The sequence below is a fragment of the Ranitomeya imitator genome, chromosome 1, assembly GCF_032444005.1.
Source record: "Ranitomeya imitator isolate aRanImi1 chromosome 1, aRanImi1.pri, whole genome shotgun sequence".
Lineage (NCBI taxonomy): Eukaryota > Metazoa > Chordata > Amphibia > Anura > Dendrobatidae > Ranitomeya > Ranitomeya imitator.
In genome coordinates this window covers 266,845,209-266,917,297 of record NC_091282.1, presented here as the reverse complement: position 1 = coordinate 266,917,297, position 72,089 = coordinate 266,845,209, and positions in this window count along the sequence as shown.

Here is a 72,089-nt window from a genome sequence, read left to right as displayed (position 1 = left end):
AACAAAAAACCTGCTATTCTTACCTTCAGTCGTCCGACGATGCGCTCGCGCCGGCTGACATCTTCCATTACCAGAGATGCATTGCAAAATTACCCAGAAGACTTAGCGGTCTCGTGAGACCACTAAGTCATCTGGGTAATTTCGCAATGCATCCTGGGAACGGAAGATGGCGGCAGCCGGGCGCGCATCACCAGAGTTTCGCTGGACCCTAGGGGGTGAGTATATAACTATTTTTTATTTTAATTATTTTCTTTAACAGGAATATGGTGCCCACACTGCTAAGTACTGTGTGGGCAGTGTTATTTACCGCGTGGCTGCTATATACTATATGGGCAGTGTTATATACTCCATGGGCTGTGTGATATACTCCGTGGGCTGTGCTATATACTACATGCCCTGTGTTATATGTTACATGGGCTGTGTTATATACTGCGTCGCCTGTGTTATATACTGTGTGGCTGCTATATACTGCGTGGGCTGTTATATAGAACGTGGGCTGTGTTATATACTCTGTGGGCTGTGTGCTATACTGCGTGGGCTGTGCTATATACTACGTGTCCTGTGTTATATGTTATGTGGCCTGTGTTATATACTACGTCACCTGTGTTATATACTGCATGGCTGCTATATACTGCGTGGGTTGTGTTATATAGTATGTGGGCTGTGTTATATACTGTTTGGTCTGTGTTACATACACTGCGTAGCCTGTATTAACGCATCGGGTATTCTACAATATGTATGTATATATATAGCAGCCACATAGTATATAGCACAGGCCACGTAGTGTTTGCTATATACTACGTGGCCTCTGCTATATACTATGCGGCCACTATATACATACATACATATTCTAGAATACCCGATGCGTTAGAATCGGGCCACCATCTAGTTAGATATATCATGGAACAGATCTTGGGGAAAATACATCAAATCTTCATGGTAGTTTTCTGGTGAATCAATGTCGCAAAATTTTATACAACACAAAAAAATTGTGCGTTTTGGTGCCAGCACCACCACTGTAGTAAACGTGAGTTGTGGAGAAGTGAGGATTTGGCCAACTGTAATGGAGAAGTGAGGATTTGGCCAACTGTAATGGAGAAGTGAGGATTTGGCCAACTGTAATGGAGAAGTGGGGACTTGGCCAACTCTCTGACAAATTCACTCTAATTTATGTAAAAAAAAATCAGATTCTGATTCACAGGCAGCCAAAGAAGAACCAAATCCACTAAGTGGTATCTCTGTCAAAAGCCTATAGGATTGCCAACTTGATTTTTTAGTTTTTTTGGACAGCTTATGCAAAAATGACAGACAGACAACACTTTTTATGGACACATTAGAAAATTAGAATAAATCAAAGAGATGCAAAGTGATTTGCCTACAGCCCGTAATTTTGATATGACGGTGATATCTGAATTCACTATGAACTGGAAAATGATGATAATTAGTAACAATCTGAACATCTGAAAAGAAAAAAAAATGAAATCACGAATGCATCATTTTTACACATAGGGGAATGACATGTCTTATTTTTATAGACTGTCCTGGAATTTTCAGACATGTGTCAACTCTGCCATTCTATCGTCTTAGCAGGTCTCATTTTAAGTGGTCACTTTGATCAACTTGCTTCTAATGTTTGAGGAAGATTTAGTTTTAAGATGTTCAGCTTTGATTGTTTCAGGTCATAATTAGAAGTAGACGAGGTCTAAATAACTTGTCATTTCGCTGTGTAATGAGAGCTTGGCACTTCTAGAGTCAAGGGTCATTGAAGTTCAGTTGGTTAGCTTGAGCTCGCAGTTCTCAAAGTTTTCCCTAGCTAGTGAAAATTGTAATGTCTGGCGTCTTGATGCCATGAATGTTTTTCTAACAGCTTTCAAAAAAAGAAATTTTACTTTCAGTTAACAATTTATTTTACGCCAAAAGAACAATTATTTGATACAGGCTTAAACTTGGTATCACTCAGAAAAAATGTTAAGTACTATAATAAAGCTAATCAGGAGTGAGAAAGGCTCAAGCACAGGTAATTATCCAATGAACCTAAATCAATTGCTGCTTCAGATCAATAGGGTAACAACCTTTCAAGATCCAAGCCGACTCTCCTTGTCCTTCACAGATCACTGCTTTATATTCACATATCAAAGAAGAGCTATTAAATGTGCATCAATTTCACTACTGATGGGACTACAATGAGCAGAATCTAATCAGACCGGTTTCACTGCACTGGGAAATTTCTATTGAATTTTGATTTTTCACCATGCACACCTCTGATCAATAAGAAAAGAGCAGCAAGTCCAAGTGGACTACCTATATTTCTTAAATCTTGTAGTAGAAAATAGATTTAAAGTTAGAAAATGAAATAAGGTATGTTCACCCAGCAACACTGACTCCCCTGTGCAACTTATGATTGAATTGTTCGTTACAATTGAGTTTAAATACAGGCCTCCGGGACATTCTGTCCATTGGTTGAGCAGGTGCAACAACTATTACATAAGTATTTAACCCCATCCACCAAATACACTGTATGAACAAAAATTATTGGGACTTTTACTCATTACACATAGAGAAGCTATTATGGCCACATTATAAACCTATAGGCATTGATACAGAGTTGCGCCCCATACCTACCTTTGCAGCTATAACTGCTTCTATTCTTCTGGGAATTTGGAGCATATTTGTCGAAAACTTTTTCTGATTCATTCAGAAGAGCATTTATGAGGTCAGACACTGATGTTGTTCAAGAGGGTCTGGGTCACAATCTCTATTCATTTCTATGGGTTTGGATTAAAGCTCTGTGTGGGCCAGTCAAGTTCATCTACACCAAACTCACCCAATCATAGCTTTATGTACCTTGTTTTGGGCATGGCATCACAGTTGACCTTCCCCAAACCTTCCCCAGGCATATAATTATCCAAAATGCCTTGGTATGCCGAAGCAGTAAGATTTCTCTTGAATACAGTTAAGGGGTCTAGGCCAACCCCATATCATTATTTCTGCCCTGCCTATATTTTTTATTTGGCACAATGCAGTTAATGCAGTTGGCACAATGGTGACATTTTCATGTCATTTTCCAAATCAAAACTCATCCATTAGACTGTCTGATACAGACGTGTGATTTGTTCCTCCTCAGAACATGTTTCCACTGCTCCAGAGTCCAGTGGCTAGATGTTTTAAAAACACTCAACATGACACTTTTCCTTGTGCTTGCTGCTGTATTACTTGCATGAAGCTGGCCAGCCATGGAAAACCATGCCATGAAACTCTCAGCACTCAGTTTTGGTACTTATTTTAATGTCAAATTAAGTTTTGGCCTCCACAGATATTGAGTCAGCAGAGCATTCTTTACTTTTATTCAAAAAGCACACTTGATGACCCAAATGGAACTTTATGTGATCTGTCACTTTGTGGCTGAGTTACTGTGGTTCCATTCCAGTTTACAATAATAAAACTCACAGATGAATATTTAGTAGAGAAGAAAGTTTGCAATCTGATTCGTTCCAACAGTGATATCCTAAACAGTAGCATTCTTGAATTCAGCAGAACAATCCATTCTTTTACAAGCAATTTTAATGGCAGACCATTTGGCTATGCTGGTTTTTGCACAGAAGTATCAATGGAACTAAAGGAAAAACTGGAGAGTTCAATTATGAAGAGCTACATACAGTGGCAAGTAAAAGTTTGGGCACCCTTGGTCAAAATTACTATTATTGTGAATTGTTAAAAATGACACATTTACTTTCTATTTTAGCAAAAAAAAAATCTATTGTCATTTCTTACATTTTAAAAATTACAAAAAGGAAAAGGGGCCAATGCAAAAGTTTGGTTAGTACCTAGTAGCATCCCCTTTTCAAAGTTTCACAGCTTGTAAATGCTTTTTGTAGCCAGCCAAAAGTCTATCAATTCTTGTTTGAGGGATTTTCATCCATTCTTCCTTGGAACATTCTTACAGTTCCGTGAGATTCCTGTGTCTGTGCTATTTTGAGGTCTAGCTAGCCACAGATTTTCAATGATGTTCAGATCAGGGGACCATGAGGGCCATCGTAAAACATTCAGCTTGTGCCTTTTGATGTAGTCTATTGTGGATTGTGACGTGTTTAGGATCATTATCCATTTTTAGAAGCCTTCCTCTTTTCAACTTTAGTCTTTTTTTACAGATGGTATAATGTTTGCATCAAGAATTTGTTGAAATTTCATTGAATCCATTCATCCCTCTAGCTGTAAAATGATCCATTTGTCATTGGCTGCAACACAACACCAAAGCATGATTGACCAGCCCCCATGCTTAATGGTTGGTGAGATGTTCTTTTCCTGAAATTCTATGCCCTTTTGTTCTCTACACATACCTTTGATCATTGTGGCTAAAGAATTCTATTTTAACCTCATTGGTCTACAGGACTTGCTTCCAAAATGCATCAGGCTTGTTTAGATGTTCTTTTGCATACTTCTGGTGCAGAATTTTATGGTGAAGACACAGAAGGGCTTTTCTTCTGATGACTCTTCCATGAAAATCATATTTTTACAGGTGTCTCTGAAAAGTATAACACTGTACCACAATTCCAGAATCTGCTTATTTGCCTCTCTTGCAATCCTACTAGCAACTGTCACTGAAATTTTGCTTGGTCTTTCAGACCTTATCTTGACCACCACTGTTCCTGTCAACTGCCACTTCTTAATTACATTTCGAACTGAGGAAAAGGGGAACTTGAAAATGCTTTGCTATCTTTTTGTAGCTTTCTCCTGCTTTGTGGGTCTCCACCATTTTGATTTTCAGAGTCCTAGACAGCTGCTTTGAAGAACCCATAGTTGCTATTTTTAGCACAAGGTTAAAGTAGGATAGGCTTTTATAAAGCTGGGGAATTTGCATCACTCGGCCTTACCTAACAATGATAATGAACATGCCATAACCCTAACAGGCTAATAAAGGTCTGAAACCTTGGCTAACCCCTTAATCCCATATGACGTACTATTCGGTCGGGGTGACCTGGGACTTAATCCCAAGTGACGGGATATGTCATATGCGATTGGCCATGCTCACGGGGGGAGCGCAGCCAATCACGGCCAGGTGTCAGCTGACTATCGCAGCTGACATCCCGCACTATGTGTCAGGAGCAGTAACGGATCGCTCCTGGCACATTAACCCCTGGCACACTGCGATCAAACATGATCGCAGTGTTCCGGCAGCATATGGAAGCATCGCGGGGGGGCTCCCTGCGTGCTTCCCTGAGACCCTCAGAGCAACGCGATGTGATAGCGTTGTTCCGAGGGTCTCCTACCTCCTCCTCCCTGCAGGCCCCGGATCTAATATGCGGGGCTGCTACCGGGTCCTGCAGGGAGGTGGCTTGCAAGCGCCTGCTCAGAGCAAGCGCTTGCAAGCGTCCCTGCACTGCCTGTCAGATCGCTGATCTGACACAGTGCGCTGCAAAGTGTCAAATCAGCGATCTGATCCTATAACATGATGCCTCTCCCGGGGCAATGTTATAAAGTGAAAAAAAAAATATTCACATATGTAAAAAACAAATAAATTTCGAAATAAAGAAAAAAAAATATTGTTCCCATAACACATTTCTTTATAAAAAAAAAAAAAACAATAAAAGTACACATATTTAGTATTGCCGCGTCCGTAACGACCCGACCTATAAAACTGTCCCACTAGTTAACCCCTTCAGTGATCACCATAAACAAAAAAAAACGAGGCAAAAAACGCTTTAGTATCATACAGCTGAACAAAAAGTGGAATAACACAAAAAATATGGATATAAACAACCATGGTACCGCTGAAAACATCATCTTGTCCCGCAAAAAACAACCTGCCATGCAGCGTTATCAACGAAAAAATAAAAAAGTTATAGTCCTCAGAATAAAGCGATGCAAAAATAATTATTTTTTCTATAAAATAGTTTTTATCGTATAACAACGCCAAAACATGAAAAAAATATAAATGAGGTATCGCTGTAATCATACTATCCCGAAGAATAAAACTGCTTTATCAATTTTACCAAACGTGGAACGGTATAAATGCTCCCCCAAAAAGAAATTCATGAATAGCTGGTTTTTGGTCATTCTGCCTCATAAAAATCTGAATAAAAAGCGATCAAAAAATGTCACATGCCCGAAAATGGTATCAATAAAAACGTCAACTCGTCCCGCAAAAAAAAAGACCTCACATGACTCTGTGGACCAAAATATGGAAAAATTATAGCTCTCAAAATGTGGAGGCGGATAAACTATTTATTTGCAATAAAAAGCGTCTTTTAGTGTGTGTCGGCTGCCAATCATAAAAATCCGCTAAAAAACCCACTATAAAAGTAAATCAAATCCCCCTTCATAACCCCCTTAGTTACGGAAAAATAATAAAATAAAAAAATGTATTTATTTCCATTTTCCCATAAGGGTTGGGGCTAGGGTTAGGGTTGGGGCTAGGGTTAGGGTTGGGGCTAGGGTTGAAGCTAGGGTTAGGGTTATGGCTAGAGTTTGGGTTGGGGCTAGGGTTAGGGTTGGGGCTAGGGTTGGGGCTAGGGTTAAGGCTAGGGTGGGGGCTAGAGTTAGGGTTAGGGTTACAGTTGGGGCTAGGGTTAGGGTTGGTGCTAGGATTAGGGTTGAGGCTAGGGTTAGGGTTAGGGCTGGGGCTAAGGTAAGGGTTGGGGCTAGGGTAAGGGTTGGGGCTAAAGTTAGAGTTAGGGTTGGGGCTAAAGTTAGGGTTAGGGTTGGGGCTAAAGTTAGGGTTAGGGTTTGGATTACATTTACGATTGGGATTAGGGCTAGGGGTGTGTCAGGGTTAGGGGTGTGGCTAGGGTTATGGTTGGGATTAGGGTTAGGGGTATGTTGGAGTTAGTGGTGTGGTTAAGGTTGGATTAGGGTTAGGGGTCTGTTGGGGTTAGCGGTGTGTTGAGGTTAGGGGTGTGGTTGGGGTTAGGGTCAGGGGCATGTTCGGGTTAGGGGTGTGGTTAGGGTTATGGGTAGAGTTGGGATTAGGATTAAGGGTGTGTTTGGGTTAGGGTTGGAGTAAGATCTCAATTCCAGCCAATTCTGCGTTGAAAAAGTAAAACAGTGTTCCTTCCACTTGGGGGTCAAAGCTCTCACAACACATCTAGATTAGTTCATTGGCGGTCTAGTTTCCAATATGGGGTCCCTTGTGGGGGGTTTCTACTGTTTAGGTACATCAGGGGCTCTGCAAATACAATGTGACGCCTGCAGACCAATCCATCTAAGTCTGCATTCCAAAAGGCGCTCCTTCCCTTCCGAGCTCTGTCATGCGCCCAAACGGTGGTTCCCCCCACATATGGGGTATCAGCGTACTCAGGACAAATTGCACAACAACTTTTTTGGTCCAATTTCTCCTGTTACCCTTGGGAAAATACAAAACTGGGGGCTAAAAATCCATTTTTGTGAAAAAAAAATTTATTTTTATTTTCACGGCTCTGCGTTATAAACTGTAGTGAAACACTTGGGGGTTCCAAGCTCTCACCACACATCTAGATAAGTTCCTTAGAGGGTCTACTTTCCAAAATGGTGTCACTTTCAATGTTTAGGCACATCAGGGGCTCTCCAAACGTGACATGGTGTCCCATCTCAATTCCAGTCAATTTTGCATTGACAAGTCAAACGGCGCTCCTTCCCTTCCGAGCTCTGCCATGCGCCCAAACAGTGGTTTACCACCACATTTAGAGTATCAGCATACTCAAGACAAATTGCACAACAACTTTTCGGGTCCAATTTCTTCTCTTACACTTGGGAAAATAAAAAACTGGGGGCGAAAAGATCATTTTTGTGAAAAAATATGATTTTTTTATTTTTACGGCTCTGCATTACAAACTTGTGTGAAGCACTTGGTGTGTCAAAGTGCTCACCACAAATCTAGATAAGTTCCTTAGGGGGTCTACTTTCCAAAATGGTGTCACTTGTGGGGGGTTTCAATGTTTAAGCACATCAGGGGCTCGCTAAACATAATATGGCATCCCATCTCAATTCCAGTCAATTTTGCATTGAAAAGTCAAACGGCGCTCCTTCCCTTCCGAGCTCTGCCATGCGCTCAAACAGTGGTTTACCCCCACATATGGGGTATCGGCGTACTCAGGACAAATTGTACAACAACTTTTGGGGTCCATTTTCTCCTGTTACCCTTGGTAAAATAACAAATTGGAGCTGAAGTAAATTTTTTGTGGAAAAAAAAGTTAAATGTTCGTTTTTTTTAAACATTCCAAAAACTCCTGTGAAACACCTGAAGGGTTAATAAACTTGTTGAATGTGGTTTTGAGCACCTTGAGGGGTGCAGTTTTTAGAATCGTGTAACACTTGGTTATTCTCTATCATATAGACCCCTCAAAATGACTTCAAATGTGATGTGGTCCCTAAAAAAAATGGTGTTGTAAAAATGAATAATTGGTGGTCAACTTTTAACCCTTATATCTCCCTAACAAAAAAAAAAATTGGTTCCAAAATTGTGCTGATGTAAAGTAGACATGTGGGAAATGTTACTTAAGTATTTTGTGTGAAATGTCTCTGTGATTTAAGGGCATACAAATTCAAAGTTGGAAAATTGAGAAATTTTCAAAATTTTCACCAAATTTCCATTTTTTCACAAATAAATGCAGGTAATATCAAAGAAATGTTACCACTATCATGAAGGACAATATGTCACGAGAAAACGGTGTCAAAATCATCAGGATCCATTGAAGCGTTCCAGAGTTATAACCTCATAAAAGGACAGTAGTCAGAATTGTAAAAATTGGCCCGGTCATTAACGTGCAAACCACCCTTGGGGATTAAGGGGTTAAAGTTATCGGAGCACAAATCTCATATGTAAAAGAAAAATAAAATGTAAAAAATGACAATATTTTGGGGGAGGCTGAAATACAAACAAAATGTGTTCTCTTTATCTTTAGCCCTTTTAGAGATCATATCATCTTCAACTTGCGTAGCTGCTTACAATAACAGGAATTTTGACCAGAGGTGTCCAAACTTTTACATAAGCGACCTTACCTCCCAATATAGACATATCCAGGTGAACAGTCGTGAATTTGACTTCAGCTCTGTTTCCTCAGGACTGGTAAACTGCACATAAGTGTTAGGCTAGGTTCCCATTGCGTTAATGGGACCGCGCTAACGGACAGCGTTGCACGGCGAAATTAACGCCGTGCAACGCGTCCGTTAGCACGCCCATTAACAGCAATGGGGACGCGCATCACTAGCGCGTGCCATTTTCGGCACGCGCTAGCGATGTGCCGGTGTTTTGTGGCGCACCGCGAACGCTGCTTGCAGCGTCCGAGGCACGCCCGCGGTCCGTTCCCCGCTCTCGCAGATCGGAGATCTGCGAGAGCGGGGACATTTAACGCGACCCCTTTAAAACACATTGCGTTAGCGCAATCCGCTAGCGCTAGGCGCTAAACGGATTGCACTAACGCAATCTGAACCTAGCCTTACTGAGGACGCTGCTGTGATTGTTCAGTTACTCCTCCAAATAAGGAAATTGAGAGAAGCTGGCATCCCTGCACATACATTCATTTAGTGAGGACTTCTCACTGGGTCAAAAATAACCAATTTTTGCTCTTATTTTATTCTCGTTGCTCCACTGAGTATGACTTTTTTTTTTTATTTGACATACAGTTCCAAATATATGGGCCTTTTTGTTTAGCCTCTACTCTTTATTGTATTTTCAAGGGGGTGTTGATCACAGGATTCTCTGGGGCATGTGTTTAGGCAGCTTTGCATTATTACCATGTGAGAAACACCTGAATAAAAAGGCCCATATCTCTTGAACAGTATGGTGGGTTTAAAAATTAAAAAGTAAAAAAAAATACTCAGGGGAACAGCAGGAATAAAATAAGGCAAAAACTAGCAACTTTTGACTGGTCCTCTTTAAATTAAAGGGAACCTGTCACCTGAATTTGGCGGGACCGGTTTTCGGTCATATGGGCGAAGTTTTCAGGTGTTTGATTCACCCTTTCCTTACCCGCTGGCTGCATGCTGGCCGCAATATTGGATTGAAGTTCATTCTCTGTCCTCCATAGTACACACCTGCGCAAGGCAAGATTACCATATCAGGCATCTTCATTAGGGCCATGCCTGCACCATGGTCACTGTTTCTCACCACCAATGTATCCAGTCATTGGAGTTCCTGGACTAGCACACTTCCGTTGCCTTCAGCCGCTCATGCCACTCTGCACCATCGTGGGATGGGTGCAGCAACAAGGGAGTTGTCAAGTAGAGAAAGGTAGGGCTGCTGCTCCTTCCATTTCCTCTGAAGCTTGAGCTGGTGCTTGTGCAGCTGTTGGGGCAGAATCAGATGATTGGCCTGCTGCTGGGCCTACATGCTTGGCAGAATCTGCCTCTGGATCCAAAAGGGCAGCATCTGACTCTCCCTGTCCTGTAAGTTGGATTCAGTTCTGAAAATGAAAAAATAATGTAATGTATGCTTAAACAAGCTAGAAGTTATGGACATATTGTTAGGGCTAGCGGAACGCACCAAATAATTAGAAGGATGGTATAAGGTGCGTTCGCAGCCGGGGTCCACCGTGCAGAGATGGAACCTGCTGCTGAGTAATGACAGACTATATGGCAATATAATGTGGATACACACATGGGTTAGCTTCACCTGGTATGAAGGAAGCGAACCCTCTTGTGTCACAGGGCCGCGGTACCACACAAAGAGCGCAAGCAAAGAGTCACAGAACTCTGTCCCAAGACTCAGGAAAAGAGTTCCTCTAGACCTCTTGTGCTCGACACCGCTACTGGGGTGTCAGAGATTAACAGAAATAATAATTTAACGCGCAAGAGTGCATGCAGTGCCGCTCTGGCGGACGTTGCTAACCACCCAGACGTTGGCTAGGAAAGCGCTCTATTAGCGCATGGTGCCATGCTGGCGGTCACGGCTATCAGACGCTCTATTGTGTGTTAGCTGTGTGGAATAGCACTGTCAGGCGCTAGGTAGCTTTCACCATTCACGAACAGTCAACAACACTAGGGATGGGAATGATTCAGAGCTTTCATCCATCGACAGGTATACATCCACACACACATGTTAATAAGTTTATACTAGCGCATGGTTGTGCTGCCATGTGAACCTTTTATAGCGGAAGCTCTCCAGGACCTTCCTAGTTGTCCAACAGGAGCTGCTATAGGACCTGAGCATGTGACCCCCAACCTCCAATGAGAGGTCATCCCTTGCGCATGCTCAGAAGAAGAAAAGCAGGACTTAGTCCCAGGGATGGCTGCTCGCCGCTGATCAGTGCTGGTTACAATGGCTGAGCCTGGAAAGACAGCAGTAACCAGCTGCACAGTATCAGCCTGAGCCAGACGCTGGGACCGAAGTCTCTGCTGAGTAGGCTCCACTGCGGCTGGAGAAGAATGGGAGACCGCAGCGGAGATGGTTCGAGATTCGCCCTGTGCAGCTGCGGGAACTCGACACCTAACATATATGTCCATAATGAGAACCAGGAAATTGAACTGGTTCATATACATTATAAATATAGGGTCTTTATCTGGAGGCCGCAGACCCACTTTGGGCGTTCTGCTGTATCCGAACAGCTGTGCCAGTGTCGGGTGATATTGTGGCACCCCTAGGGGTATTTGCCACAAAAATAGTTACTGACAGTAAGTACAAATACTAAAATAGCAAGACTGCACTACCACCTCCGGCCAGAAGGGGGAGCTCCAGAGACTCCCCTTGATCCATTCTGGTCTGAGAGAAGAAATGGCAGTTGGGCTAAGGAGCTGAAAGTGAGAGGTCATACAGTTGAATCTCTAACAGCCCTGTGACTGTTACCAGGCCTAAATCACCGGCCTGAGGAGAAGAGGGATAGAGAAAAAGGACATTGTGAGAACCGGGTAGCATTAATTACTACCCAGAACAGGCGCAAAGACGGATACCGGATCCGTGGCTGTATTCATTATATATAATACAGCAACCGGAAAAACGTGAGGTGATATCAGCTTCACTAGAGTCGGATGCTGCAACAGACACAGAGTTCAGCGGTACTCCCAGAGGGGGTAAACCGATAAAAGGACTCGGGTTGCCCGTCGAACCAGGACCCGGAGGGGACAGATTGGGCCGGCAGCCAGTTCACATACAGCAGCAGGGCCACACAGAAATTGCGCACAATAAGAGGCGAAGACCCCGGCAGGGTCAAAGTAACTCAGAGTTCCCATACAGACTCCGGTGACAGGACGGGTTGTAAATCCTTTTATGTTAAAGTAAACTGGTTAAACGTTTCAGTGCCTCAGACTTTCATTTGGACAATAGCCATCTATCCAGGATCGGGATCGTCACCGCTGGGAGAATCTGCTGCTGATCAAGTAAGTGCCTGTCCCCTCATGATACCCCTTACACTGTGCATCGCCTGAGGCCACAGCACCGGGTCAAGCCACCCGTGACATCCCCCTCAAGAGACAGACTCCATTGGTCCGGTGCTGGGTATCCCGGTCTCCTGGGCGTCACAATTGGCGTCACGAACAGGATCTAGCCAGCCCGTATACCGGGTATTGTGTGCCGTGATTGGAGCCCAAAACTGTGAAAACTGGGATGAAAAATCTTGAAAATTGACTTTATTAAAGAAAAATCCATTCCCCATTGAAAACTATTGAAAGTGACTTTTCCCCATTGGTTATAATGGAGTAAAGATGGCCGCCATCCCCTGAGGTAATCACTTCATAACCGTTAGGCACGAGACTGTTAATTGAGCTACGCCATCACCTGAGCCCCAGTCTAACTGAAAAACTTCAGAATCCGCCATTACAGAGCGCGGTGGGTGGGAGCAGCAGGGGGCGTGTCATTGTGGGTGGCACCAAGCTGAGCGCTCTGACATCAGAGCAAGGGGAAAATCGATCCTGCTGCACAGCGGAACGAATCTACACTATCCCGACGGAAGCGGAGGACCGGAAGGGTCCGGATTAACTAAGGGGGCACAGTATGTCGCAGCACGGAGACGCCGCAGCACCCGGCAACGCTAATGCAGCTAAAAGACAGAGTGTCAATAGAGAGTCCGGCAGCGCAGCGGTGCAAGGAGTGGCGCCCATCATGCCGGTGCTGATGCCATATACCCCGGGTGGCCCATGGCTTCCAATGTATGAAGGTGAGCCTAATACCCTTGACGATTTCAGAGAAAAGATGCTGGCCCATTTTGACATGTTCCCTGTGGGTGAAGTTCAGCGTGTTAGTCTCCTGATGATGCAGTTAAGTGGCCATGCTAAGCGAGAAGTCACAGCATGGGCAGCTGATCTAAAAGGCACTGTTGAACGCATATTTGCTGGATTAAAAGCTACATTTGAAACCACGGCCAGCAGCAAAGCTAAAATACGATTCTTTAATTGCAAACAAAAAGCTAATGAGGGCGTGAGAGACTTTGCCTTAAACCTGCAGGAAGCCCTTAAATCACTTACACTGGCTGAACCCATTTTTAACACCGGAGCGGATAAACTGCTAAGAGATCAATTTATTGAGGGACTCTACACCCCTTCTCACCGGGGGCATGTGAGCATGCTTGTTTTTAAGAACCCTGAATTGACATTTGCCCAATTAAAGGAGAGCGCTATACGTCTCCAGCTGGCAGAGGCACCTCGGGATCAGGATCCTGCGCAACCCATGGCAGAGGCACCTCGACAACAGGGAGTGCCAGTGACATCAGCTATGTCTGGGGCCATTGCTAAGCCCCTGGGGCCCAGTACTAATGAGGCTCTTCAACAAAAGCTTGACTCTTTAGCTGATGTTGTTGCTTCAATGGCTAAAACCATGCAGGAGATGAGAGGACACAAGATGGAGTTGGCAAACTGTAGAGAGGATGTTCCATGGATGAGACCCCGGAGATACCCGACATGGAGAGGACGACCCCGCGACCGCTACCAACCGGATGGACAGCCCATTTGCCGCCGTTGCCAGCAGCCGGGCCACTTTGCACGAGATTGTGATTTAAACGGGAATCCCCTGGGAATGCGGGCCGCTTCGCAGGAATGAACTTTCAAGGCCCAACACCCTGGCACGACAGGTACATCGGAGGACGACCCATTATCCCTATCGTGCTGGACGGAATTCCCCTCAACGCTTTGCTGGACACAGGTTCCCAGATTTCATCTATACCGTATATCCTTTATAAGAGGTACTGGGCTGATGCAGATATTGATAAAGGGCCCTCTGATGTTGAACTAGATATATGGGCCAGTAATGGTAAGTTGGTACCGAAACTAGGATTCAGGGAGATGACCATAAAGATTGGTAAAGTAGAACTGAAGAAACAGGGTATAATTGTTGTTGATGTTGACCGGCGGAACTGTGAACCAACTGTATTGATAGGAATGAATGTGTTAGAGAACTGCTTTTCCGAAGTCATTTCTGTCTTACAGCAAATTGCTGAAACTGCCCAATCCTGCCAGCAGAGAGTTCTCCGGAGGGAAATAAAAGTATTGATGTTAAGGCAACAGGTAGAAGTTGCAGGTGGAGAAATCGGCAGTGTGAGGGTAAGTGATCCAACGTCTATTGTAATCCCACCAAAAACAGAAATGCTGGTATGGTGTAGAGCAGCCATTGGTACTAAGGGACGAGATTATCAAGCCTTAATAGAACCAGTGTACACCGACAGCAGGCCCACTATACTCACAGCACGAGGGATAGTCGAGGTACACCGGGGACGAGTGCCGGTACGACTTTTGAACTGTGGAGAGGAAGAGGTCACTTTGCCAAGGTATGCTACAATGGCAAAGCTATATACTGTTGACAACAATGCCATCACAACCATTGAGCCCTTAGAACCAACCTGTCAGGTGGAAGGCAATGGCTCAGATGGAGAAATGGAGGATTGGTGCCAACAGCTACACGTGGGCATAAATTCAACACCTACCCATCAAAAACAAGGGGTGTATAGGCTAGTGACGGAATATGAACAAGTCTTCAGTAAACACCCATTGGACTTCGGACGGATAGAAGGGGTAGAACACACAATCCCCACAGGTGACCATCCCCCAATAAAAGAAAGATATAGACCCATACCGCCCGCTCACTATCAATGTGCAAAAGATATGCTGAGGGAAATGAAACAGGCCGGGGTAATAAGAGACAGCTGTAGCCCCTGGGCGGCCCCTCTAGTGATTGTCAAAAAAAAGGACGGAACCATGAGAATGTGCGTAGACTACCGGAAGATTAATAACATCACCCATAAAGACGCCTACCCCTTGCCTAGGATAGAAGAGTCCTTAACTGCTTTGAAATCTGCTAATTATTTTTCCACCTTAGACTTAACAAGCGGGTATTGGCAAGTCCCTGTGGCTGAGAGAGATAAGGAAAAGACGGCATTCACCACACCAATGGGTCTATGTGAATTTAATCGCATGCCGTTCGGACTCTGCAACGCATCCGGTACCTTCCAGCGGCTGATGGAATGCTGCCTCGGACACAAGAACTTCGAGACCGTCCTCCTGTACCTAGATGATGTGATCGTCTACTCAAAGACTTACGAACAACACTTAATAGACCTGGCAGAAGTGTTCGAAGCCTTATCCAGGTATGGCATGAAAGTCAAGCCATCCAAATGTCACCTTCTCAAGCCAAAGGTACAGTACCTGGGACACATCGTGAGTTCGGAGGGAGTAGCACCAGATCCCGAGAAAATAAGCGCCATAAGGGATTGGCCAAGACCTACCAGCGCAAAAGAAGTGAGACAATTCCTGGGATTGGTGGGTTACTATCGCAGATTTATAAAAGGATTTACCAAGTTTGCAGCACCCTTGCAAGACACCTTGGTAGGGCAGACGAAGAAACCTTCAAACCGAAACCCTCCTTTTCAGTGGAACGACGAAAGGGAAGACTCCTTTGAACAACTAAAGAAGGCACTAACTGGAGAAGAGGTTCTGGCATACCCAGATTACCATCAACCTTTCATCCTCTACACCGATGCCAGTAATGTGGGACTAGGAGCGGTGCTGTCACAAAAGCAAGAAGGTCGGGAGAAAGTCATCGCCTTTGCAAGTAGAAAGCTCCGGCCTACTGAAAGAAATTCAGAAAATTACAGCTCCTTCAAATTGGAACTACTGGCAGTAGTTTGGGCTGTGACGGAGCGTTTCAAACACTATCTGGCCGCTGCAGAATTTATTGTCTATACTGACAACAATCCGTTGACCCACCTGGACACAGCCAAATTAGGTGCGTTAGAACAGCGATGGATAGCCCGGTTATCTAAATACAACTTCATAATCAAGTATCGAGCAGGTCGCAAGAATGGAAATGCCGATGCCCTATCCCGGATGCCACACTTGAGAGATGTAGAAGAGGAAACGGGGGAGCTTGAAGAAATTGAACTACCAGCCTTCCATCATCCCAAGGCAAAACATCATCAGTCAAGTACCTATCAGAAACAACAAGAGGTGAATTTTAATCCGTTAGCACACCATAGATGGGCTGACACCCAAGACAGCAATCCGGCTGTGAAGTTGGTGAAGGAACTGTTGACTGAGCAAAGTGCATATCCCGATGAGGATGCCCCAGAAGAGACGCATCAACTCTGGAAAGAGAGAGGCAAAATGTTCCTGTATCAAGGGAAGCTCTGTAGAAGATACACCAATCCGAAAACACATGAATTGGTTTGGCAGATTATTGTGCCTAAACAAGATGTGAAGATGGTCCTCGAAGCTTACCATAATGGTGCTGGTCACTTCGGTTGGAAAAAGTTAGAAGTACTTCTAAGAGAAAGATTTTATTGGGTCGGGATGAGAAAATCAATCGAACAGTGGTGCAGAAATTGTGGCCCGTGCAACCTCAGAAGAAACGATCAAAAGAACCAAAGAGCACCACTGCAGCCCATAATCACCAAACAACCACTTGAACTTATAGCCATGGACCACGTGAAGTTGACACCAAGCCGGTCCGGCTATGTCTATGCCTTGACCATCGTGGACCATTATTCACGTTTCTTGGTAGTAGTACCCGTAAAAGATCTGACAGCAAAAACAGCAGCCAAAGCGTTCCAAACGTACTTTTGTAGACCCCATGGATATCCGGAACAGGTTCTCACCGACCAAGGTACAGCCTTTGAATCAGAGATCTTCAGAGAATTCTGTAATATGTATGGTTGCAAAAAGATCCGGACGACGGCCTATCATCCACAAACAAACGGCTTATGCGAGAAGATGAACCATATTGTAATAGACCTACTAAAGACTTTACCTGAGACAGAAAGGAATCAATGGCCAGAGAAATTGCCTGACTTGGTGGATCTGTATAATCATGTCCCGGTGAGCTCCACCAACTGCACCCCAGCTTACCTTATGCGTGCAAGACCCGGCCAATTACCAATCGATCTAGAAATGGGAATTCTGAAACCAGACGCAGAAGTTCAAGACTCCAATTGGGATATCATACGGCAAAAGCAGTATCGCCAAGTGCAAGAGAGTGTGGAAAGAAGCCTTCAGCAAACTAGAGAAAGACAAGAGCGAACTTTCAACCAGAATGCTCTAGCGACCCCATTAAGACCGGGTGACCAAGTGCTCAAGAGAAATCGTCGAACCAATAAACTGGACAATCAGTGGGAAGCCGTACCCTACACAGTTTTACCAACAAGAGTGGATAATCCTAAAATGCGTCTCATTAGCAAAAACGGAGGCTTAACATCTGTACTAGTGTCAAGAGACAATCTTAAATTGTGTCCGGAAGCATTGAAAGAGCCAGACGTTGTCCAGCCAGAACCAGAAGTTATTCAACCCATACAGGTTCAACCAGTAAAGGAAAAAGAAGAGGAAGTGTATCACACCTGTATAGGAGACTTTCCCAAAACCCTACTAACATACCATGGTGCAGTAGTGGTTCCCATGGTGGCCTTTTACCCAACACCGAACCCAATACCAGAAGTCCCAAGACAGGAAGAGGCTGACCCCGTACTACAGGAGGTTCCAGGCCAGGAAGAACAGATTCCTGGTCAGAGTAATCCCATTCACGGTGGACTTGCCAACTCCATAGTCGTGGAATTATCTTTAGCAGAGCGGGCAGATACTACATCCGCAGTAGACAGTAGTACACCACATGAAGAGACACCGCTATTACGTAGATCACAGCGTAGTACCCAGGGTCAATTACCGGCCAGGTATGCAGATTACCAACTATAAAGCTCATAATGTGAATTGTATATATGTTATGCCGTATATAGTTAAACAGAAAATGTAGTATAGTCATTGTTATCAGTCTGCAACGTTTAAGCCCAGTGCCTACAGAGACTTGTCTGTATGAACTTATTGCATATTCTTGAACTTTTTATCATCCCGGAGGCACTAAATCAAAGCTCCGGAAAGACTGCTTTTTGAACTTTGCTTTTTGCTCTTTTTGAACTTTCTTTAGACTTTATATTGATAACTCCGTTGGAAAAATGGAACTAAATTCCTGGACACTAAGTACAGTGCCTTGCCTAATACCTTCAAGGATAGAACTGTATTAATGGACGCTATTTGAAGTGACTTTTTTACAGAACTCTATTTTTGTTTCCTTGAGTGGTTTTTGTAACTTTTCATTTTTAAGACTCTGTACATATTAATTGTTATTTCAAAATGTTATTGTCCCACAGTCCCGGAGTACTGTTCTTAACTAAGGGGGAATGTGGCACCCCTAGGGGTATTTGCCACAAAAATAGTTACTGACAGTAAGTACAAATACTAAAATAGCAAGACTGCACTACCACCTCCGGCCAGAAGGGGGAGCTCCAGAGACTCCCCTTGATCCATTCTGGTCTGAGAGAAGAAATGGCAGTTGGGCTAAGGAGCTGAAAGTGAGAGGTCATACAGTTGAATCTCTAACAGCCCTGTGACTGTTACCAGGCCTAAATCACCGGCCTGAGGAGAAGAGGGATAGAGAAAAAGGACATTGTGAGAACCGGGTAGCATTAATCACTACCCAGAACAGGCGCAAAGACGGATACCGGATCCGTGGCTGTATTCATTATATATAATACAGCAACCGGAAAAACGTGAGGTGATATCAGCTTCACTAGAGTCGGACGCTGCAACAGACACAGAGTTCAGCGGTACTCCCAGAGGGGGTAAACCGATAAAAGGACTCGGGTTGCCCGTCGAACCAGGACCCGGAGGGGACAGATTGGGCCGGCAGCCAGTTCACATACAGCAGCAGGGCCACACAGAAATTGCGCACAATAAGAGGCGAAGACCCCGGCAGGGTCAAAGTAACTCAGAGTTCCCATACAGACTCCGGTGACAGGACGGGTTGTAAATCCTTTTATGTTAAAGTAAACTGGTTAAACGTTTCAGTGCCTCAGACTTTCATTTGGACAATAGCCATCTATCCAGGATCGGGATCGTCACCGCTGGGAGAATCTGCTGCTGATCAAGTAAGTGCCTGTCCCCTCATGATACCCCTTACACTGTGCATCGCCTGAGGCCACAGCACCGGGTCAAGCCACCCGTGACATCCCCCTCAAGAGACAGACTCCATTGGTCCGGTGCTGGGTATCCCGGTCTCCTGGGCGTCACAATATCATTCAATGTTTAAAAGGAAAAAAAAACGCTATTAGGTAGGTTTGAAACATTTAGCATAGTTAGCTATTATCTTGACATTCAACAATAAAAGCGACATAATGAATAAATATTGTTATGGCAAATATAATACTAACTAATTATATAGTGCTGACGGTCATGTATATATTTACATAGTGGAAGTTAAAAACATCACAGATGCTGTTTGTTTGAAAAAAGGACGTTCTAACATTGTTATTATAGCATATACAGAACACACAACTTTAATGAAATTTGGAGCACTTACTCGTTATTTGCTCCTCTCGTGATCTGGCCTCATAGTTTGGATACATCTGGCAGTAGATACAAGTCCAGGATACAAGTCCAGGATGCACCTCATCAGATATGGTCCTAGTACTTTGGATCACGTTTGTCCCACAGCTCTGACCACCTATTGACCAGGACGATAAGCATCTCCACATTTATATGTGGTAGCATGGTCCTGATCTCCGTGGAGGTGTGTTTATGAGCTTTTTTTTATAGGTTGCCTGTGTGCTTTGGGCTTACAACTTCCTGCAAAGGGCTGATGAAATTTCCTGCCCCATTGGAGAAATTTGCAAGAAAATTGCATGACATTCAGATTGTCCATGTGCTGTCCAATTTTAAAATCACATCATTTGACTTGTATTGGTTGATTACGATCCAATTTCTGCATCCACTCGCATTCTGCTGTGATTTTTTTTTCAGTCCGAACTCGATCCGCTCCGAGCTGAGTTAAAAATTGCAGATGAGCACTGAATTATGGAATAACATTGGTCCGAATGCATCCTGATTTTTTTCATCGGATTGCACTCGTCCAATTATTTCCTCATGTGAGTGAGCCCTAACAGTGAATTGGGAACAGAAAGAAGAGTTAATAACTTGGAACATCATTGTATCTAACAAAGCAACCTGTCCCGCTCTCAAGTTGCCTGTGCTCCTGTAAACTCTACTATCTCAAGACTTCCAGGGCTAATTCAACAGAGTTCCTGGAAGCCTTCATCTCTGAATGTTTCCAATATAGTATGTCATTCTATGTTATTAATAGTTACTAACATAACATGTATACCATGGTAAATATATATACCCCAGAGCGGAAGACCAAGCAGCAGCTCTTGGAGAGAGTGGACCCATCCATGTCCCGTTACTCGGTGATGAGAACAAATACCAGGTCTTTGTTTTCTGAGTGTCATAAACTGCTACCATAATGATTTGGTTTGGGATCCCTTTTTAATATGCAAGGTACTATGGTAATATGAAGAATCTTTTTTTTAGCTCACAAGGAAAGTACACTAATAGGTTTATATTACAATTTTCATTCTGATGCATTTCTTTACATTATTTCATTCCTAAGTTCTCAGTATATATTTAATCTTGTTTTCCATGAAGAAAATATCACTGATGCTGTAGAAAGGCTCAGTGCAGTCAATCAGTGCAGCCAGAATATGAGGCCAAATTGCTCTGTCTCCCAAGAATGAAATAACTGCTTATTTGCTTCACAAGGAGTTGATTTGCTTAGATAATGATATTTATATGACATTATGACATTCAGAGAAGATGATACATGATGTCATTAACTTTGCCCATTCTTGAACTAAATATCTACATAAATTAACTGCTAAATGAAAATGGAGCAAACTGAAAGTAAATGGAGTTTTCACTGAGAAATGAAACTTGGTTGTCTGCTATTTTCATGCAAACGGCTGAAAAAAAATATTAATAAATGGCTAGATGCTGAATGCGATTGACAATGCAGTCTATAGATGGAACGCTAAGTCAGATTCATCTTTATCCTTTTTTATCTGGTTCATTTCAGGCTGAGTTTTTAAATACAATTTGTTTAGATATTATAACAAAAGCCAAATGGTTATATCATGTAAAGCAATAACTTGTATGACAGAGGTAGCGCAAGAAAAAACATTTGCGTTTAGGTGACCTGACAAGCAATGAACACAATGCCTTATATTCTTGCATTTCTGGGATCAAAATGAAACTCTGCTCTGATTTTGGAGGATTCTCTTCTTTGATAACTCACTGTTAGAAGTGTCTCCTGAAGAAAAGTTGATCACTGAGGGTTGCTCTGCTGGAACCTACAGTGATAAGCTATAATCTGTGGGAAACTTTGCAGTAAGTATTCATTTTCTCTACAGTGCCACAACAGAGTAAGTGAATTACACAATATTATTTCATATCAATAGGTTTTTGGTGTAAAGCAGGACATGTTAGGTCCTACAGAGCAAGCATTCTCTCACGCTGCTGCAATGCAGGTAGGTGCAGGCTCCACTAGATGACAGTAGAGTAGAAGCAGGACTGTACCTAAACAGAGCTAGCCTGCAGTGCGGCAGTGAGGCTGCCACAGGTGGCAGCAGAATAATCAAACAAGCTGGGTCAAATCCTAGACTATAGAGCAGTACCAATGGAATAAGCAAACTCACGGTCAGAGACAAGCCAGGGAGTCAGTAACGGTCAGGAGAGGATAAGCCAAAAGACAAAAGACAGAAGCAGGTCAGGATACAAGCCAAGTCAAAACCAAGGAGTCAGCACACTAAAGGGAAACACGGAGTCAGGACGGGAATAGAGGAAAACAGAGACACGGGTTCAGACAGTAAATGCAGCAGGACAAATTAGAGCAATCAGAATCATCTACAACAGCACTAGGCAAAAGCTATAACTGACATCGCCTGCAGGAAGCAGCAGCAATAAATAGCTAACCTGCACCCAGACAGAGGCTGAGAAAGGTTAACTCTTGACATGACCAGATCGTGAAAAAGGGAAAACAGGACTCAAAACCCGGTCTGGATCGTGACACATTCTTTGTAACCTCTTGTCCTCTGGACAAAAAATCAGGAACATGAATTAAAGACCCCCTTTTCTAACTCAGAACTCCCTAATAGGTAGTAGAAGATTTTTTTTTTTAATTGGACAAACCAATTAAAGTGGACATCCAGTCTTCTAATGAAAGTCTGCAATCACTTTATGTGATTCCCTTCCGAATCCTTACAGAATTTGCATTGCACACTTTCAAGCCTCTCCGGTGTTACCGACATTAGCAGGCAGTTACGTGATTGCACATATACAGGTGAACTGAGCGATGCTGAGCACTTCTAGATGGAATGTGGCTGAAAGCATGCAAATCACATACTTGTCCACCCTCTCTCACTAGCAATACCGGAGATTCCTGATAGTGTGCGGCAGCAAACGCTCTAAGGTTTCAGACGGCTGCAGTCACTGTGGATTAATAAAATGTACTTTTTTTTGCACATGCTACTTTCCTTTAAGAGTTTTTGTACCATTACTTTATTTAATTTAGATATGGAGAATAGGTTTCCACCTGGGAATTTCCTTGTTCTCAATATTAGCTATTTGTTGTTGTTGATTTCTGTCAAATTCAATTCAATTGTTGGTTCTGCAGCTGTTACACGAGCCCAGGTAAGAAATGGCCACCAAAATTCTGTATCATCTTATTACACGTATTCTCATTGACTGAGACAGATATCGAAAGTTACAGTCATTCTTTCACACCATGTTTTGGGTCAACTTTCAATGGTATCATCTCAAGTGATTGATCAAAATTATGTCCCAGATTTATGCAACTTAAAGGAAACCTGTCATGTGAATGAATGCCATTATCCTGCAGATAAGGGGTTAATCTGCTGGTTAATAGCATTCTGACACTGTGCAGCGCCTGCACTGAGAGCCCCACTGCCGGGAGGAAATTAACTTTATACCCACCATCATTTGGCTTCCAGTCATAGAAATGGAACTGGCGCTGTTCTGATCACCACTCTGGGTATATAGCGCCGTGGCTGTAACTGCCCCGGACACTGACTCACAGTCAGCTTTAATGCTGTTCCTGCTGTCAGTCATTCTCAGAGGTGCAGTAATAGCTGGCGGTCTCTACACACACAGCTGTGGAGGAAACTGTGTAAGCCCTGTCCCCATGATTGGAAGCCGAAAATTGTTGGAGGGAATAAAGTTAATTTCCTCCTGGCAGCGGGGACCTCAGTGCAACTGTCTTTGTGAACTACAGTATTATATATGCTCATGAGTATGGGCTGGAGGGGCCATTTTACTATGTTGAAAGAATGTAAAGGGCCATTATACTGTATGAAATGCAGTGGGGGCCATCATATTATTTGGAAGGCTGTGTGGGGGGTCATTATACTGTGAGGAGGACTGTGTGTGGGCCATTTTACTGTTTGGGGGCCATTGCACTGTGTGGGGACCTTCTGAATTGATCCTACTGAACTGGGGTCACTGGGGCCTCAAAATGTTTGTGTGTGAACTATGGGGATGGTATTGTGGAAGAATTCACTGTGGAGGGCCATTGTTGTTACCATTATACTTTGTGGGGACCATGAGAGGGTTGTCATAGTGGGTGAGAGCGCTAATGGGTCTTAATATTGGCAAAAATTACTTTGTAAGTACTACTATATTGTACATGTCTCTGCTTTTGCCTTTTAAAAGTTGGGCGATACGCTCTTTCTGTGACTAAGTGTGTGCGTGGTGAACTTGCCCAATATGCCATTTGTTTGGAGGGGGGGCAATTAGGACATCTGCTATGGAGCCCCATGATGTCTTTGTAAGCCCCTTGTCCTGCATAACAGAAATATCACTGAATTGTGCAGGGAGCTTAAGAAATATGTTAAAAAAAAAAATAAGACACCTTATTATTATAATTTTGCTCTATCTATCTATTTATCTATCTCATGTCTATCTATCTATCCCATATCTATCTATCTATCTATCTATCTATCTATCTATCTATCTATCTATCTATCTATCTATCTATCCCATATCTATTATCTATCTATCTATCCCATATCTATCTATCTATCCATCCATCCATCCATCCATCTATCTATCTATCTATCTATCTATCTATCTATCTATCTATCTATCTATCTATCTATCTATCTATCATCTTTATATTTATCTATCTATCGCATGTCTATCTATCCATCCCATATCTATCTATCTATCTATCTATCTATCTATCTATCTATCTATCTATCTATTCCATATCTATCTATCTATCTCATATCTTTCTACCTATCTATCTTTCTATGTATCTATTCCATATCTATCTAGTTATCTATCTATCTGTCTATCTATCCCATATGTATGGATCTATCTATCTATATCTATCTATCTATCTATCTATCTATCCAATATATATATGGCTACACCTAAATAAAATGGGAATGGTTGGTGATATCAACTTCCTGTTTATGGCACATTAGTATATGGGAGGGGGAAAACTTTTTAAGATGGGTGGTGACCATGGCGGCCATTTTGAAGTTGGCCATTTTGGATCCAACTTTATTTTTTCCAATGGGAAGAGGGTCATGTAACACATCAAACTTATTGAGAATTTCACTAGAAAAACAATGGTGTGCTTGGTTTTAACGTAACTTTATTCTTCCATGAGTTATTTACAAGTTTCTCTCTGTTTATAGCCATTGACGTCACAGAGGTTAAAACGTGAGGAGCGGATAGAAATTGTGTTGATGTCTTGTGAATGCAGTACCCGGGTCATTGCAGCAGATTTCAATGCGATACACCCTAACTGTCACCATTCCCATGCTATTTAGGTGTATCCATATAAATGGCCCACCCAAAAAAGTTTGCCTCATCACTGAACATAATGTTCTGTGTATACTGAGGGTCCTGTTCCAATTTTTGTGTTGCCCATTCTGCAAATTCAGCTCGCCGATCTGGGTCATCCTCGTTGAGATGCTGCAGCAGCTTGAGTTTGTAAGGGTGTCATTTGTGAGTAGTGAATATCCGCCAAAGGGAGGTTCGACTGATGCCAGATCGGCACCCTGAATTTGCAGAATGGGCAAAACAAAATTTGGAACAGGACCCTCAGTATACACAGAACATTATGTTCAGTGATGAGGCAAACTCTTTTGGGTGGGCCATTTATATGGATACACCTAAATAACATGGGAATGGTGAGTTTTCTTGCGTAGGGTGTCTTGCATTGAAATCTGCTGCAATGACCCGGGTACTGCGTTCACCAGACATCAACACAATTTCTATCAGCTCCTCACGTGTTAACCTCTGCGACATGTCAATGGCTGTAAACAAAGAGAAACTTGTAAATAACTGATTAAAGAACAAAGTTACGTTAAGACCAAGCACACCATTGTTTTTCTCAATAAGTTTGATGTGTCACATGACCCTCTTCCCATTGGAATAAATAAAGTTGGATCCAAAATGGCCGCCATGGTCACGACTCATCTGGAAAAGTTTTCCCCTCCCATATACTAATGTGCCACAAACAGGAAGTTGATATCACCAATCATTCCCATTTTATTTAGGTGTATCCATATACATTGCCCACCTTGTATTTCTATCTATCTATCTATCTATCTATCTATCTATCTATCTATCTGATATCTTTTCCACTTCTATCTCTCTCTATCCATTTATGTCTTTCTTTCGTTTTTTTTTGTATGCACACCTATTTATCTCTCTCAGTATATGTACATGTCCCAGGAGATAGGAGGATATAAGATGCTATTACTCACTCCTAAAGTGATAAAATAAACAATTTCAATAATAAATAAGGCACAGCAGAGCTGGAGGTTTATTGCACCAATATGTATTACAGTGTAGTACTCCTGCACATTAAAAACCATTCATCAGCGACAGAGAATAAAAGCTGTGTTCTAGGGGCACGAAAACACAGATCAGTCTCTTCCCTGCTGATAATTCCAATTCATAGCAATTTATCTGCATAAGAAAAAACAGCTTTTCCCTTCTTATTAAATTCGTCCTTACAAATGTGATATCTCTATGCATCTTGCAGGTTATAAATGTGTGTGTTCACTTGCAGCAAAAAAAGTAAAAGATTGAGTTATGAAATGTAACCATCATCTAGTGTTACACCGAGTCATCTCCTCCTGCTTTTAAATGGAGCAATTCCAATGGTAAAATTATGGGGTTTATTTTCAATATTGTTACTTTTAAATTGGAAAGCTCTTTTCCCCAGTGTATCCTGAGTTTTGACAAATGGTGCGGTCAGACGGCCGTCTGTTCTCTAATGTGAGAGAATCAGGCCTATTATCCTAATGACACTCAGCTTAAACTCTGTCAGGGTATGTGCACACGTTCAGGTTTTTTCGCGTTTTTTTCGCGTTTTTCCACGATAAAAACGTGATAAAACTGCATTAGAAACTGCAGACATATGCATCCTATCATTTAGAATGCATTCTGCAATTTTTGTGCATATGATGCGCTTTTTTCCGTAAAAAAACGCATCGCGGTAAAAAAAGCAGCATGTTCATTAATTTTGCGTTTTTTTTTTGCAATTTTCCTGCTATTCTATTCATTTGGAAAAAACGCAAGAAAAAACGCATCAAAAACGCACCAAAAACGCACCAAAAACGCAAAAAAAACACAGGAAAAAAACGCATGCGGATTTCTGGCAGAAATGTCAGGTTTTTGTCAGGAAAATTTCTGCCAGAAATCCTGACGTGTGCACATAGCCTCAGAGTTTCATCCGACTGTCATGTTAGTGTGATCCAACTCTATCACAAGCGAGAATCGGTGCCCAGGTGTGGAGAAGACGGAGAACTTAATTTCTCCATCTTCACCATTGTCTCTATTTAAATCAGGCTGCTCTCGGGTGACAGTGCAGTCCAATGTTTCACATGCACCTATAGACTTGCATGGTAGCGCATGGTCTGATTATCAGATGCACTAAATTCGGCATGATAAAAAAGCACTAGTAATCACTGCCCGGTGCCGAGTGCTATCCGATAAAACATCACATAGCACTCAGCAGTGTAATACACTCATGTGGACAAGCAATTAAGAAGAACAATAAAGAACAGCAATTAAATTAAGCAGCTGGTCACTTTGGATTTGGGTTCTGGGACCTATAAGTATCAGAATGAGAAGTTTTGTTTGGCCTCATTGGCCATATAGTCTTATGTGCTGGCTATAATAAATGGCTGACCATGTAGTCCATGGACAGGCTTAGTCTGCTAGAGTGAGAGCTCTCCCCATGATCCAGAGTAGAGTATAAGGGTATGTGTCCACGTTCAGGATTGCATCAGGATTTGGTCAGGATTTTATGCAGGTAAAATCCTGAACAAATCTGCACCTGAGGTCACTGGCAGGTCACCTGCGCTGTCCTTGCGTTTTTTCTGCAATGTAAGGATATGCTGCGTTCTTAAAAGACGTGCCGCATGTGCGTTTTCGCGGGTCTGCAGCATGCGTCTTTTACTGCATAGTGGAGACTATGCTGTAACAGCTGGACGCTGCGTTTTTGAACGCAGCGTTTCCTGAACGTGGAAACATACCCTTAAGGCCGGTTTCACACATCAGTGTCTCCGGTACGTGAGGTGACAGTTTCCTCACGTACCGGAGACACTGACTCACGTAGACACATTGAAATCAATGTGTCTCTGCACATGTCAACGTGTTTTCACGGACCGTGTGTCCGTGTGCAAAACACGGAGACATGTCAGTGTTCGTGGGAGCGCAAGGATTACACGGACCCATTAAAGTCAATGGGTCCATGTAAAACACGTACCGCACATGGACGCTGTCCGTGTGCAGTCCGTGTGCCATGCAGGAGACAGCACTACAGTAAGCGCTGTCCTCCCAGCGTGGTGCTGAAGCCGCCATTCATATCTTCTCTCCAGCAGCGTTCACTGGAGAGAAGATATGAAAAATCCTTTTTTTTTCGTGTTTAAAATAAAGATCCCTGTCCGCAACCCCCTCCCACCCCCTGTGCGCCCGCCCGCTGTTACTAAAATACTCACCCGGCTCCCTCGCAGCTTCCTCTCAGCGCCAGCTTCTGTATGAGCGGTCATGTGGTGTCACCTCCCATAGGGGTGGAGCCACATATTCATGACTGTAATGGGCGGCACCACGTGACTGCTCATACAGGAGAAGGTGCGGAGCGGAGAGGACGCTTCGAGGGAGCCGGGTGAGTATTTTAGTAACAGCGGGCGGGTGCACAGGGGGTGGGAGGGAGGTGGGGACAGGGATCTTTATTTTAAACATAAAAAAAAGGATTTTTCATATCTTCTCTCCAGCGAACGCTGCTGGAGAGAAGATATGAATGGCGGCTTCAGCACCAGATGCAGGGGACAGCGCTTATCTCTAGCGCTGTCTCCTGCACGCTCCGTGTGGTACCCAGTCAGCACACGGGCAGCACACGGCTGTCGCACGTGTGCCACACGGATGGCCTACGTGAGCTCACGGACACATGGACACGGATAATTCCGGTACCGATTTTTCCGGTACCGGAATTATCTGGACGTGTGAGACTGGCCTAAACGGAATATAAACTAGAACTTTCTCAAAGTAAAAAATGCATTGAACAGTGTTGCTGAGCTACGTTGCCCTCACATATGAATGATCTGTCCATCCGACTAGTCTCCAGTGCAGCTTGGTCCACAGCAGCTTTTAAAATATGTTTTTCTCTAAAATACCACAGCATTTCTGAGTTCAACATATTTGGCTAAAATCATGCAACCAGCATCTGATTCATTCTACCTGTGGATCGGGCAGCATATATCAGCAGACAGGATCCCTTTAAATGAAGGCTACACACCTACCTTTTATATTATGAAGATCAGAGAAGAAAACACAGGTGAAAAGTTTGTTAATGAACAATCACAGTGAAGTTGTCATGCAACTAAGTCATCTAAATGAGTTCATAATGTCAAAACTTTTGATGTGAAAAAATGGTTATAGGTTTCAGAATGTTATAAAAAGTTGACCAAAGTTTGAGGCTGCAATTAATATCTATTCTTGCCCTCATTTCCAAACCTCACAATATGCAGTTTGCCAGCTGCACCCTACTTCAGACTTTTCTAATGTAAGTGTGTACTTAGCATTTGGTGATCATGCTCTCCTAGGCATTATATATAGTCATCATGACTCGTACTGGTAAGTCAGACTAAAGCCACCTTCACACATTCAGTATTTGGCCATGAGTATTTGGAAGCCAAAACCAGGAATGGGTAAAAAATGCAGAAGTGGTGACGTGGCCTAAGGGTGAGTGCACACAATGTCTTTTTTCAGGTGATTTCACTTGGCAACCAGCTTAAAAAAGCACTAAATAAATAAATGAACATATACACTGCAATGAAAAACCACTTGCTGTTCACATCTTCAGTCTCTGGAGCTTTTTTCACTGCTTGAGGCTTCAAAAGATGTAATGTGTGAATGTGCTGCAGAGGACAATGTCATTTCATATGCACAGAATGATCATGTTACCGATCTTTCTGCGCTCATGAAAGTGCAGTCACAGCCTATGCAAACAGGTAACTAAATGACTACTGATCAGCTTCATATAGTAGATGGATAGTCATTTAAAGGCAGTAATTAGATAATACACATGCATATCCAGGTACCTGATAGTTAACAACTAGTGTTGAGCATCCCGATACCGCAAGTATCGGGTACCAGCCGATATTTGCGGTATCGGAATTCCGATACCGAGTTCCGATATTTTTGTGATATTGGGAATCGGTATCGGGATTAAGATTCATGTGTAAAATAAAGAATAAAAATAAAAAATATTGATATACTTACCTCGGACGCGCCCTGGTTGTCACCGCTGCAACCGCCATGCTACCGTTCCTAAGAATGAGCGCGTTAAGGACTTTCAATGACGTCGCGGCTTGTGATTGGTCGCTGAGCGGTCATGTGACCGCTCACGCGACCAATCACAAGCCGCGACTTCATTATCTAAATGTCTTTCGGATAAATGTAGACCTATGTAAGGCATAACCCGGGCATTAGTTCTAGCTTAAAGGGACTCTGTCAGCTGAATTTGGCGGGACCGGTTTTTGGTCATATGGGCGGAGTTTTCGGGTGTTTGACTAGGGAGGACAGAGAATAAACTTCAATCCAATATTGCGGCCAGCATGCAGGTAAGGAAAGGGTGAATCAAACACCCGAAAACTCCGCCCATATGACCGAAAACCGGTCCCCCCCAAATTCAGCTGACAGGTTCCCTTTAAACATTCATGCTAGTTATTTGCTTATTTTAGCTTTATTATTCCTGTCTAAGAACTGAAGCAATATTCATGAGACTAAAGCCATGAATATAATATTAAACTATGCCCGTCTACTCTTGTAGAGGATAACCTTGACATTTTCACAATTACAGCTGAAAATAAGCAATAACGTGATGTGCTGTATGACAAAAGTCATCGTCAATGAGTAATGTTCAGTTTAGCGGATTACTGGGGAGAATATTTTATTTCAATTACATGGTCAATCATTGATCTCGAGGAGGAAAAAGACTTGATGGCGAACTCAGTCGAGGGGTTCAAGAGAGGCCTGGATGTCTTCCTGGAGCAGAACAATATTGTATCATACAATTAGGTTCTGTAGAAGGACGTAGATCTGGGGATTTATTATGATGGAATATAGGCTGAACTGGATGGACAAATGTCTTTTTTCGGCCTTACTAACTATGTTACTATGTTACTATGTTGTAAAAATCATTAAGTCCCATGGATGTATTGTTACATCCATTCAGTTAGGAGCATCGAGCATCCATCTATTGAACCTATGTATGAACATAAGAACAAGGTCAGTACTGAATCTTAGGTTAGATCTGACTAATTGTGGCTTCTTCGCTATTCCTCCTTGTGGAAGGAGAGAGGAGAATTATTGCTTTGTGCTACTTGATACAAGTTCTACAAATTTCAGTTTCCTTTAAGTGCATTTTCATAACTCATTTACTATGTGGAGGTTCACGGATGTAATAAACCCCTGCAGGTATTAACAGGAATATATAATATTATTTTTTACTGTATTTGACTGAAACCTCTGAATTAATAAGCATTAGAGAGAAATGTCACCTTCAGTAACCGGAAAATATATGTATACATAATGGGTACATAAAAGATGCCAATATTACTCGGATATGGCAAATGTAACTAGACTGTCGTGGCTCAATATGTCTTCTAAGTAGAGTTTCTGGCACTAGACACTGACGATGACCATGGAGTGAACAGTGTCGTAGTATCACAGAGCGTTCATCTTCTATACAGGCACAAGGGGAAGGGGCACGGGACTTGTTCTCTGGATCGTCATTTGCGTAAGCAAAACTCTTCACACTGGGATCTTGCCGCATACTTGAGAGCACTGAATTTTAAGAGTTGTCTATTTGGTATAATTCTGAATAATTACCTCCCTGAAGTGATTCTATTAATGTAATCTACATGAGCAGACTCCTGTCCTTTGGCTAAATGAATCATGTTGCACTTGTCACGCGGAATATGGTTTCAGCTACTTAAAAGCGGTAAATTAACCTGTTTGTGACATGAATGAGATTCAAGACTATGGTATATACTGTATATATATATATACTCTGCTTCAGGGACGAAGCCTCCTTTGTGGGGCGACACGCGTTGGATCTCCGCTTCACCTGCGCTTTCAACTGTGTCATACACATTATTGGTATTGTATTATATGGCTGCACATGGGACTTTGTGCAGGCTTATTTGCCTGCAGTGTTATCTGGTGATATGAGTGAGGCTTTTTGCCTCTGTGTATGCCAAAGCAAGGGACATGTCGACATGAGGGTTAGCATTTATGGCTGTATTTACGGCAGCATCTTGTGGTGAAAACCGTGCAAGTGCGATTATGTTATAGGATTGTCCTTTATTTTGTCCATCTATACGTACCTATGGGTCTATTCTATTGTATTGCAAGTGTATGCACAGTGGTGTCCATATAGGCATTTTTCCTATTGGGTATAGCCTGTTTTGCTTTAGCGCAGGTGTAGGCCTTATTATGGGCTCTGTTTCTAAGGAACAAGTGTGTTGCCTTTTTTAATTGTTTTTAAACTGTCTGTTTTCTGTATTGCTTGTTTCATGTATATTGCAGTGTAATAAAAATTATTCTATTTTTGGCTAAATCCAATGCGTGGTGATCCCCATCTTAATGACCTTCGCTTTTTTTCTTTTGTTTTTGTTTGATATACTTGGTTGTAGGTCAGGGTGATCCCACTGTATAGCCCGTGGTGCCCCCTTCTTATTTATTTTTTATACTCTGCTAATATCTCAATAAATACATGGATGGCACTCACTTGTCTTTATATTATTTTTTTGTTCTGTAATATCATGGGGGAAGTCTGATATGGTCTAAATTCTTAAGGGTACATGAGGATCACGGGGACCACCTATCTCCTATCCTCTCTGTGTCCCTGCTTTGATTCACGATACCCACTTAATTGGGGAAAGTTTCGTGGATCTTCTATGGACTTTTGTCCTGACCTTTATGCTAATATGGCACATTAAAGTTTCCCTCAATCAGGACATTTGTGGGTGCGTCCAAGTATATAGCAGACAGCGCTTATTTTGGCCAAACAAATCTGTATTGTGATCTTTAGTATCATTACACTTAAAAGAGACTTATGAGGCTAGCGCTTAATGAAATATAGATATTCGCTACAAATTTGCAGAGTTTTTGTATGTTTTCGCTTGGAATTAAGGGTATTCCCTTTTCCAAGATGGCGCCGATGTCTTCAGAGCACTAGTGCGCAGGCGCTGACCATAATGCTATGTGTCTCAGGTCAGATGTCATAGACATGCGCAGTGACTCCAGGAAGACGCCGAGAATTGAATACATGCGGCGATATGCCTGTAAGTGTGCTCTCTGTTTACTTGTATATTAGATTGGGACATCTGTTTAGTTTTAATTGTTCATTAACATATTTAAGAGATATTCACAATGCACTTTATACGATTAACAATGTTTCAAGATATATTTATGTATTTGTAAACATAGACACTGATGCACTTTATTAGAATATGGAGTATACAAGCACCAATGTCAAAAATATGAATACTTTCTTAATGATGATTAATAGAGAACATGTGTATTAGCTATATATACCCACTTCATTTGTATGTTCACTGCTTGAAAAAGGATTGGAAATCCGAAACGTTGCCATGCCGTCCAGGCATTAAAGCCCATTTTGTCTATATTTTTTTTGTGTGCTGTTTTCCTTTTTATATATATATATATATATATATATATATATATATATATTGTATATATTTATTTTTACCAGAATTAGTCAAACAGCAGGCCTCATTCATGAAGACCACTGCTGAAAAGATTGAAGCACAGCTTAACAGGGTATTCTGGTTTCGGAAGATTATTCATTGTACTGTATAATGAAAATGTATACAATCTTACACATAATTACGTTATCTATAGCAGCTAGTTGCTATTAAAATTAGGAGACCAAAGGGTTACTGGAGCTAGGCTTTTAATCCAAAGAATAGGAGAATACATGTGAGAAAGATAAAATATGTGCTTTCTGCTGGTGGCAACATCTAGCTGGCAGATGAGAAATGGTCCAACAATTGGATGAAATTATATAAAATGTATATTTTAATCGTCATTTCTTCACAGGAATATTGCTTTACTAGAAATCCTAGATCATGGGGTGCCGTCCTTGATTTGTGAGACCCTGTAACAAATCTCATCTTACTGCTTTGCCAATTTCTGGTCTTAGTGGTCACATCCTCTGCGACCATCACCAGTGAGTTGTACGAGGTTTCAGCGGTCACATACTGTATGTAGTACACATACAGTAGTTTGGTAGTAGGTTTTTGCTACTTCATTTGATGGCGGCATTATGTAAGCAAAGCTACCTTGAATCCAACGATGTATCACTTAGTTTACTGGGTGCAGCGGTTGTGACACAATCAGAGCTTCTAGATTTAGCATCAAGCAGAGCTGAGAAATCTAACCCCGCCCACACCACAGCTAACCCCACCCACACCAGGCTCCCTATGCATATTGTCTATTGACAGTGAGCTGCTTATCACAGGTGTGGCAGAGTCGGACTAGAACGTGCATGCACATCAGACCTGGCAATGATAATCTACCAGTAATTAAACTTTCACTGTAAGTAAACAACAGCACAAAGCTTGATAAGTGACACATCAATGAATTCTGTGCTTTAACCCCTACCTCATGTTGTCCTCACATTACTTAGTAGAAACCTGCTGACAGATTCTCTTTAACGCATTCCTTGATTTGTAGCTATTTTTAACAAATCTTGGACCACTCCTTTAAAGTTCAGAAAGATATTTGAGCTGCGCTGCAAAACCCTATAATTTTGGTGTTTGATCCTAAACTAAAAGGAGCAATATACTCCCAAGCGCAGCGATACCACGTTTTTTGCATTCCTAATGAAATCTGATATGGCTTGTAACAAGGCAAAAATACAATATGCTTGAATCGCTGATAACGCCTGTTGGCATATTTTTGGTTGCGTTAATTCAGTGCATTTTTGCCACAGAAAAAACACAGTATCAGCAGAGTGAATGAGACTTCTGAAATGGCATCAAGTCAATTATTTCAGCATATTTCTACCAATCTCTCGGTGCCCGCACTTATCTATGGGGCAAAAATTAACTTTATAGCCCCCGGCAGCATTTGGGTTTCAGCCACGGGGGGCTTCTTGCAGATGTCTTAGCATAATAATAAAAGTGACTCCTTGTAGTGATCTAATATGCCAGCCCTGAAATATGAACCTTGGGACCTGAAAGTGCATTAGGGGTGTGTCGATGCACTCCACGTGGACTGACACCCCCCCAAGTGCACTTACAGGCTAATTTGCATGTGGTATCAAAGCTTGATTTCTCCAAACTTGCAGACACAACTAATTTAAACTAAGTATCATTTTTATTGCTGTTCTACAATCAATACAGCGATACCACTAGATGTGTTATTAAAATTGTCAGTGCCCACACAAAGCCTTAGGGGTAGGGATATTTTTTAATAAATATAAAGCGCTGCGGAATATGTTGGCGCTATATAAATAAAATTATTATTATTATTATATATCATAGTACTACAATATTCCTGTGGATAATACAAACAGAACTATATCAGGACGGCAATAGTGAGGTCGTAATGGTGGGGGTAATTGTAAAATCCTTTATATATGAATAATTAGACTCATCACTGGATAATGAAGCGACTAAATACTGATTTTGTATGCATTTAGTCAAATCTTTTCGGCGTGTAACACGTTCTCGGCTCTGATGGATTGTATTACAAGCTTCAGGATGCAGTAACAGCAAACTTTCTGAAGATGGGGAAATAGGTCCAGTTTAGAGAGCCGCCTGCGAGAATTCAACATAAAGCCCTGTGCAGAGATCATCACAAATCCTGCGCTCCGTCCTTGATGCACTCTATAGGGAGCATATTACTGACATCTGATCTCCATATTTTTAATTAGTACTGTACAGTATGTTATCATTTATCCCGCGGAATATAAATAATTTGAAACACTAGATTTCTGATCATATAGCAGCCTATCTACAAGGACACATAGAATAATGATGGCAGAACGAGACCGTGTGCTCCATCCAGGAGATCTACTCCAATACATGACATGAAAGTCCATTCCATACATCCACTACTTTTACTACGACACCATTCATTTTACCATACAATGTACTGGAAAGCTGGAAAATAAATCCAAGCTGATGAAAAATCCCACAAGTTTGTCATAATTTTGGGGGGTTTATGGCGTTCATTGTGCGTTAAGAATGACCGGCCAACGCAACTCTCCAGGTCATTAAGATTACAGCAATACCAATCTTGTAAAGATTATCTTTTGTATATCAATTAAAAAATTTATATCTGAAAACCACATTTCCGACAGTAAACGCATAACAAGCAACATTTGAAGAAGTAAAAGAAGGACAGGTAAAGCAGAAAAAAATGTAGACCACAATATTAGCCACAAGCATGTACCATGTCATCCTTCCCTGGCCACGAAAAGAAAATGTTAGAACAAAAGCTAAATAAAAAAAACCTCTGAATTGCATATTTTTACAGAATTTCACCCTACTTAGATTTTTCCCCCATTTTTCAGTACTTTATTTGCAAAAATGGATGGAGTCATTAAAAACCACGAATTCTCCAGTAGTGATGAGCGAATATTCTCGTTACTCGAGATTTCTCGAGCACGCTAGGGGGTCCGCAGAGTATGTTTTAGTGCTCGTAGATTTAGTTTTTCTTGCCGCAGCTGAATGATTTACATCTGTTAGCCAGCATAAGTACATGTGGGGATTCCCTAGCAACCCGGCAACCCCCACATGTACTTATGCTGGCTAACAGATGTAAATCATTCAGCTGCGGCAAGAAAAACTAAATCTACGAGCATTAAAAAATACTCGGAGGAGCCCCGAGCGTGCTCCAGAAATCTCAAGTAACGAGTATATTCGCTCATCACTATTCTCCAGCCAAAAAAATCCAGCTTCATTTGGCTCTATCAAAGGAAAATTAGAAATGTTATGCCTCTTGCAAAAAGTGGAAAGGAAAATGCGAACCATAAAAACAAAAATTGGAAGTAGACTGCTGAATTGTGACAGTGTGCTATGAGGTATTAAGAGTGCACCCAGGGGTTCATGTGACTACATCTATTGGATTTGCATACTAGCAGTCACATGCCGACTTGAATCATCCAGCTTCTCAATTTACTTCTACAGAAAGAAGATGAACATGTCTAGTTGGCATTGGACCGCAAACCGCATTCATGAGTTCACGCACTGCCTACTCGTACTGGCAATACCGGGAATGTATGAGGGCTTATTTTTTGCGCAACACAATATGGTTTTGACTGATAAAATTCTTAATTACAATGTACTGGGAAAAAAATATCCAAGAGGAAAAAAATCATGAAACAAATGCAATTCCACAGTTTTTTGTTGTTTGATTTTATGTCTTTAAATGTGTCAAGGTCAATACGATTACAGTGATACCAAATTTGTACCGATTTTTCTCTTATGAAAAAAAAATCTGAATTTTTGTAAATACTTTTTTCTGCTTTAACTTTTATAACATTTTTCAAGATCCATTACATTTGTATTTTTCTATTGATGGAACTGATTAAAGTTTTGTTTTTTATTTTATGATGAGCTGATATTTTGATTTATACTAATTTGTAATGCACACAATCTGCTGATCCCTTTTTATTGCATTTTATAGGTGAGGTGACAAAAAATCAATTTTTGGCATTTCAATTTTTTTTTCTTTAGGCTAAGTGCACGTTGTGGAATTGCAGCGGAAAATTCCACGGCAATTCCTCAACTCCTGCCGCGGGTATATCGCATGCAGAATTGGCATGCATATTCCCGCTAAACACTAGCATTTTGCAAGCGTAATTAGCTTGCAGAATGCTAGCGCTTTCCAAGCGATCTGTAGCATCACTTGGAAAACTGATTGACAGGTTGGTCACACTTGTCAAACATAGTGTTTGACAAGTGTGACCAACTTTTTACTTTTGATGCTGCCTATGCAGCGTCTATTGTAAAAAGATCTAATGTTAAAAATAATTTAAAAAAATAAAAAAATAGTTATTCTCACCTTCAGATGTCACCCGATCTCCTCAGTGGTGCATGCGGCGGCTGGGATGCTGTGTGCGAAGGACCTGGGATGATGTCACGGTCACGTGACAATGACGTTATCGCAGGTCCTTCGCACACAGCATCCCGGGGAACTGAAGGCGCTGCGTGCACCGCTGAGAGGCGGGAAGACTTCAGGGGCCATCGAAGGTGAGTATATCACAATTTTTTATTATAATTCTTTTTTTTAACAATTATATGGTGCCCAGTCCGTGAAGGAGAGTCTCCTCTCCTCCACACTGGGTATCATCCGCACATGATCCGCTTACTTCCCGCATGGTGGGCATAGCCCCATGCGGAAGTAAGCGGATCAATGCATTTCTATGTGTGCGGAATCCCTGCAATTCTGCAAATTAATGAACATGCTGCGTTTTTTTCCGGAATGCGTTTCCGCTCAGGAAAATAATGCAGCATGTGTATACAAAATGCAGATTGCATTCTTTTAAATAGAATGCTTAATGTGAGCATTTTTTTCATGGTTTTATCACGTTTTTATAGTGAAAAAATGCAAAAAAAATTAGAAAAATCCCTAACGTGTGCACACAGCCTTACAGTGTTTTCCACATGATTTAGTTTATATTTTGATAAATGGACAATAATCAAAATGTTTATATTTTTATTTATTTTCCTTTATTTCTAAGAACGGAAAAGAGGTGGGGGATGGTAATTTGATTTTTTATTATTTTTACATTTTTTTTGTAGATTTTAAACTTTTTATTAATTGACACTATTTTTTAGTCCTTTAGGGGACTTGAGCCAGTAATCGCTTGTACTATATCCTGCATTAACTCAGCATTGTAGAATATAGAAAACATCATGGTCTCCTATGGGTCTATATTGAGCTCCACAGGAGTAACAAGATGGCTGCCCAAGTGGCCTTCAGCAGGCCACTAGCTGCGATTGATAACCCTTGATCACTTTGTGGGGGTTCAATGGAAGCCAGGATATTGGATTTACATAGGAATAAGTAATAGGAACTAGTGTTTAAAAGTAGAAATTACACATTTCCAGGTCCAGGTCCAGTTGCCACACCAGAAATCTGAGGCTGTCAGATGTGCAGAGCCGGTTTTAGGCAAAGTGGGGCCCTAGGCAAAGTTTATAATGGGGCCCCAAATGCTAACATATTGCACATCACACAGAAGCATTTTGGTTGTATTTACATCCGCTGAGTTCAAGTGGTTAAATGAGTGTGATCGACAATATTGAAATCGTTCAACGCTTGTTTCCTGGCCTCTTTCCACCGTCTGAGAAAGAATGATGGGACAGAATGTTCACTAATAGATCACTAACAGATCACCATACAGAATCATGTTATCAGCAGCACATTTACAGTTTACACCGACGATGTGCTGCTGAGAACAATGATTTCTGTTCCGGCATAAACAATCTAATCACTCGATGAATATGCAGCATTTTGCTTGTTTAGTATAATACACCCCATAGTCCTCCATATATTATAATGAGCACCACAGTTCTCCATATTGTAAAATGCACACCCCATAGTGCTCCATATAATATAATATGCCCCATAGTCCTCCATATAGTATAATACACTTCTCAGTCTTCCATATAGTATTATACACTTCCCATAGTCCTCCATATAGTATAATACACTCCTCATAGTCCTCCATATATTAAAATACACTGCTTAGTCCACATAGTAGATTACACTCCTCATAGTGCTCCATATAGCATAATGCATCGCCATAGTCATCCATGTTGTACAATTCACTTCTAATAGTATAATGCATCCCGTAGTTCTTCATATAGTATAATGTATTCCCCATAGTCCTCCTAACAGTATAATGCAGCCCACATATAGTATAATGCAGCCACCCCATAGAGCATAATGCAGCCACCCCACAGAGTATAATGAAACCACCCCACAGAGTATAAAGTAACCCCCATAGAATATAATGCAGCCCCCCTCATATGGTATAATGTAGCCCCCTCATAGAGTATGATGCAATCACCCCTCATAGAATATAAATATAATACAACACCCATAGAATAATAGAATATAATGTAGCCCCAAATAGAATAGAATACAGCCCACCTCCCCATAGAATATAATGTAGCCCCATCAAAGAGTATGATGCAATCACCCCTCACAAAATCTAATACAGCCCCCATAGAATATAATGTGGCCCCATAGAATATAATACAGCCCACTTCCCCATAGTATATAATGTAGCCCCATAGAATATAATGCAGCCCCCCATAGTGTATAATGCAGCCTCCCCCATAGAATATAATGTACCCCCATAGTATACAACGCAGCCTCCCCCATAGAATATAATGTATAATGTACCCCCATAGTATATAACACAGCCACATAGTATATAACACAGCCTCTCCCATAGAATAGAATATACCCCCATAGTATATAACACAGCCTCCCCATAGAATATAATATACCCCCCATAGTATATAACACAGCCCGAATAGTATATAGCACAGCCCTCATAGTATATAACGCAGCCCGCATAGTATATAACACAGCCTACATAGTCTATAGTACAGCCCACATAGTATATAGCACAGCCTCATAGTATATAGCACAGCCCGCATAGTATATAGCACAGCCTTCAAAGTAGATAACACAGCCCGCATAGTATATAGCACAGCCTGCATAGTATATAGCACAGCCCTCATAGTATATAACACAGCCCGCATAGTATATAACACAGCCCGGAGAGTATATAACACAGCCAGCATAGCATATAGCACAGCCAGCATAGTATGTAGCACAGCCCGCATAGTGTATAGCACAGCCCTCATAGTATATAGCACAGCCCGCATAGTATATAGCACAGCCCGCATAGTATATAGCACAGCTCGTGTAGTATATAGCACAGCCACATAGTATATAACACAGCCCACCTAGTATATAGCACATCCCACATAGTATATAGCACAGCCCGCATAGTATATAGCACAGCCCGCATAGTATATAGCACAGCCCGCATAGTATATAACACAGCCCACATATTATATAACACAGCCCACATAGTATATAACACAGCCTGCATAGTATATAGCACAGACCGCATAGTATATAGCACAGTCCGCATAGTAGATAGCACAGCCCACGTAGTATATAACACAGCCCGCATAGTATACAGCACAGCCCACATAGTATATGGCACAGCCAGCATAGTATACGGCACAGCCCGGATAGTATATAGCACAGCCTGCATAGTATATAACTCAGCCCGCATATTATATATCACAGCCTGCATAGTATATAGCACAGCGCTCATAGTATATAGCACAGTCCGCATAGTAGGTAGCACAGCCCATCATCTCCCCCCCAAGAATGGCTGCACAGTCCAGTACTCATTGTTATAGGAAAAGAAAAAAAAACACACTCCTCACCTCTCCTCGTGCCCACACTGCTCCCTGCTCCTGTCTCAGTGGCTGCACTGCCTGGCACACAGTGAGTTCGCGATGACATCTTCGTGCACCCGCAGTGTCAGAGACAGAGTGGGGAATGATGGGAGAGGGAGCATCAGCTGACGCTCTCTCCTTCATCATTGCTTTGAACTGTACCGGCAGACGCCAGTATAGTTCATTGCGGCGGCGGCGGGGGAGTTGGCTCTGGTGGCAGACGGGCCCACCTACCTCACAGTGCCCCCATAGCGGCTGCGTGATGTGCCACTAGCTGGGAGCCCCTGGGGAGCGGGTGCCCTAGGCAGCTGCTTGGTCTGCCTGCCCCTAATGCTGTCCCTGGTAGTGTGTCACACCAGATCAGCTAATCAAAATAAGAGCAGTGGATGCTAGCAGGTAGGGGGCGCTTTATAAGGCTCCATTGGCCACAGATTACAACCATAATAGCTGGACCAAGTTCAGAAAATCCATTAGTACTTTATATACTAGAAAGTGTTGCCTTTGGACTGAAACCAAGAAATTATCAAACTTTGTTCACATCGTTTAGCTATGACAAAAGTTTTGGCACAGAAATTCAACCACATTCCACATCCTATGCATGTGAACGAGGTTAAGTATCAAAAAGTATTCCTCAATGTATTCAAATTAACTAGGCTAAAGGTATTTAAAAAAAGTATTACCTTTACTACTTTAGATCTCTTTCACATCAGAAAACAGATTTAAGTTGTTTAGTTAATTTTGGTAAAAGAAAAGAAAAACAAGATTGAATGTTTAACATATACATTCTTTATTAGTAATAAAGTTCGCAAATGCATGCAAATGTATGTCTGTAAGTTTAGCTTATACTACCACGTGTAGATAGAAGCAAATGAATGGCATTCTTTTGCATATATATGTAAGCTATACACTAAATGTAAAATGTTAGGTGAACAAGACCTAAATTGTAGATAAAAGACATACAGTATGCTCCAAAATTACATATTATTAACCCCTTCATGACCCAGCCTATTTTGACCTTAAAGACCTTGCCGTTTTTTGCAATTCTGACCAGTGTCCCTTTATGAGGTAATAACTCAGGAACGCTTCAACGGATCCTAGCAGTTCTGAGATTGTTTTTTCGTGACATATTGGGCTTCATTTTAGTGGTAAATTTAGGTCAATAAATTCTGCGTTTATTTGTGATAAAAACGGAAATTTGGCGAAAATTTTGAAAATTTCGCAATTTTCACATTTTGAATTTTTATTCTGTTAAACCAGAGAGTTATGTGACACAAAATAGTTAATAAATAACATTTCCCACATGTATACTTTACATCAGCACAATTTTGGAAACAAAATTTTTTTTTGCTAGGAAGTTATAAGGGTTAAAATTTGACCAGCGATTTCTCATTTTTACAACGAAATTTACAAAACCATTTTTTTAGGGACCACCTCACATTTGAAGTCAGTTTGAGGGGTCTATATGACTGAAAATACCCAAAAGTGACACCATTCTAAAAACTGCACCCCTCAAGGTACTCAAAACCACATTCAAGAAGTTTATTAACCCTTCAGGTGCTTCACAGCAGCAGAAGCAACATGGAAGGAAAAAATGAACATTTAACTTTTTAGTCACAAAAATTATATTTTAGCAACAATTTTTTTATTTTCCCAATGGTAAAAGGAGAAACTGAACCACGAAAGTTGTTGTCCAATTTGTCCTGAGTACGCTGATACCTCATATGTGGGGGTAAACCACTGTTTGGGCGCACGGCAGGGCTTGGAAGGGAAGGAGCGCCATTTGACTTTTTGAATGAAAAATTGGCTCCACTCTTTAGCGGACACCATGTCACGTTTGGAGAGCCCCCGTGTGCCTAAAAATTGGAGCTCCCCCACAAGTGACCCCATTTTGGAAACTAGATGCCCCAAGGAACTTATCTAGATGCATAGTGAGCACTTTGAACCCCCAGGTGCTTCACAAATTGATCCGTAAAAATGAAAAAGTACTTTTTTTTCAGAAAAAAATTCTTTTAGCCTCAATTTTTTCATTTTCACATGGGCAACAGGATAAAATGGATCCTAAAATTTGTTGGGCAATTTCTCCTGAGTACACCAATACCTCACATGTGGGGGTAAACCACTGTTTGGGCACATGGTAAGGCTCGGAAGGGAAGGAGCGCCATTTGACTTTTTGAATGAAAAATTATCTCCATCATTAGCGGACACCATGTCGCGTTTGGAGAGCCCCTGTGTGCCTAAACATTGGCGCTCCCCCACAAGTGACCCTATTTTGGAAACTAGACCCCCAAGGAACTTATCTAGATGCCAAGTGAGCACTTTAAACCCTCAGGTGCTTCACAAATTGATCTGTAAAAATGAAAAAATACTTTTTTTCACAAAAAAATTCTTTTCGCCTCAATTTTTTCATTTTAACATGGGCAATAGGATAAAATGGATCATAAAATTGGTTGGGCAATTTCTCCTGAGTACACCGATACCTCATATGTGGGGGTAAACTACTGTTTGGGCACTCGGCAGGGCTCGGAAGGGAAGGCGCGCCATTTGACTTTTTGAATGGAAAATTAGCTCCAATTGTTAGCGGACACCATGTCGCGTTTGGAGAGCCCCTGTGTGCCTAAACATTGGAGCTCCCCCACAAGTGACCCCATTTTGGAAACTAGACCCCCCAAGGAACTTATTTAGATGCATATTGAGCACTTTAAACCCCGAGGTGCTTCACAGAAGTTTATAACGCAGAGCCATGAAAATAAAAAATAACTTTTCTTTCCTCAAAAATTATTTTTTAGCCTGGAATTTCCTATTTTGCCAAGGGTAATAGGAGAAATTGGACCCAAATGTTGTTGTCCAGTTTGTCCTGAGTACGCTGATACCCCATATGTGGGGGTAAACCACTGTTTGGGCGCACGGCAGGGCTCGGAAGGGAAGGCACGCCATTTGGCTTTTTAAATGGAAAATTAGCTCCAATCATTAGCGGACACCATGTCACGTTTGGAGAGCCCCTGAGTGCCTAAACATTGGAGATCCCCCACAAATGACCCCATTTTGGAAACTAGACCCCCAAAGGAACTAATCTAGATGTGTGGTGAGGACTTTGAACCCCCAAGTGCTTCACAGAAGTTTATAACGCAGAGCCATGAAAATAAAAAAAAAAAATTATTTTCTCAAAAATGATCTTTTAGCCTGCAATTTTTTTATTTTACCAAGGGTAACAGGAGAAATTTCACCCCAAATGTTGTTGTCCAGTTTCTCCTGAGTACGCTGATACCCCATATGTGGGGGTAAACCACTGTTTGGGCACATGCTGGGGCTCGGAAGTGAAGTAGTGACGTTTTGAAATGCAGACTTTGATGGAATGCTCTGTGGGCGTCACGTTGCGTTTGCAGAGCCCCTGATGTGGCTTAACAGTAGAAACCCCCCACAAGTGACCCCATTTTGGAAACTAGACCCCGAAAGGAACTTATCTAGATGTGTGGTGAGCACTTTGAACCCCCAAGTGCTTCACAGAAGTTTATAATGCAGAGCCGTGAAAATAATAAATACGTTTTCTTTCCTCAAAAATAATTATTTAGCCCAGAATTTTTTAATTTTCCCAAGGGTAACAGGAGAAATTTGACCCCAATATTTGTTGTCCAGTTTCTCCTGAGTACGGTGATACCCCATATGTGCGGGTAAACTACTGTTTGGGCACATGCCGGGGCTCGGAAATGAAGTAGTGACATTTTGAAATGCAGACTTTGATGAAATGCTCTGCGGGCGTCACATTGCGTTTGCAGAGCCCCTGATGTGGCTAAACAGTAGAAACCCCCCACAAGTGACCCTATTTTGGAAACTAGACCCCGAAAGGAACTTATTTAGATGTGTGGTGAGCACTTTGAACCCCCAAGTGCTTCATAGAAGTTTATAATGCAGAGCCGTGAAAATAATAAATACGTTTTCTTTCCTCAAAAATAATTATTTAGCCCAGAATTTTTTAATTTTCCCAAGGGTAACAGGAGAAATTTGACCCCAATATTTGTTGTCCAGTTTCTCTTGAGTACGGTGATACCCCATATATGGGGGTAAACTACTGTTTGGGCACATGCCGGGGCTCGGAATTAAAGTAGTGACATTTTGAAATGCAGACTTTGATGAAATGCTCTGCGGGCGTCACATTGCGTTTGCAGAGGCCCTGATGTGGCTAAACAGTAGAAACCCCCAACAAGTGACCCTATTTTGGAAACTAGACCCCGAAAGGAACTTATTTAGATGTGTGGTGAGCACTTTGAACCCCCAAGTGCTTCATAGAAGTTTATAATGCAGAGCCGTGAAAATAATAAATATGTTTTCTTTCCTCAAAAATAATTATTTAGCCCAGAATTTTTTATTTTCCCAAGGGTTACAGGAGAAATTGGACCACAAAAGTTGTTGTCCAGTTTCTTCTGAGTACGCTGATACCCCATGTGTGGAGGTAAACCACTGTTTGGGCACATGCTGGGGCTCGGAAGGGAAGTAGTGACTTTTGAAATGCAGACTTTGATGGAATGGTCTGCGGGCGTCACGTTGCGTTTGCAGAGCCCCTGGTGTGCCTAAACAGTAGAAACCCCCCACAAGTGACCCCATTTTAGAAACTAGACCCCCCAAGGAACTTATCTAGATATGTGGTGAGCACTTTGATCCCCCAAGTGCTTCACAGATGTTTACAACGCAGAGCCGTGAAAATAAAAAATCATTTTTCTTTCCTCAAAACTGATGTTTTAGCAAGCAATTTTTTATTTTCACAAGGGTAACAGGAGAAATTGGACCCCAGTAATTGTTGCGCAGTTTATCCTGAGTATGCTGGTACCCCATATGTGGGGGTAAACCACTGTTTGGGCACACGTCGGGGCTCGGAATTGAGGGAGCACCATTTGACTTTTTGAATACGAGATTGGCTGGAATCAATGGTGGCGCCATGTTGCGTTTGGAGACCCCTGATGTGCCTAAACAGTGGTAACCCCTCAATTCTACCTCCAACACTAACCCCAACACACCCCTAACCCTAATCCCAACTGTAGCCATAACCCTAATCACACCCCTAACCACAACCCTAATTGCAACCCTAGCCCTAAGGCAATGTGCCCACGTTGCGGATTCGTGTGAGATTTTTCAGCATCATTTTTGAAAAATCCGCGGGTAAAAGGCACTGCGTTTTACCTGTGGATTTTCTGCGGATTTCCAGTGTTTTTTATGCGGATTTCACCTGCGGATTCCTATTGAGGAACAGGTGTAAAACGCTGCGGAATCCGCACAAAGAATTGACATGCTGCGGAAAATACAACGCAGCGTTTCCGCGCTGTATTTTCCGCACCATGGGCACAGCGGATTTGGTTTTCCATAGGTTTACATGGTACTGTAAACCTGATGGAACACTGCTGCGAATCCGCACCGTGTGCACATAGCCTAATTCTAAAGGTATGTGCACACGCTGCGGAAAACGCTGCGGATCCGCAGCAGTTTCCCATGAGTTTACAGTTCAATGTAAACCTATGGGAAACAAAAATCGCTGTACACATGCTGCAGAAAAACTGCACGGAAATGCAGCGGTTTACATTCCGCAGCATGTCACTTCTTTCTGCGGATTCCGCAGCGGTTTTACAACTGCTCCAATAGAAAATCGCAGTTGTAAAACCGCAGTGAAATGCGCAGAAAAAACGCGGTAAATCCGCCATAAATCCGCAGCGGTTTAGCACTGCGGATTTATCAAATCCGCAGCGGAAAAATCCGCAGAGGACCAGAATACGTGTGCACATACCGAAACCCTAACCCTACCCCTAACCCTACCCCTAACCCTACCCCTAACCCTAACCCTACCCCTAACCCTAGCCCTAACCCTACCCTTAACCCTACCCCTAACCCTACCCCTAACCCTACCCCTAACCCTACCCCTAACCCTAACCCTAACCCTAGCCCTATTCTAACATTAGTGGAAAAAGTGGGGGGGTCATTTATTATTTTTTTATTTTGATCACTGAGATATAATCAGTGATCAAAATGCACTTTGGAACGAATCTGCCGGCCGGTAGATTCGGCGGGCGCACTGCGCATGCGCCCGCCATTTTGGAAGATGGCGGCGCCCAGGGAGAAGACGGATGGACCCCGGCAGGATCGGTAAGTATGATGAGGTGGGAGGGAGCACGGGGGGGGGGATCAGAGCATGGGGGGGTGGATCGGAGCGCGGCAGGGGTGGAACGGAGCACGGGGGGCTGGAATGGAGCACGGGGGGTGGAACGGAGCACGGGAGGGTGGAACGGAGCATGGGGGGGTGGATCGGAGTGCAGGGGGGGTGATTGGAGCACGGGGAGGTGATTGGAGCACGGGGGGAGCGGACAAGAGCACGGGGGGAGCGGAGCACAGGACGGAGGGGAGCCGGAGCAGAGGACCGGACAGATCGGGGGGCTGGGGGGGCGATCGGTGGGATGGGGTGGGGGCACATTAGTGTTTCCAGCCATGGCTGATGATATTGCAGCATCGGCCATGGCTGGATTGTAATATTTCACCGGTTATAATAGGTGAAATATTACAAATCGCTCTGATTGGCAGTTTCAGTTTCAACAGCCAATCAGAGCGATCGTAGCCACGGGGGGGTGAAGCCACCCCCCCTGGGCTAAACTACCACTCCCCCTGTCCCTGCAGATCGGGTGAAATTGGAGTTAACCCTCTAACCCGATCTGCAGGGACGCGATCTTTCCATGACGCCACATAGGCGTCATGGGTCGGATTGGCACCGACTTTCATGACGCCTACGTGGCGTTATGGGTCGGGAAGGGGTTAAGGAAAATAATAATATTGTTAATTTTTGACAATGCAAGCTGGCAGGTTGATTCCATGTTGGCTGAACACCAATGTTATTAACGAGCATGTTACTTTTAGCAATTAGTTATAAATAGCTGTAGTGTCATACAATCCTAGAATAAAGAGAAAAAGAAAAAAAAGGGATAAAAAGATGGATTAACTCTGCACTGCTTGAAAGATAGAAGTCCAAATGGATATTCAGATGAAAAGTGGCTTTATTCAACGCGTTTCAGAGTACTATGACTCCTTCATCAGGACCCCACAAAAGTATATGCTTTTATGGTTCCTGATGAAGGTGTCATAGTGCTCCAAAACACTTTGAATAAAGCCACTTTTCATCTGAATATCCATTTGGACATCTATCTTTCAAGCAGCGCAGAGTTAATCCACCTTTTTATCCCATTTTTTTTTTTTTCTCTTTACTCTGGCTGGTCACAAGGAGACCGGTGGATCTGCAGCAGCTAATATTTCTATGAGCCTGTGTTTGGGCTCTATCTGGTGAGTAAAATCTGATTACAGGTATCTCTTAATACCCAGATAAGACCCTATTGCGCTTTTACTTTCCTTCCAGCTTTTTAACCCCTTCCCAACCTTTGACACAGTGTATGCGTCATGAAAACCCGTGCCAATCCGACCTGTGACACAGCATATGCGTCATGGCCGGATTGGGCTCCTGCAGGCCGGGTGAAAGGGTTAACTCTTTCACCCGGCCTTCAGGGACAGGGGGAGTGGTAGTTTAGCCCCCGTGGCTACGATCGCTCTGATTGGCTGTTGAAAGTAAAACTGCCAATCAGAGCGATTTGTAATATTTCACCTAAAAAACTGGTGAAATATTACAATCCAGCCATGGCCGATGCTGCAATATCATCGGCCATGGCTGGAAACACTTATGTGCCCCCACCCCACCCCACCGATTGTCCCCCCCAGCCCTCCGATCTGTGGTCCGCTCCCCTCTGTCCTGTGCTCCGCTCCGCCGTCCTCCTGTCCGCTCCCCCCATGCTCCAATCCCACCCCCCGTGCTCCAATCCACCCCCCCTGCACACCGATCCACCCCCCCGCACACCAATCCACCTCCCCGCACACCGATCCACCCGCCCGCACACCGATCCACCCCCCCATGCTCTGATCCACCCCCCCACCGTGCTCCGACGCCCCCCCCCCGTGCCCTGATCTTCCCCCTTATACTTACCGAGCCTCCCGGGGTCCGTCCGTCTTCTTTCCTGGGCGCTGCCATGTTCCAAAATGGCGGGCGCATGCGCAGTGCGCCCGCCAAATCTGCCGGCCGGCAGATTCGTTCCAATGTGAATTTTGATCACTGTGATAAAACCTATCGCAGTGATCAAAATAAAAAAAACAGTAAATGACCCCCCCCCTTGTCCCCCATAGGTAGGGACAATAATAAAATAAATATTTTTTTTTTCCACTAAGGTTGGAGTTAGAACTAGGGTTAGGGGTAGGGTTAGGGGTAGGGTTAGGATTAGGGGTAGGGTTAGGGGTAGGGTTAGGGGTAGGGTTAGGGGTAGGGGTAGGGTTTCGGTATGTGCACACGTATTCTGGTCCTCTGCGGATTTTTCCGCAGCGGATTTGATAAATCCACAGTGCTAAACCGCTGCAGATTTATGGCGGATTTACCGCGGTTTTTCTGCACATTTCACTGCGGTTTTACAACTGCGATTTTCTATTGGAGCAGTTGTAAAACCGCTGTGGAATCCGCAGAAAGAAGTGACATGCTGCGGAATGTAAACCCCTGCGTTTCCGTGCAGTTTTTGCGCAGCATGTGTACAGTGATTTTTGTTTCCCATAGGTTTACATTGAAATGTAAACTCATGGGAAACTGCTGCGGATCCGCAGCGTTTTCCGCAGCGTGTGCACATACCTTTAGAATTAGGCTATGTGCACACAGTGCGGATTTGGCTGCGGATCCGCAGCGGATTGGCCGCTGCGGATTCGCAGCAGTGTTCCATCAGGTTTACAGTACCATGTAAATATATGGAAAACCAAATCCGCTGTGCCCATGGTGCGGAAAATACAGCGCGGAAACGCTGCGTTGTATTTTCCGCAGCATGTCAATTCTTTGTGCGGATTCCGCAGCGTTTTACACCTGTTCCTCAATAGGAATCCGCAGGTGAAATCCGCATAAAAAACACTGGAAATCCGCAGTAAATCCGCAGGTAAAACGTAGTGTCTTTTACCCGCGGATTTTTAAAAAATAGTGCGGAAAAATCTCACACGAATCCGCAACATGGGCACATAGCCTTAGGGTTAAAGTTGGGTTGGAATTAGGGTTGTGCTTAGGGTTACGGCTACAGTTGGGATAAGGGTTAGGGGTGTGTTGGCGTTAGAATTGAGGGGTTTCCACTGTTTAGGCACATCAGGGGGTCTCCAAACGCAACATGGTGCCACCATTGATTCCAGCCAATCTTTTATTCAAAAAGTCAAATGGTGCTCCCTCCTTTCCGAGCCCCGACGTGTGCCCAAACAGTGGTTTACCCCCACATATGGGGTACCAGCATAGTCAGGACAAACTGCGCAACAATTACTGGGGTCCAATTTCTCCTGTTACCCTTGAGAAAATAAAAAATTGCTTGCTAAAACATAATTTTTGAGGAAAGAAAAATGATTTTTTATTTTCACGGCTCTGCATTGTAAACGTCTGTGAAGCATTGGGGGTTCAAAGTGCTCACCACATATCTAGATAAGTTCGTTGGTGGGTCTAGTTTCCAAAATGGGGTCACTTGTAGGGGGGTTTCTACTGTTTAGGCACACCAGGGGCTCTGCAAACGCAACGTGACGCCTGCAGACCTTTCCATCAAAGTCTGCATTTCAAAAGTCACTACTTCCCTTCTGAGCCCCGACGTGTGCCCAAACAGTGGTTTACCCCCACAGATGGGGTATCAGCGTACTCAGGACAAACTGCACAACAACTTTTGGGGTCCAATTTCTCCTGTAACCCTTGGGAAAATAAAAAATTCTGGGCTAAAAATTATTTTTGAGGAAAGAAAACGTATTTATTATTTTCACGGCTCTGCGTTATAAACTTCTGTGAAGCACTTGGGGGTTGAAAGTGCTCACCACATAACTATATTAGTTCCTTTCGGGGTCTAGTTTCCAAAATGGGGTCACTTGTGGGGGGTTTCTACTGTTTAGCCACATCAGGGGCTCTGCAAACACAACGTGACACCCGTAGAGCATTCCATCAAAGTCTGCATTTCAAAACTTCACTACTTCACTTCCGAGCCCCGATGTGTGCCCAAACAGTAGTTTACCCCCACATATGGGGTATCACCGTACTCAGGAGAAACTGAACAACAAATATAGGGGTCAAATTTCTCCTGTTACCCTTGGGAAAATTTAAAAATTCTGGGCTAAATAATTATTTTTGAGGAAAGAAAACGTATTTATTATTTTCACGGCTCTGCATTATAAACTTCTGTGAAGCACTTGGGGGTTCAAAGTGCTCACCTCACATCTAGATAAGTTCCTTTCAGGGTCTAGTTTCCAAAATGGGGTCACTTGTGGGGGTTTCTACTGTTTAGCCACATCAGGGGCTCTGCAAACGCAACGTGACGCCCACAGAGCATTCCATCAAAGTCTGCATTTCAAAACTTCACTACTTCACTTCCGAGCCCCGGCATGTGCCCAAACAGTAGTTTACCCCCACATATGGGGTTTCAACGTACTTAGGAGAAACTGGACAACAAATATTGGGGTCAAATTTCTCCTGTTACCCTTGGGAAAATAAAAAATTGCGGGCTAAAAAATCATTTTTGAGAAAAGAAATTTTTTTTTTAATTTTCATCTCTGCGTTATAAACTTCTGTGAAGCACTTGAGGGTTCAAAGTGCTCACCACACATCTAGATTGGTTCCTTTGGGGGTCTATTTTCCAAAATGGGGTCATTTGTGGGGGATCTCCAATGTTTAGGCACACAGGGGCTCTCCAAACGCGACATGGTGTCCGCTAATGATTGGAGCTAATTTTCCATTTAAAAAGCCAAATGGCGTGCCTTCCCTTCCGAGCCCTGCCGTGCGCCCAAACAGTGGTTTACCCCCACATGTGGGGCATCTGCGTACTCAAGACAAACTGGACAACAACATTTATGGTCCAATTTCTCCTATTACCATTGGCAAAATAGGAAAATCCAGGCTAAAAGATCATTTTTGAGGAAAGAAAAATTATTTTTTATTTTCATGGCTCTGCGTTATAAACTTCTGTTAAGCACCTGGGGATTTAAAGTGCTCAGTATGCATCCAGATAAGTTCCTTTGGGGGTCTAGTTTCCAAAATGGGGTCACTTGTGGGGGAGCTCCAATGCATAGGCACACAGGGGCTCTCCAAACGCGACATGGTGTCCGCTAACAATTGGAGCTAATTTTCCATTCAAAAAGTCAACAGGCGCGCCTTCCCTTCCGAGCCCTGCCGTGTGCCCAAACAGTGGTTTACCCCCACATATGAGGTATCGGCGTACTCGGCAGAAATTGCCCAACAAATTTTAGGATCCATTTTATCCTATTGCCCATGTGAAAATGAAAAAATTGAGGCGAAAAGAAATTTTTTGTGAAAAAAAAGTACTTTTTCATTTTTACGGATCAATTTGTGAAGCACCTGAGGGTTTAAAGTGCTCACTAGGCATCTAGATAAGTTCCTTTGGGGGGTCCAGTTTCCAAAATGGGGTCACTTGTGGGGGAGCTCCAATGTTTAGGCACACAGGGTCTCTCCAAACGCGACATGGTGTCCGCTAACGATGGAGATAATTTGTCATTCAAAAAGTCAAATGGCGCTCTATCTCTTCCGAGCCTTACCATGTGCCCAAACAGTGGTTTACCCCCACATGTGAGGTATTGGTGTACCCAGGAGAATTTGCCCAACAAATTTTAGGATCCATTTTATCCTGTTGCCCATGTGAAAATGAAAAAATTGAGGCTAAAAAATTTTTTTTGTGAAAAAAAAGTACTTTTTCATTTTTACGGATCAATTTGTGAAGCACCTGGGGCTTTAAAGTGCTCACTATGCATCTAGATAAGTTCCATGGGGCGTCTAGTTTCCAAAATGGGGTCACTTGTGGGGGAGCTCCAATTTTTAGGCACACGGGGGCTCTCCTAATGTGACATGGTGTCCGCTAAAGAGTGCAGCCAATTTTTCATTCAAAAAGTCAAATGGCGCTCCTTCCCTTCCAAGCCCTGCCGTGCGCCCAAACAGTGGTTTACCCCCACATATGAGGTATCGGCATACTCAGGACAAATTGGACAACAACTTTCGTGGTTCAGTTTCTCCTTTTACCATTGGGAAAATAAAATTTTTTTTGCTGAAAAATCATTTTTGTGACTAAAAAGTGAAATGTTCATTTTTTCCTTCCATGTTGCTTCTGCTGCTGTGAAGCACCTGAAGGGTTAATAAACTTCTTAAATGTGGTTTTGTGCACCTTCAGGGGTGCAGTCTTTAGAATTGTGTCACTTTTGGGTATTTTCAGCCATATAGACCCCTCAATCTGACTTCAAATGTGAGGTGGTCCCTAAAAAAATGGTTTTGTAAATTTCGTTGTAAAAATGAGAAATCGCTGGTCAAATTTTAACCCTTATAACTTCCTAGGAAAAAAAAATTTTGTTTAAAAAATTGTGCTGATGTAAAGAATACAAGTTTGAAATGTTATTTATTAACTATTTTGTGTCACATAACTCTCTGGTTTAACAGAATAAAAATTCAAAATGTGAAAATTGCGAAATTTTTGAAATTTTCGCCAAATTTCCGTTTTTATCACAAATAAACACAGAATTTATTGACCTAAATTTACCACTAACCTGAAGCCCAATATGTCACAAAAAAACAATCTCAGAACCGCTGGGGTCCATTGAAGCGTTCCTGAGTTATTACCTCATAAAGGGACACTGGTCAGAATTGCAAAAAACGGCAAGGCCTTTAAGGTCAAAATAGGCTGGGTCATGAAGGGGTTAACAATCCTAGAATAGACACAGAATACAGTACAATTCGTACCATATGGCATATGGAAGTCAATAAAAACAAATGAAATGTGCTATTCAGTCCGTCCTTTCCTTTTAATCTACTGTTGTTTAAATGTTACACATTCATTCACAGAGAGACTCATGCCATATTTGATGAAAGGGTAGGGGAAGAGGTAGACAGTCTCTACCAAAACATTGGGCTTGCACTTCTGACACTTTAAGTCGTTCTCCGTCACTCCTACCAGTCCTAAACTTGGAATCCTTCCCAAGTTCCCATCCCTGCTTTTGAGGTACTTGGATAGAAGACAGAAAGAGATGAGAGGATTCTTCCTAGCTCTGTACTTTATCAATGCTATATCCTCTGTGCTGGTTAGGAAGTAAAGGAGTGGAAAAGCTGCCCAGACCCCCCCCTTGAAAATCTTATAGTGCATTGCATTGTGTCAGAGGTGTAGCCAAAGGTATGCTTCCGGGGCTGCCAAAACTTCTGAGTAAGCCCCTAACCAGGTAATCCTTCTAACTGATTTCACATGTCCTGATATTTCCGGTACCGGAAAACTGGTACCGGAGATGTTAGTGTCCGTGTGTGTAATACTTGAGACACACATGTGGCAAATGTGTGCCGCCCGTGTGCCGCATCAGTTCCAAATGGACGGGCACCAGGGAAGAAGCAGTACAGTAAGTGCTGTTCCTCATCGCCGAGTGCTGAAGACAGCTTTCATCATTTTCCCCGGGGGAGAATGATGAGAGTTGTATTAAAGTGAGAACAATGAAAACAGTTGGCAGACAATGAGACTATTACTTCCTTCAACAAGAACGATGGGAAATCTGGAAAAATGAGATTTTTAAAGGACAATCGTTAACAATTCCAAAAAGAGGGAAGAATAGGAAGCATTTAAGGAAACCAGGACGGATTAACACAGAACTTAAACACATGCTAAAAAGGAAGAAAGAAATGCTTATCAAATGGAAAGAGGGAGGCATATCTAAAGAAGAATATAATGCTGTTTGCAGAACCTGCAGGGCACAAATCAGATTATCTAAAGCTGACATTGAATTAAGGCTTGCAAGAGATGTCAAAAGCAATAAAAAAGGATTTTGGGGATATGTCAAAAGTAAAAGAAAAGTCAAAGATGCTATAGGATTTTTACAGGATGAAAATGATGAAATGAAACTTTTAAATTTCTATTTTGCATCTGTTTTCTCTCATCAACTGATTTTCACTGTCCTATTAAGGGAATAGAAAAATCCAGGATATTTATAAACAGAATGATAGTGAGGAAACACTTAGCTAACATAAATGAATTCAAGTCTCCAGGTCCCGATGAATTACACCCCAGAGTACTGAAGGAGATAGCAGAAGAAATTTTTAAACCACTCTCCATCATCTTTAAAAATTCTTGGATAACAGGAGAAGTCCCAGAAGACTGGAGAAAAGCAAATGTTTTTCCTATCTTCAAAAAGGGGAAGAAGGTGGACCCAGGGAACTATAGGTCGGTGAGTCTGACGTCTATACCAGGAATGATCTTTGAGCAAATTAGTAAACAAAATGTACTGTATGTAAGTACCTTGATAAGAATGAAGTGATTAAATAGAGTAAGCATGGCTTTGTAACTAATAAGTCATGTCAGACTAACTTAATTTCTTTCTATGACAGAATCACTGACTGGGTGGATCAGGGAAATGCTGTAGATATAGTATATCTTGACTTCAGCAAAGCATTTGACAAAGTATATCACACAATCCTTATTGAAAAAATGACTAAGTATGGAATGGACAAGGCAACTGTTAGATGGATTCATAACCGGCTTAGTGATCGGACCTAAAGAGTGCTCGTAAATGGCTGCAAATCCAGCTGGAAGAATGTCTCAAGTGGGGTACCACAGGGCTCTGTCCTGGGATCTCTATTGTTCAACATCTTTATCAATGATTTAGATGAAGGAATTGAGGGTATACTGATTAAATTTGCTGATGACACAAAGCTAGGAGGGGTAGCTAATACTAGAGAAGAGAGAGAGAGAGGATTCAAAAAGATATAAATAAACTGGAGCAGTGGGCAGCAACAAACAGAATGGTTTTTAACAGGGAAAAATGCAAAGTACTACATCTAGGCAATAAAAATGAAAAAAGCATATATGGAATGGGAGGAATAGGTTTAAGAAACAGCACATGTGAAAAAGACTTGGGTATACTAATAGATCACATACTGAACATGAGTCAACAGTGTGATGCAGCAGCAAAAAAGGCAAATACAATTCTGGGATGTATTAACAGAAGCATACAGTCTAGATCACGTGAAGTCATAATTGCCCTCTACTCCTCTTTGGTAAGACCTCATCTGGAATACTGTGTCCAGTTTTGGGCACCACATTTTAAAAAAGACATCAACAAACTGGAGCAAGTTCAGAGAAGAGCGACCAGAATGGTGACTGGTCTGCAAACCATGTCCTATGAGGAACGTTTACAGAATTTGGGAATGTTTAGCTTGCAAAAAAGAAGACTGAGAGGAGACTTAATAGCTGTCTACAAATATCTCAAGGGCTGTCACATTGTAGAACGATCATCTTCATTCTCATTTGCACAAGGAAAGACTAGAAGCAATGGGATGAAACTGAATGGGAGGAGACACAGATTAGATATTAGATAAAACTTTTTGACAGTTAGGGTGCTCAATGAGTGGAACAGGCTGCCATGAGAGGTGGTGAGTTCTCCTTCAATGGAAGTCTTCAAACAGAGGCTGGACAGACATCTGTCTGGGATGATTTAGTGAATCCTACTTTGAGCAGGCGATTGGACCAGATGACCCAGGTGGTCCCTTCCAACTCTACCATTCTATGATTCTATGATTTTATGAACCTACACCTGGATGGATGCACTCCTCACCAGCCGCCTGCGCTATAAATAAATAAAAAAATTAAAAATCCGACATTCGTATCCATGTATTCTTTATAACCAGCCAGGCAAAATTGACAGCTGGGGGGCTGCTACCCTCAGCTGTCAGCTTCAGCAAGGCTAGTTGTCAAGAATAAAATGGGCACCATGATGTTTTTTAAATTATTTAAATAATTGGATCCACTGGTGAATGAGCTGCTCGCAGCATCAGTGACTAACTGTGACATCATCGAGGTTACCGCTGATCAGTGAGGCTGCATTCCCAGCCAGGCCAATGAACTGTGGTGACCTCAGCATGAGGGAAAAAAGTCAGTTATGAGGTCACCGCAGTGCAAGCTTAGTGACTTCACAGCAGATCACGGTGATTTGCTGTGAAGTCACTGAGCTTGAACTGTGGTGACCTCATCACTGACTTTTTTCCATGGTAATGAGATTAACGCAGTTCAGCCCTGCTGCAAACTCAACTTCACTGGCCACGATGATGTCAGCGCTAGTCAATGATTCTGCGCTCGCAGCAGCTCATTAACCAGTGGTTCTCAGCCTAGACGGTTGCATCTTCGCACCATTCAGGTTGAAAACTATTTATCCCCAAGACATGGATTATGGCATGGGACAGAACGACGGACAGGCAAGGGATATTGTTGTTTTTTTTATTTTTGTTTTATTACAGGAGACGAGGGATTCAGTGGAATTAGGTGTTAGGTGAGTATAACTGTGTTTGTTATTTTTAAATAAAAATGGAAAACTGTGTTTTGTTTTATATATAACAAAAGACTTGATTCTGACTGTGTCTTTATTAACAATACAACTGTTAGATTAGTAATGGATAGGTGTCTTATAGATGCCTCTCCATTACTAAGCTGTGGGCTTGAAGTCACCTGAAAATACAAAGGTGACATCAACCTCACAAATATGAACACGACTTGCCACCTCTACAGGGTAAGTGGGAAGAGCTGGGCAAAGCACCAGAATTGGCGCATGTAATAAATATGTCTTTTCTGGGCAGCTGAGGGCTGCTATTTTTAGGCTGGGGAGACCAATAACAATGGCCCTTTACCAGACTAAGAATACCAGCCCCCAGCAGTCAGCTTTAGCAAAGCTGGTTTTTCAAAAATGTATGGGACCCCAATGCATTTTTTTAAATTATTTATTTAAATAATTTAAAAAAACAGCATGGGGACTAGGGTTGAGCGAAACGGGTCGTTCATTTTCAAAAGTCGCCGACTTTTGGCAAAGTCGGGTTTCATGAAACCCGATCCGACCCCTGTGCGGGGTCGGCCATGCGGTACGCGACTTTCGCGCCAAAATCGCGTTTCAATGACGCGAAAAGCGCCATTTCTCAGCCAATGAAGGTAAACGCAGAGTGTGGGCAGCGTGATGACATAGGTCCTGGTCCCCACCATCTTAGAGAAGGGCATTGCAGTGATTGGCTTGCTGTCTGCGGCGTCACAGGGGCTATAAAGGGGAGTTCCCGCCGACCGCCATGTTACTGCTGCTGATCTGAGCTTAGGGAGAGGTTGCTGCCGCTTCGTCAGAAGGAGGGATAGCGTTAGGCAGGGTCCATTAACCACCAAACCGCTTGTGCTGTAGCGATTTCCACTGCCCAACACCACCTTCGGTGTGCAGGGACAGTGGAAGCTACATTTTTTTTTTTTCCCCCTCAGCGCTGTAGCTCATTGGGCTGCCCTAGAAGGCTCCCTGATAGCTGCATTGCTGTGTGTACGCCGCTGTGCAAACCAACTGCTTTTTTCAAAGCACAAATCCTCTTGTTCCTTCCTTTCTGCACAGCTATCTTTTTGGTTTGTACACACTTTTTATTTAATTTGTGCATCAGTCCACTCCTTATTGCTGCCTGCCATACCTGGCTGAGATTACTGCAGGGAGATAGTAATTGAAGGACACTCCCTGTTTTTTTTTTTTTTGTGGGAGATTAAGATTGACATTTCTGCTAGAGTGCCATCCCTGTCTGTGTCATCTCTCACTCAGTGGGCCATAGAAAGCCTATTTATTTTTTTGCTTGATTTGGGTTATAAAATCTACCTGAAAAAATCACTACATCAATCAGTGGGAGAAAAATATTGGCCTCAGGGCTTGTGTGCCACTCTTGACTCCTGTGTGCATCATCACTCACTCAGTGGGCCATAGAAAGCCTATTTATTTTTTTGCTTGATTTTGGTTCTAAATCTACCTGAAAAAATCACTACATCAATCAGTGGGAGAAAAATATTGGCCTCAGGGCTTGTGTGCCACTCCTGACTCCTGTGTGCATCATCACTCACTCAGTGGGCCATAGAAAGCCCATTTTTTTTTTTTTTTGCTTTATTTGGGTTCTAAATTCTACCTGATAAAATCAATAAATCAATCAGTGGGAGATTAATATTGGCCTTTGGGCTTGTGTGCCAGTCCTAAGCGTGCCATCTCTCTCTCTCAGATAGTGGGCCATAGAAAGCCTATTTATTTTTTTTTTTTTTTATTGGGTTTATAAATTTTCCCTGGAAAAAAAAAAAAAAGTGGGAGATTAATATTGGCCTCTGGGCTTGTGTGCCAGTCCTGAGCGTGCCATCTCTCTCACAAATAGTGGGCCATAGAAAGCCTATTTATTTATTTTTTTTTGGTTTTATAAATTCTCCCTTAAAAAAAAAAGGGAGATTAATATTGGCCTTTGGGCTTGTGTGCCAGTCCTAAGCGTGCCATCTCTCTCTGTCTCTCAGACAGATTGGGTTTATAAATTTTCCCTGGAACAAAAAAAAAAAAGTGGGAGATAAATATTGGCCTCTGGGCTTGTGTGCCACTCCTGACTCCTGTGTGCGTCATCTCTCACTCAGTGGGCCATAGAAAGCCTTTTTTTGTTTTATTTGTTTTCTAAATTCTCCCTGAAAAAATCATTTTATTTTCTTTGGTTTCTAAATTCTTCCTGAAAAAATCATTTTATTCTATTTTTTTTTTTCCTAAAGTCTCCCTGAAAAAAAATAAATAAATCAAATCAGTGGGAGATTAATATTTACATTTGTGCTTCAGTGACAGTCCTGCGTGTGTGGCATCTCTCTCATTTGTTGCCACCAACAACAGAGTGTGTAACATTGTGCCTGATTTTCGTTGTGGTCTCACTCACCTGTAAAGGGGTAGCTAAATCATACTGAAGTTATAGCTCACCGTGTAATTTGTGTGACAGCAACAAATACCGTTAGTTTGTTTACGTTTTTAAAACAATGAGGAAGTATGGTGGAAGAGGTCGTGGCCGGGGGCGTTCATTGTCAGCTGGTAATGAGGGTAGTGGTAGTGGTGGAGCATCAGCTGGTCGTGGGAAAAAAAATATTGCACCTAAGTCTGGAGCTGTGGAGCCAGGTTCGTCGTCTGGCTACACAAGGCCTCGAACGCTCCCTTTTCTGGGAGTAGGAAAACCGCTTTTAAAGCCGGAGCAGCAAGAGCAAGTTTTGGCTTATCTTGCTGACTCAGCCTCTAGCTCTTTTGCCTCCTCTCGTGAAACTGGTAAATGTCAAAGCAGCGCGTCGTTAGTGGATGTTCACGGTCAGGGACAAGTCGCTTCCTTGTCCTCTTCAGCAAAAACAACAACAGAGAAGAATTCAGCAGGCGACACAACGGGTTACTCCATGGAGCTCTTTACACATACCGTCCCTGGCTTAGAAAGTGAAGCAGTTAACAGTCCATGCACATTACAAGTTGAATCTGACATGGAGTGCACTGATGCACAGCCACAGCCAGACTACTATGCTGGTCCTTTGACTCAGACCACAACATTGCCCTCGCAGGGTGCTGATCAAGAATCAGACCCTGATGAGACTATGTTGCCCCATCACGAACGCTATACCACCGACCGACACGGTGACACAGACGAAGTTGCACACGAGCTACAAGAAGAGGTAATAGATGACCCAGTTCTTGACCCCGATTGGCAGCCATTGGGTGAACAGGGTGCAGGCGGCAGCAGTTCTGAAGCGGAGGAGGAGGGGCCGCAGCAGGCATCAACATCGCAACAGGTTCCATCTGCCGGGCCCGTATCTTGCCCAAAACGCGTGGCAAAGCTAAAACCTGTTGGAGGACAGCGTGGCCATCCGGTTAAAGCTCAGTCTGCAATGCCTGAAAAGGTATCCGATGCTAGAAAGAGTGCAGTCTGGCATTTTTTTAAACAACATCCAATTGATCAGCGCAAAGTCATCTGTCAAAAATGTTCAACTACCTTAAGCAGAGGACAGAATCTGAAAAGTCTCAATACAAGTTGCATGCATAGACATTTAACCACCATGCATTTGCAAGCCTGGACTAACTACCAAACGTCCCTTAAGGTTGTAGCACCCTCGGCCAATGAAGCTAGTCAGCAACGCAACATCCCTTCCGGCAGTGTAGGGCCACCATTTTCCGCACCACCTGCAGTATCTGTGCAGGTTTCTTTGCCAGGCCAAAGCCGTCAGGGTCAGGGAATCACCAGTTTCGTAGTAGGAAACACTGCATCTAGGGCACCGGTGGCAACAATACCATCTCCCACCGTCTCTCAGTCTGCCATGTCCACCGGCACCCCCGCTAGTTCCACGATCTCCAGCTCTCCAGTCCAGCTCACCCTACATGAGACTATGGTTAGAAAAAGGAAGTACTTAGCCTCGCATCCACGTACACAGGGTTTGAACGCACACATAGCTAGACTAATCTCGTTAGAGATGATGCCCTACCGGTTAGTTGAAAGCGAAGCTTTCAAAGCCCTGATGGACTACGCTGTACCACGCTACGAGCTACCCAGTCGACACTTTTTTTTCCAGAAAAGCCATCCCAGCCCTCCACCAGCATGTTAAAGAGTGCATCGTCCATGCACTCAGGCAATCTGTGAGCACAAAGGTGCACCTGACAACAGATGCATGGACCAGTAGGCATGGCCAGGGACGTTACGTGTCCATCACGGCACACTGGGTAAATGTGGTGGATGCAGGGTCCACAGGGGACAGCAAGTTTGGGACAGTTCTGCCTAGCCCACGGTCTAGGAAACAATTGGCTGTAGCCGTTCGCACCCCCTCCTCCTCCTCTTCGTCCTCCTGCAGAAGCGAGAGCTCGTCCACAGACCGCAGTCGCACAACCACTCCATCTGCAGCTGCCACTGTTGCACACCAGGTCTCCCATTATGGGGCAGCTACTGGCAAACGTCAGCAGGCTGTATTGGCTATGAAGTGTTTGGGCGACAACAGACACACCGCGGAAGTTCTGTCCGAGTTCTTGCAGAAAGAAACGCAGTCGTGGCTGGGCACTGTAGATCTTGAGGCAGGCAAGGTAGTGAGTGATAACGGAAGGAATTTCATGGCTGCCATCTCCCTTTCCCAACTGAAACACATTCCTTGCCTGGCTCACACCTTAAACCTGGTGGTGCAGTGCTTCCTGAAAAGTTATCCGGGGTTATCCGACCTGCTCCTCAAAGTGCGTGGACTTTGCTCACATATCCGCCGTTCGCCCGTACACTCCAGCCGTATGCAGACCTATCAGCGTTCTTTGAACCTTCCCCAGCATCGCCTAATCATAGACGTTGCAACAAGGTGGAACTCAACACTGCACATGCTTCAGAGACTGTGTGAACAGAGGCGGGCTGTTATGTTTTTGTGGGAGGATACACATACACGGGCAGGCAGTAGGATGGCAGACATGGAGTTGTCAGGTGTGCAGTGGTCGAAGATTCAAGACATGTGTCAAGTCCTTCAGTGTTTTGAGGAATGCACACGGCTGGTTAGTGCAGACAACGCCATAATAAGCATGAGCATCCCCCTAATGCGTCTGCTGATGCAAAGTTTGACGCACATAAAGGATCAGGCGTCTGCAGCTGAGGAAGAGGAAAGCCTTGATGACAGTCAGCCATTGTCTGGCCAGGGCAGTGTACAGGACGAGGTAGCGGGCGAAGAGGAGGAGGAGGACGAGGAGGATGATGGGGATGATTATATTTTTAATGAGGAAGCTTTTCCGGGGCCACTGGAAATTGGTGGCGCGGCAAGGCCGGGTTCTGGTTTTTTGAGGGACACAAGTGACGTTGATTTGCCTGAAACTGCCCCTCAACCAAGCACAACCGCAGATTTGAGAACTGGAACTTTGGCCCACATGGCGGATTATGCCTTACGTATCCTCAAAAGGGACACACGCATAACTAAAATGATGAATGATGACGATTACTGGTTGGCCTGCCTCCTTGATCCTCGCTATAAAGGCAAATTGCAAAATATAATGCCACATGAGAACTTGGAACTAATATTAGCAACCAAACAATCAACTCTTGTTGACCGTTTGCTTCTGGCATTCCCTGCACACAGCGCCCGTGATCGTTCTCACATGAGCTGCAGGGGCCAGCAGACCAGAGGAGTTAGAGGGGCAGAAATCAGAAGTGGCGTTGGCCAGAGGGGTTTTCTGACCAGGTTGTGGAGTGATTTTGCTATGACCGCAGACAGGACAGGTACTGCAGCATCAATTCAAAGTGACAGGAGACAACATTTGTCCAGTATGGTTACAAACTATTTTTCATCCCTTATCGATGTTCTCCCTCAACCGTCATTCCCATTTGATTACTGGGCATCAAAATTAGACACCTGGCCAGAATTGGCAGAATATGCATTGCAGGAGCTTGCTTGCCCGGCAGCTAGTGTCCTATCAGAAGGAGTATTCAGTGCTGCAGGTTCAATACTAACAGAAAAAAGGACTCGTCTGGCTACCCAAAATGTAGATGATCTAACCTTCATTAAAATGAACCACAACTGGATTTCGAAATCTTTTGCCCCACCTTGCCCGGCTGACACCTAGCTTTCCTATGAAAAGGTCTTGCCTGTGGACTATTCTGAACGACATTTCCAATCTCGTAATTTTCTGCACCTGATTGTCCAGCATACGACATGTTTACACCTCACTAAATGGCCAAACTCCCCACACGGGGCCGTGGTATCAACACTTGGCGACAGCACCCGTGAGAGTGCAGTTTGTCTGAAGAGGTGGGTGAGCCCGCTTTTGGTCGACGGCACTGCCACTGGGTCCCTCCTAGTACAATAAAGTGTCTCTGGCGGTGGTGGTGCGCACCCAACGTCAGACACACCGTTGTAATATGAGGGGCCCTGGGCCTGTACCGCCGGCCACAAGACAGTTTCCCCCCACCCCAGCTCAAACAGTGCTCTACCACTTGCAAAATTATCTCACAGCTCCACCAATGTTTAGTCTATGCGCTGACATCCTTCAATGCCTGCCACTGACAATACCATTGTATTGACATTTTTGTTATGTTAGGCCTTCGATGCCTGTCTGTGGTCACTCCTTCCACTAGGCCTCCACTGACCACACCACTGCTGCCCGTGTACCCCTGTAACCAATTTAGAATTGCCTACAGCCATGTGTTATTATTTTAGGCCTTCGATGCCTGTCTGCGGTCACTCCTTCCACTAGGCCTCCACTGACCACACCACTGCTGCCCGTGTACCCCTGGAACCAATGTAAAATTGCCTACAGCCATGTGTTATTATTTTAGGCCTTCGATGCCTGTCTGCGGTCACTCCTTCCACTAGGCCTCCACTGACCACACCACTGCTGCCCGTGTACCCCTGGAACCAATTTAAAATTGCCTACAGCCATGTGTCATTATTTTAGGCCTTCGATGCCTGTCTGCGGTCACTCCTTCCACTAGGCCTCCACTGACCACACCACTGCTGCCCGTGTACCCCTGGAACCAATTTAAAATTGCCTACAGCCAGCCCAATTTTTTTATTTTAGGCCTTCGATGCCTGTCTGCGGTCCATTCTTTCAACTACTACTACACTGACCAGGGCACTGCTGCCCGTGTACCCCTGGAACCAATTTAAAATTGCCTACAGCCATGTGTTATTATTTTAGGCCTTCGATGCCTGTCTGCGGTCACTCCTTCCACTAGGCCTCCACTGACCACACCACTGCTGCCCGTGTACCCCTGGAACCAATTTAAAATTGCCTACAGCCATGTGTTATTATTTTAGGCCTTCGATGCCTGTCTGCGGTCACTCCTTCCACTAGGCCTCCACTGACCACACCACTGCTGCCCGTGTACCCCTGGAACCAATTTAAAATTGCCTACAGCCATGTGTTATTATTTTAGGCCTTCGATGCCTGTCTGCGGTCACTCCTTCCACTAGGCCTCCACTGACCACACCACTGCTGCCCGTGTACCCCTGGAACCAACATCAGAAAATATAAAAATAAGTATTTTGCTTATAAAAAAGAAAATACTGGAGAGATATCAAATGCAGACATTTTAACATTAAAAACAAACACATACAACAAAAATCTGGTACAGTACTAAAAATGGCCACCAGCTACAATAACTTTCTCCTGCAAGTAGTTAACTGAAAGGTTTTTTCAATTTTAAACACAGATATGGCATCCACCGAGTGTTGTCCTGTCGCGTCTTCTTTATATTATTGCCAAGAAGATGCAAAACAATGAAAATAATAAAATCATTATTTACCAAAAAAATAGAGTAAGTCAAAACCACATTGCAAATAAACATTCATTACAAATAAAGAAGCAGGGCGCGTCCGAGGGTGAGTATATACCTAATAAGAATATAATCACCCTCGGACGCGCCCTGCTTCTTTCCGACAGCCTTCCTTCCTAAGAATCAGCCCTTCCGTGGTGTAGAGAGAGGGTTTGTTACACTCCAAGGTGTTCCCCAGGTTGCCTTTCCTGAGCTTCGATCTTCCGGCTCTCGTTTAGTAGTTGTTGGAAACTACGCTGCATTGGGCCTACAAATTGGGTATGGGGTGTAGAGAGATGGTGTGTTCCACTCCAAGGTGTTCCCCAGGTTGCCTTTCCTGAGCTTCGATCTTCCGGCTCTCGTTTAGTAGTTGTTGGAAACTACGCTGCATTAGGCCTACAAATTGGGTATGGGGTGTAGAGAGATGGTGTGTTCCACTGTAGAGAGATGGTGTGTTCCAGTCCAAGGTGTTCCCCAGGTTTCCTCGCCAATGCTTCGATCTTCATGCTCTCGTTTAGTAGTTGTTGGAAACTACACTGCATTAGGCCTACAAATTGGGTATGGGGTGTAGAGAGATGGTGTGTTCCACTCCAAGGTGTTCTCCAGGTTGCCTTTCCTGAGCTTCGATCTTCCGGCTCTCGTTTAGTAGTTCTTGGAAACTACACTGCATTAGGCCTACAAATTGGGTATGGGGTGTAGAGAGATGGTGTGTTCCACTCCAAGGTGTTCTCCAGGTTGCCTTTCCTGAACTTCTATCTTCAGGCTCTCATTAAATTGTGGTTAAACGGAACAACTGCATTTGGCGTACTAGTTGGTTTGGGGCCTACTATCGGTGTCTGCCACTCCTTGCTGTTCTCCTGGTTTCCTGTCCTGAAATTCCGTTTTCAGGCGCTCGTTAAGTAGTTGTTAATGTTAGACTGCATTTTGCCTACTAGTTGGGTTGGGGCCTACTATCGGTGTCTGCCACTCCTTGCTGTTCTCCTCCACTGAACAAAGCTGTGCCGCCTGTTTACTACGGTTGCCAATTTTGAACTGCATTTCGACTACTTACTGATTTGGGCCTACTCTCTGTGTCAGCCTCTCATTCCAGTTGTCCTCCACTGCAATGCCCCCTGGTTATTCCTGTGTTACCAATTTTGAACTGCATTTAGCCAACTTTATTCTTTGGGCCTATATCTGTGTTTCCTCCTCATCCTGCCCATTGCCCAGCCAGTGATAGATGAGTCTGCCGGTACATTGACCCATAACGCAACATTCCCCGTGCACGCTACACAACAACATTGTGACCCTGCTGAAAGTCAGGTTGCTCTTCCCGCATACCATACCACCTTACACGGGGACAAAGAGGAAGGTGCAGATGAAAGTGCAGGTTCCTTCATCAGGTGGGGGGGAGGAATACTAGTTGGCGACGTCACTGGCACAGGGCCTCTCATAGTACGCAAAAGTGTTGCTGCCGGTGGGAGGCGCCCCCGCCGTGCAAACACACCGAGGGGCCCTGTGCCAGTGCCAATGCCAACGAGTGGGCCCCCCCTGCTTGCTCAGGTTCACAGCACTTGCAAAGTTGAAATACTTACCTCTCCCTGCTCCACTGCCGTGACGTGGTCCAGATTTCCTGGGCCCACTAATTACTTGAACCAGCCCTACCCACCACAACTTTAGCCAAATGACCCCCAATTTCAAATGCCTTCCAATTATTATAAGGTAAATTACGCTTGACAAGCTTCATTAAGAAGAATGGATGGTTTTGACATTAAAATGGGCACTCTAGGTGTTTTCCTGGCCCCCACTCACTGCCGACTATGCTGCCCCATTGACTTGCATTGGGTTTCGTGTTTCGGTCGATCCCGACTTTACGTCATAATCGGCCGATTTCACTCGACCCGACTTTTGAGATAGTCGGGTTTCGCGAAACCCGGCTCGACTCTAAAAAGGTCAAGGTCGCTCAACTCTAATGGGGACCACTCTATTCTTGAGTAATAATCATTTTGTGGCAGTGATATGAATCTGTCTGCAGACCTAACGCACATTAAAAAATATTTTTTTCTGTTGCAAAACAGGAAACAGCCCGCCATACCACAGGTTGCAATTATGTGGTGGTGATGTAAAGCTGTCTGCAGACCTAACACATTTAAAGAACAAAATTACAACTTTTTTTGTTGTTAAACGTGATACTGCCTGCCTTATCCCCTGTTGTCATTTTGTGGAGGGGATATGAAGCTGTCTGCAGACCTAACGCTCATAAAAATTTTTTTATACTTTTTTCTGTTGCAAAATGTGATACAGCCCACCCTATCCCACTCTGTAATTTTGTGGCGGTGATAAGAAGCTGTCTGCAGATCTCATACACATTAAAATATATATTTTTTTCTGTTGCTAAACGTGATACAGCCCGCTACATCCAACATTGTCATTTAATGGTGTTGAAATTGTTCTGTTTGCAGAGCTGTTGCACATTAAAAATGTTTATTTTCTTTTTTTACAAGCTTGAAACAGCAGCTGAGATTTGAGTTTGAAATTGTTTTGTGCCTATCTTCTAGATTATGTGCATCTTTGGCAACCAATTTCTCACTGACATCTTTTATGCCTAGCTTGAGACTTGCATTTGTTACACCTATCTTCTGACGAGCATCAAACGCTCTCTGGTAGCTGCCCTGTTATTGATCCTGTTGTACGTTCCTATTCCCACAGCCGTCATGCCCCTTTTCCTGATCAGTTCATCTAACAACACATATTTCTCCAGCAAACCTGCACCTTACCAGCAGGAACTGTAGGAAAGAGAGCATTCCAATGCCACGGACAATCTGCTAGCTTACACAGGCCTCATCCACAATAAAAATATATATTTTTTATGTTACTAACATGATACAGAAATGAATATCTCAGTTAGAAATTGTTTTGAACATCTAGTCAATTTTATACAGGCCTCATCAACAGGCCAAAAAAATTATTCTTTTACTAACATAATACAGTAGAGAACATCTCACTTAGAAATTGTTTGCAGCATCTAGTCAATGTTATACAGGCCTTATCCAGAGCCCGGCCCAAGAAATTTGTCGGTTACTAACATCATGCAGCAGAGGACATGTAATTAAAAAATTGTTTGGAGCATATCTTCTTTGTCATCAGCCCTCATCCACACTTAATTCTTTCTTCTGTTACTAAGGTTATACAGTAGGGGACATCTCACTTTGAAATGTTTTGGAGCATGTAGTCAATGTTATACAGTCCTAATCGGCTGGCCAAAAAATATTCTTCAGTTACTGACGTAACAAAGTATGGAACATCTCACTTTGAAATTGTTTGGAGCATGCAGTCAATATTATACAGATTTCATCAACAGGCCTTCAAAAAATTCTTCTGTTACTAATGTAATATAGTAGAGGACATCTCACTAAGAAATTATTTGCAGCATCTAGTCAATGCTATTTCAAATCATAACTATACTGGTAACAATCATGTCGCTGATAGTGCTGCAAGAAGGCACTCATGGGTCGGTCTCCATCATGGGTCCAATGCCAAAGTGTGTTTGTGGTGGGATAACACTCAAGTTTTCTTCCTCTACCTCCCGACCACCATGGACAACATAGAGGGAATCATTATCGTCTTCATCTCCTAACTGTTGCACATCCATCACCTCTTCCTTCTTGTCTTTTTCACTGCTATCCATCTTAGTAGCCATTAAGAAAATGTGCAGAGAGATGCAGAGGTCCTTCATCTGTGTCCACTACGCAAGTGCCAGACTATGAAAAATGTCATACTGCACCAGGTCTCAGCGCTGCTGCCAGAGTCACTGCAACATGTGCAGAGTTTAATTCCACGGTGTGGTCATCAACTGGTTACCCATTAGTCTGAAAGATCTCTATACCAACTGAAGTGGATTGGTAGAAGTGAACACACAGCGACAGTGGATTCTGCAGCAGCGCATCCAGGCTGGGACAGTGGTGGAGGAATTGCTATACCATCAGATTGAGGATGCAAGCCATGCAAGGCATGTGTGTTAGGTTGGCCGCCACCAGGTTTGCACCTTAATAGCACATAGCCTTCCCTGGCTCCAGATTGAGTGTAGACAGCCATTGCTAAAACTCGGCATGTATAGCTGTCCACAACTGTTGATCTGTTTGACTGCGATCTGCAAGGCATATTAATGTAAACACTGCCTGATTACGGTGAGCCCTAGCTGTGCAGTGTGGGGGAGATTCTCTCTGCAGTGTTGGAATGTGTGTTTCATTAAGGCAGATGTTGAGGGTGCAGGTGGAGGCCCCAGAGGAGTTGGAGGAGGCAGAAGCAATGGAGGTATTATTACATACAGAGATTTGTTCCGCAAGCTCTGGGAATTCCAAGACTTGGGGTCTAGTGACACCTTGGTGTCTACTGCTTTAGTTCTTCATCCCTTGGTGTGTACTAGTATAGTTCTCCAACCCAAGATGTTGGTAGTTTAGTTCTCCAACCCCTGTTGTCTATTAGTTTATTTATCTGTCTTATGGTCGGTAGTGGTTTAGTTCTACAACACTAGCTTTTGGTGTGTAGTGGTTTATTTCTCCATCCCCAAGTACCGTGCAAGACTTGGGGATTGCAAGACTTGTGGAGCAGCCCCTTCCTTCACTGCTGCCCAGCCAGCAGAGCCACCCAGTGCCCAGTCATTGAGATGTGACTTCCCTGTCCATGCTTGCTTGTCCAGCTGTCAATGTTGAAATGCACCATGGCAGACATAGAATTTTTCAGGGAACAGGTGATGCTCTGTGACTTGCTGCTATAGTGCAGGCACATGTTTTTAGAGAAGTGATGGTGACTAGGCAACTGGTGCACAGGGACAGCGATGACCATTAACTTTTGGAAACAATCCATATCTACAAAGTGGAAAGGCTGTGTTTCTGTGGTGAACAGATTGGAGTGGCCATGCAATAATCACAGAGATCACAGGCTGTGAGTTATACAGAAACAAGCGCTGTGATCTTTGTAGTGAATAGCTCTCAGCTGGCCCCTATTGTCCAGACAATGACACGATTGGTTGATTATCTTTTGAGGAGGCCTAGGCGGTTCACAATAATTAGTTCTCTGAAAAGTAATAGTGAGTGCACGGCTTATCCACCTCCAGATTAGTACGCATAGAATATGTGTATCCCGCCATATGATCACTACTAACTCCACGATAACCTTACACTCCTCGCTGTGAACAACAATCCAGTTTTTAACCAAATAAATAAATCCAAGCTGATTGGACACTATTCTTCTTTTGAGGTTCACACCATCACAGTGTTCCATCCACTCTCCCACAGAGTAGCAGTCATATACCGGCCCCCAGGCTCACCCACCCACTTCCTTGACAACTTTTGTGCGTTGCTGCCACACTTCATGTCCTCAGAATTGACAACCCTTATCCTGGGAGACTTCAACAGACCCTCTTCCCCAACTGCATCCCAGCTTACATCTCTAGCCACTTCTAATAGACTCTCACAACTTTCAACTTCTGAGACACACAAAGAATGTAACATCCCTGATCTGGACTTGGTCCGGTTCAGTTCAATCTCCTACCTAGATAACTCACCTCTTACCCTTTTCCCCCATGAAATTAGGAGTTTAACCACAGCTTAGACATTTTTAGGCACTCCCTACAAACATATCTGTTTAGGGCAGTCTATCTAATCAAAATCCTTTATATATATATATATAGCTTATTCTCTACTTCTTTGAACATATAATTCGCCAAACATATTTGAACATATAATTCTAAACCTCTATTGTTGGTAAAATATTTGAAGGGTTTCTGAGGGATGTTATTCTGGATTATCTCAATGAGAATAACTGTTTAACTCCACATCAGCATGGGTTTATGAGGAATCACTCCTGACAAACCAATGTAATCAGTTTTTATGAAGAGGTAAGCTATAGACTGGACGAAGGTGAGTCCTTCGACATGGTATATCTTAATCTTTCCAAAGCATTTGAAACTGTGTCACAGAAGAGGTTGGTACACAAAATGAGAATGCTGGGTCTGGGGGAAAATGTGTGTAAATGGGTAAGTGACTGGCTTAGTGATAGAAAGAAGAGGGTGGTTATAAATGGTACCGTATTTTTCCGACTATAAGACGCACTTTTCCTCAAAAAAAATTGTGAGGAAAATGGGGGGTGCGTCTTATAGTTGGAACGTAGGCTTACCGGCATTGTGGCGGCGACAGAGGTGCGGGGATGATGTGGCGCGGTGACCGATATGGCGTGAGCAGGGTCCTGTCCACATTTGAGGTGAATCCGTGGCCCGGTATTGAAGGAGAGAAGCAGAGCTGGGTGAGTTACGGTTTTCCCGGTGGTGGCGGCCATCTTCCTGAGGCCGCGCGTGCGCAGATTGAGTTTTCTGCTTCCTCGCACTTCAGGAAAATGGCCGCGGGAGGCCATGCATGCGCAGATGGAGATCGCGGTGGCCATTTTCCTGAAGCCGAGTTCGCAGATTGAGATCTTGGCTTCAGGAAAATGGCCGCCGTGATCTCCATCTGCGCACGCGTGGCCTCCCGCGGCCATTTTCCTGAAGCCCTGGGAAGCAGAGTACTGAATCTGTGCACGTGCGGCCTCAGAAAGATGGCCGCCGCCACCGGGAAAACCGTAACTCACCCAGCTCTGCTGCTCTCCTTCAATACCGGGCCGCGGATTCACCTCAAATGTGGACTGGACCCTGCTCACGCCATACTGGTCAC